This window comes from Triticum aestivum, chromosome 3D, assembly GCF_018294505.1.
Source record: "Triticum aestivum cultivar Chinese Spring chromosome 3D, IWGSC CS RefSeq v2.1, whole genome shotgun sequence".
In the NCBI taxonomy this organism is placed as follows: Eukaryota; Viridiplantae; Streptophyta; class Magnoliopsida; order Poales; family Poaceae; genus Triticum; species Triticum aestivum.
The window spans coordinates 600,267,403-600,339,491 of record NC_057802.1 but is presented as its reverse complement, the minus strand read 5'-3'; the positions used below and the strand labels follow the sequence as shown (position 1 = coordinate 600,339,491).

Genomic DNA, 72,089 nt, shown 5'->3' with positions numbered 1-72,089 from the left:
ACCTAAATAATTGTTATTTGGTGTTTGCGTTGAGCATAAACATGATTGGATTATGTTTATCGCAATACGGTTATTCATTTAAGGAGAATAATGGTTACTCTGTTTATTTGAATAATACCTTCAATGGTCTTGCACCTAAAATGAATCTCGATCGCAGTGATACACATGTTCGTGCCAAAAGATATAAAATAGTAATGATAGTACCACATACTTGTGGCACTGCCATTTGAGTCATATTGGTATAGAACGCATGAAGAAGCTCCATGTAGATGGATCTTTGGACTCACTCGTTTTGAAAAGATTGAGACATGCGAACCATGTCTATTGGTATATATGCATGAAGAAACTCCATGCAGATGGATCGTTTGGACTCACTTGATTTTGAATCACTTGAGACATGCAAATCATACCACATGGGCAAGATGACTGAAAGGCCTCGTTTTCAGTAAGATGGAACAAGAGAGCAACTTGTTGGAAGTAATACATTTTGATGTATGCAGTCCAATGAGTGCTGAGGCATGCAGTGGATATTGTTATGTTCTTACTTCACAGATGATTTAAGTAGATGCTGAGTGTATTTACTTGATGAAACACAAGTCTGAATTATTGAAAGGTTCAAAGTAATTTCAGAGTGAAGTTGAAGATCGTCGTGACAAGAGGATAAAATGTCTGTGATATGATCATAGAGATGAGTATCTGAGTTACGAGTTTGGCACACAATTAAGACATTGTGGAAAGTGTTTCACAATTAATACCGCCTGGAATACCACAGTGTGATGGTGTGTCCGAACATCATAACTGCACCCTATTGGATATGGTGCATACCATGATGTCTCTTATCGAATTACCACTATCGTTTATGGGTTAAGCATTAGAGACAACCACATTCACTTTAAATAGGGCACCACACAATTCTGTTGAGACGACACTGTTTAGAGAAACCTAAGTTGTCGTTTCTTAAAAGTTTGGGGCTGCGACGCTTATGTGAAAAAGTTTCAGGCTGATAAGCTCGAACCCAAAGCGGATAAATGCATCTTCATAGAATACCCAAAACAGTTGGGTATACCTCCTATTTCAGATCTGGAAGCAAAGTGATTGCTTCTAGAAACAGGTCCTTTCTCGAGGAAAAGTTTCTCTCGAAAGAATTGAGTGGGAGGATGGTGGAGACTTGATGAGGTTATTGAACCGTCACTTCAACTAGTGTGTAGCAGGCACATGAATTGTTCCTGTGGCACCTATACCAATTGAAGTGGCAGCTTATGATAGTGATCATGAAACTTCGGATCAAGTCACTACCAAACCTCGTAGGTCGACAAGGATATGTACTACTCCTGAGTGGAACGGTAATCCTGTCTTAGATATCATGTTGTTAGACAATACTGAACCTACGAGCTATGGAGAAGCGATGGTGGGCCCATATTCCGACAAATGGTTAGAAGCCATGAAATCCGAGATAGGATCCATGTATCAGAACAAAGCATGGACTTTGGTGAACTTGCCCGATGATCGGCAAGCCATTGGGATAAATGGATCTTTAAGAAGAAGACGGACGTGGACGGTAATGTTACCGTCTATGAAGCTCGACTTGTGGCAAAGAGTATTTTCACAAGTTCAAGGAGTTGACTACGATGAGATTTTCTCATCCGTAGCGATGCTTAAGTCCGTCGGAATCATGTTAGCATTAGCTGCATTTATGAAATCTGGCAGATGGATGTCAAAACAAGTTTCCTTACCAGTTTTCGTAAGGAAAGGTTGTATGTGATACAATCAGAAAGGTTTTGTCGATCCTAAGGATGCTAAAAGGTATGCTAGCTCCAGCGATCCTTCCATGGACTAGAGCAAGCATCTCGGAGTCAGAATATACGCTTTGATGGAGTGATCAAAGTTTTTGGGTTTATACAAAGTTTGTTAGAAACTTGTATTTACAATAAAGTGAGTGGGAGCGCTACAACATTTCTGATAAGTATATGTGAATGACATATTGTTGATCCGAAATGATGTAAAATTTCTGGAAAGCATAAAGGGTTGTTTGAAAGGAGTTTTTCAAAGGAAGACCTGGATAAAGCTGCTTACATATTGGGCATCAAGATCTATAGAGATAGATCAAGACGCCTGATGATACTTTCAAAGAACGCACACCTTGACATGATTTTGAAAGAGTTCAAAATAGATCAGCAAAGAAGGAGTTCTTGGCTGTGTTACAAGGTGTGAGTATTGAGTAAGACTCAAGACCTGACCACAGCAGAAGAGAGAGAAAGGACGAAGGTCGTCCCCTATGCTTTAGACGTAGGCTCTACAGTATGCTATGCTGTGTACCGCACATGAAGTGTGCCTTGCCATGAGTTGGTCAAGGGGTACAATAGTGATCCGGGAATGGATCACATGACAGCGGTCGAACTTATCCTTAGTATCTAGTGGACTAAGGAATTTTCTCGATTATGGAGGTGAAAAGGAGTTCGTCGTAAAGGGTTACGTCGATGCGAACTTTGACACTAATCCGGATGACTCTGAGTAGTAAACCGGATTCGTATAGTAGAGCAGTTATTTGAAATGGCTCCAAGTAGCGCGTGGTAGCATCCACAAGATGACATAGATATTCGTAAAGCACACACGGATCTGAAAGGTTCAGACCCGTTGACTAATAACCTCTCTCACAAGCATAACATGATCAAACCAGAACTCATTGAGTGTTAATCACATAGTGATGTGAACTAGATTGTTGACTCTAGTAAACTCTTTGGATGTTGGTCACATGGTGATGTGACCTGTGAGTGTTAATCACATGGTGATGTGAACTAGATTATTGACTCTAGTGCAAGTGGGAGACTGTTGGAAATATGCCCTAGAGGCAATAATAAATTGGTTATTATTATATTTCCTTGTTCATGATAATCGTTTATTATCCATGCTAAAATTGTATTGATAGGAAACTCAGATACATGTGTGGATACATAGACAACACCATGTCCCTAGTAAGCCTCTAGTTGACTAGCTCGTTGATCAATAGATGGTTACGGTTTCCTGACCATGGACATTGGATGTCGTTGATAACGGGATCACATCATTAGGAGAATGATGTGATGGACAAGACCCAATCCTAAGCCTAGCACAAGATCGTGTAGTTCGTTTGCTAAGAGCTTTTCTAATGTCAAGTATCATTTCCTTAGACCATGAGATTGTGCAACTCCCGGATACCGTAGGAATGCTTTGGGTGTACCAAACGTCACAACGTAACTGGGTGGCTATAAAGGTGCACTACAGGTATCTCCGAAAGTGTCTGTTGGGTTGGCACGAATCGAGACTGGGATTTGTCACTCCGTGTAAACGGAGAGGTATCTCTGGGCCCACTCGGTAGGACATCATCATAATGTGCACAATGTGACCAAGGAGTTGATCACGGGATGATGTGTTACGGAACGAGTAAAGAGACTTGCCGGTAACGAGATTGAACAAGGTATCGGGATACCGACGATCGAATCTCGGGCAAGTAACATACCGATTGACAAAGGGAATTGTATACGGGATTGATTGAATCCCCGACATCGTGGTTCATCCGATGAGATCATCGTGGAACATGTGGGAGCCAACATGGGTATCCAGATCCCGCTGTTGGTTATTGACCGGAGAACGTCTCGGTCATGTCTGCATGGTTCCCGAACCCGTAGGGTCTACACACTTAAGGTTCGATGACGCTAGGGTTATAGGGAATAGATATACGTGGTTACCGAATGTTGTTCGGAGTCCCGGATGAGATCCCGGACGTCACGAGGAGTTCCGGAATGGTCCGGAGGTAAAGACTTATATATGGGAAGTCCTGTTTTGGTCACCGGAAAAGTTTCGGGTGCTACCGGTAACGTACCGGGACCACCGGGAGGTTCCCAGGGGTCCACCAGGTGGGGCCACCGGCCCCAGAGGGCTGCGTGGGCCAAGTGTGGGAAGGGACCAGCCCCTAGGTGGGCTGGTGCGCCTCCCACAAGGGGCCCAGGGCGCAGGAAGGGGGGGAAGGGGGAAACCCTAGGCTCAGATGGGCCCAAGGCCCACCTAGTGGTGCGCCCCCCTCTTTCCCCCCCTTGGCCGCCCCCCAAGTCCCATCTAGGGCTGGCCGCACCCCTTGGGGGGGGGACCCTAGATGGGGGCGCAGCCCCTCCCCCTCCCCTATATATAGGGGGGGTTTTGGGGCTGCCATACACATGAGAACATCTCTCTCTTGGCGCAGCCCTACCCCTCTCCCTCCTCGTCTCTCGCAGTGCTTGGCGAAGCCCTGCAGGAGTGCCACGCTCCTCCATCACCACCACGCCGTCGTGCTGCTGCTGGACGGAGTCTTTCCCAACCTCTCCCTCTCTCCTTGCTGGATCAAGGCGTGGGAGACGTCACCGGGCTGCACGTGTGTTGAACGCGGAGGCGCCGTGGTTCGGCGCTTAGATCGGAATCAACCGCGATCTGAATCGCTACGAGTACGACTCCTTCATCCGCGTTCTTGCAACGCTTCCGCTTCGCGATCTACAAGGGTATGTAGATGCACTCCCCTTCCCCTTGTTGCTAGATTACTCCATAGATTGATCTTGGTGATGCGTAGAAATTTTTTGAATTTCCGCTACGTTCCCCAACAGAGGGCACCGCTGCGGGTGCGGCGCCCGAGCGGCGTTTCCTCCGGCTCTGGCTTGACAGAGCGGATCGCCATCGATCCGGAGCCTGACGACGAGGACGATCCCGGCTCTATTCATTGCAACGTCCAGGAGCTGCCACGGCGGCGAGAGAAGGACGGCCGCGGCGGGTACTGGAGGCGCGGCACGTTGCCGGTCTCGATGTGGTCGAGGACGGCCTCGAGGGTGCGGCCTGGCATGCCCCACCACTCGCGCCGCCCGCCGGCGTTGAGGCGGCCGCGGGGGATGACGCCATTGGCGGAGGTGATCTGTTCCTCGACATGGACCACATCGTGTGGCTGTCGGCGGCGTACGGCGGCTCGTTCCGCTGCTCCTCCGTCAGGGACGAGCGGACGCGGGCGATCTCGGCCCGTCATGCCACCCCTTCGGGCACCGGTGGCATCAGGACGCCGCCGGCACTCAGCCTCCACGCCCGCGGCACTCGCATGTCCGCGGGCGCCGGATACTCGGCGTCGTAGAGGACGCGCGCCTCCGGCTCTTGGAGATGGCGGCGGCCGAAGCCGTTCGCCGCCGCGCCTTCGCCCGGAAACCTCTCGGCCATCTGTTCGTCGGCGGGAGTTGGGGGGGGGGTGTTGCTTTGTGCGCCAGAGAGGGGGGGGGGAATGCGAGCTTTGGCGTCCGCCGGCGGGGAGGTCGCCTTTTATAGCCGCACCGGGGCGGCGAGAGGCTACATGCCGGGCGACGCGTGGCGGCAGAGGGCGGGACGCGCGTCGCGGCGCCTTCACTGCGCCGCCCACGAGGCATCAATGGAGGCTGACCAACGCGGTAGCGCGGCAACCTTCGCATTGATTCCCCCGGGAATTGAGGCGATGAGAGCGACGAAGCGGCGTCTCGCTGATTCGGTGGGCCCATCCTCTTTCGCGCCAAAATCGCTCGCCCGGCGCCCCCCCGCGCGCCGGGTTTGGCCTAGGTACGCCGGCGCTAGTTTCGGCCCAAACCGGCGAAAAACAGACTCCCGGGGACGCGACTGGGCCGATTTTTGGGCGTCGGCGCGGAAAAATCACCTAAGGAGGACTGTTGGGGGCGCGGCTGGGATGCTCTTACCACCAAGCCAAAACTAACTTTGTTGAAATAATTGAGATGCTACTGTACGTTACTGTACATTGAGCGGTTAAATTCAAAATATTCAATTGATATATTTTGCTTGAAATGCCCATTTACCAGGGGCATGGAAATACGTGATAACTATGGTAAATGTTGAAATTTCGAATGGTAACTAAAATCCTGCTACGTAGGCATCACTCCATCTACCTTGACCACTGGCGATATATGCTCGCGTGCGAGGGAATGGATCGACTTTAGTGTGCACGCGTCAGGCTGCAACCTGAGGGAGTGGCGGCAGGCCCTGTCACCGCGTGGCCATTCCGTTCCAGCTCCCACGCTCGCTTGAAATCCTGTGGTAGGTGAGCTGCCGCTTCCTCCCGTGGCGGCAGATGTCACGTGTCGGCTGGCGTACGTGTCGTTATGGCATATGTAGTCTTTTCTGTTAATACCGATCACAGTGGTTCTCTTTCTGTTAATATGAAAGCCTAACTAGTCTTATTTGACAAAAAATCGCCAGCCCGACTACCGTTTTCTATCGTTTTATATCGTTTTAATAATATAATAGAATAGATAGATATTCATTTTACATCTGTTAATATGAAAGCTAAGTAGTTTTTCTACTGTTACATCTTAGCCATTCGTTTTCTATCATTTTAATAATATTAATAGAATAGGTAGATATTCGCCGGCACGACTACCGCGGCCGGGCCCTCGCCTTCCGCCGTGCAGGCCATGGCCAACGCGCCCGCGCAGTCCGTCCGGCCTTCGGCCATGGCACCGTAGTCGACGACGCCATAGGACGACGCGGCGCCTGATGTCGCAGCGGCGGCGAGCGACACGCACAGGTGCGCGAGAAGTGCGAGGCTGGTGCGCCGTGGTGGCATTGGGCGATAGCGTCCGTCCCCGTGGGTCTGCGCGTGGCCGGAGATGCCTTGCAACTTTGCAGGTTGCTGGTGGGTTGGCTTGCTAGCAGCTTGGGAGTTGTGTTCAGCAAAGCTACGTGGCGGCGTGGCGTCTAGCTTCCGGCCGGCGTGTAGGACGAGTGTTCCGTGCCTTGTATCGTTTTTGGAGTGATTAAGAGACTGTTTGGTTCTAGGCCTAATCATGTCACACTTTGCCATACAATATTGCCACGTTTGTCTAGATTAGTTTTTAAAAATGAGAGTCACAAATTGACAAGCCTAAGGAAATCTTGCCATACTTTTTTGTGTATGTGATGTGGGACCCTAATGTGGCTTGTCTAAGGACATCCACTCAAGTTGGTCAAACTTGCCTAACCATAGGTGTGGCAACCTTAGACAAACTTAGTCTCAAACCAAACAACCCCTAATTGTTGCTGCATTTGGCCATCTGATCTTATGCGTTCAGAGCCTGTGACGTTGGGTAATCCTTCTCCTTGCTAGAGTACTCCAAATGTTGCGTGGCTGAAAATCACAGGAATTCTTGAACTCATAACCATTTATCTTTTCCATTTAAATCTATTTTATCCCGAATTTCTCTAACAGAAATTAGCACCTACAAGGTTCAGAAATTAACATATGCATTCCTGGCCTTTTCCAGGTCTCCCTTTTCACGTGAAGCAGCAGTCATGCATAGTGAGATCAGGCCCGGTCTTGATGTTTCGGGGCCCAGAGTGAAATTAGAATATGGTGGTCCTACATTTCAAATATTCTTGATATGAAGTCATTGACAAAATAGAATGAGAATTAAAGACACGCCTTCTCCGAAATTGTGTCATCGCGTCGGGCCGATGGATGTTGTGCGGTCACCTACCGGCGTGTCCATGTGGGACTGGTGATGGGGTGTCTCTGCTTAGTGTACACGAAAGATCAAGTGTTCGTCGCAGACAACCAGGGGGAGGGTGTCACACGAGAGATCAAGCCAAATTGCGCCTCGTGAAGTGGCCGAGGGCAAACTAATTCTTTTTATGGCAAAACCGATTGTACAGAGAGAAAGATTTATGACAAAACAGCTACAGTCATGAATACAAACATATTAAGGCCAAAGTAGGATATCCAAAAATATAGATCACCAAACAAAGCTGATAGAACAATTAAATGTCAATTTATAGTATATAATCGTCCTTACAAAAATAACGAATTAGTATCGATGCAAATTAGCCAACACGAGAGTACCGAATGTGTCGTTGCTATCGCCACAGTGCACATATGTGTAGCTATCTTGGCATTGGCCATGTGTGCCGACTCTGCCACCATACATAGTTTGCTTAGGGTTCTTTTATTTTTTTGAGATATTAGTTTGCTAGGTTAAGCCCATTGCACGACAACATTTCCCGCCTCCGCAAGCAACAAGCATGCGAAAAATCCATCAATTAATCCTTAATTCCATCTTTCTTTTTTGAGTGATTCCTCAATTCCATCTTCCTTTTAGGAGTAATATTTTTTAGCCTGATTACTTTTTTGAGAACTAATTACATTTTTAGAGAACCTTTTAAGAATGAATCGGTGCGCTTCTTGCCCACTGGCTTGGTGTAGCCCATCACTAAACCACCCACGTTTTCATGCTAAACAAAGAAAAGGCCCAAGGCCCAGTTTGCTAAAGGAGATAACGTTGGGGTCTTTCTTCCTCGTAGCCTATCAACCGGTGCGTTTCATACAGAGCACTTTCTAGCCTATCAAAAACAAATAGAGCAAAAAAAAAAAAACAAATAGAGCCCTTTGTAGCGCTCCAATGGCGACTCCGACAGATCAGGCGAGATACTCGGGTGCTCGCACGGACCTGGCTGGGGCCCCTTGGCCCCGGGGGCCCGCGGCGGCCGCCCCTTCAGCCCCCCCCCCTCCCCCCCCCTCCCCCCCCCCCCCCCCGGCCGGGCCTGAGTGAGCTGGCTGGAGATGGTGTTGTAGAATAGTCTCGTGCATCTTCCGCCCTGAAGAAGATTGACTCCTCGTAGCCTCTTCGTCTCCATGTCTAGAGCATCGGTTGACTAATTTTAGCTTTTGGGTTAGTCGATTTTGAGATGCGCGAAAAAGTTCGCCAGGGGGAGCCCAGAAGTAAGGAAGGAGCTCGCCGGAGGGCTACGCCATCATCTATATTAGGGTACGGGGTAGGGGCGCGGCAACATGGTGATGGTGCAACTTCGCCAGAGAAAATCTCCGTTGGCGTCGGGGCTAGGGGGGAGGGGTGCGGCGAGGCTGCGAAAGAGTGCCACCGTCCAGTGCCTGTAGAAGCGGGCGGCTAGGCCGCCGACGGCAGTGCGGTTCGAAGGAAGAAGAAAACCAACGGGAGGAGGAAGAAAGAGATCCAGCCCTTGATTTTGTATCCGACGGCTGAAAAAATCGACTGACCCAAAACCTTTTTTTTTCAGGCGAGTGACATATAGCCAGATCCCCACACTTCACAGTTTCGCCAGTTGGTGCTTGGCCAAGAAGCAAACGACCTTGTTTTCGTGCAAGCTCAACATGGTCGTATCCACCAAGAGGTGATTAAAACACGTCTCATCATCCAACTCCAGAGCATCGGGCTGCAGCAGTCCGTCAATGCTGACGCCATCGGCCATCGAGAGTTCAGGCATCCACTTGGCACCATTTCGTCCATACTGAAGTGCGGGTAGGGTTCCTCGCTCGCCGCCTCTGCCGACGGACGGCCAACCTCAGCTTCTTTCTGTATGGCCGGATCTGGCCGTTGCCGAATCCGGTATTAGCCGTCCCCTTTTCTCCCTGTTTAGGCTCCTTTGCTGACCCCTCCCTCTACCAGCGTGGGCGGCGGCGCCGCTCCGTGGCGTGTGTGCTACATGGCGGGTCTTCGTTCTCACTGCTCAATACTGTGCGTGTGTGTTCTCAGTGCTGCTGCTTTTGTACGTACGGGGTGTATAGGCTCGGTGTGCGTGCTATGGGCGTGTTTGGTTGCCCGCATCGAGCGCAACCAGGCCCGCGCGGAAAGGGAGAGGCCTGTTTGGTTGCCTGCAGGTTTTCCTGTTGGGCCTGCATCGCATGCTTCTCAAAGCAGCCCAGAGCCTGGCTCGCTGGAAATGCTCGGATCGGCAGTTTCTCGCGAGCCAGGTGTGGCGCGAGGTCGCACGGGCGGGAGCGAAGCGAGGGCGAGGGGGGATGGCGGGAGATGGAAATGGCGGGAGATGGAAATATGTAGTCGGCCCCACCAAGTTCGCTTGACCAACTCTCTGGTTGCTTATTACTAAAATCGGTCTCACCGAGTTTGTGTAATCAATCAAACCGAGATGACGCTTTACCCTAACCCTAGCACATCGGTCCCACCGAGTTGATCATGTTAGTCCCACTGAAAAGCCTAACGTTCACATTTTGAACTGAATCGGTCTCACCGAGTTCATATATTTGGTCTGACCGAGTTGGCTCAAATGTGTGTAATGACTAGATTTTGTGTGGAGGCTATATATACCCCTCCACCCTCCTCTCCATCTATGAGAGTGCCATCAGAACGTGCCTACACTTCTAGCATATATTTTCTGAGAGAGAACCACCTACTCATGTGTTGAGACCAAGACATTCCAATCCAACCACAAGAATCTTGATCTTTAGCCTTCCCCAAGTTGCTTTCCACTCAAATCATCTTTCCACCATAGCCAAATCTGTGAGAGAGTGTTGAATGTTGGGGAGACTATCATTTGAAACACAAGAGCAAGGAGTTCATCATCAACACACCATCTATTACCTTTTGGAGAGTGGTGTCTCCTAAATTGGTTAGGTGTCACTTGGGAGCCTCCGTCAATATTGTGGGAACCAAGGAGTTTGTAAGGGCAAGGAGATCACCTACTTTGTGAAGATCTACCCAAGTGAGGCAAGTCCTTCGTGGGCGATGGCCATGGTGGAATAGACAAGGTTGCTTCTTCGTGGACCATTCATGGGTGGAGCCCTCCGTGGATCGCGCAACCGTTATCCTTCGTGGGTTGAAGTCTCCACCAACGTGGATGTACGATAGCACCACCTATCGGAACCACGCCAAAAATCTCCGTGTCTCCAATTGCATTTGCACACTCCAATCCCATCCCTCTACTTTCTTGCAACTTGCATGCTTTACTTTCCGCTGCTCATATACTCTTGCCATGCTTGCTTGAAATGTATTGTGAATGCTTAAACTTGTGCTAAAACTCCACCTCAACTTGAAAATTTTAAAAAACTGCTACTTTTTCTTGTTGAGGGTCTAATCACCCCCTTCCAGACACCACTTCTCGATCCTTTCAACTATGAAACTAGAACAAGATACAACCTTTACCGAGAGGCCTCTCGGTAAAGTGTACCAAGCAGTAGAAACTGACACCTTTATCGAGAGGCCTCTTGAAAAAAGATAACAACCTGTAACGCCGCCTGACATCTTTACCGAGAGGCCTCTCGACAAAGAAGGGACTCGGCTTTCAGGACAAGTGACGTGGCCCTTTCCTATTGGCTCTCTTTGCCGAGAGGCCTCTCGGCAAGAAGCGACTCGGCTTTCAGGACAAGTAACGTGGCCCTTTCCTATTGGCTCTCTTTGCCGAGAGGGGCTCTCGGCAAAGATGGCCCTCGGCCTATTATTGAGGGCCCACATGTCAGGAGCTGGACATGTGGCACTTTTCTATTGGCACTCTTTGTCTTGAGGTGCTCTCGGCAAAGAGGGCAATCGGCCTATTATTGCGGACCCACATGCGAGGAGCTGGACACGTGGCACTTTCCTACTGGCTCCCTTGGCCGAGAGGCGCTCTCGGCAAAGAGGGCCCTCGGCCTATTATTGTGGACCCACATGTCAGGAGCTGGACACGTGGCACTTTCCTATTGGCTCTCTTTGCCGAGAGGGTCTCTTGGCAAAGATGGCCCTTGGCCTGTTGTTGAGGACCCACATGTCCGGAGCTGGACACGTGGCACTATCCTATTGGCTTTCTTTGCCTAGAGGGGCTCTCGGCAAAGATGGCCCTCAGCCTGTTATTGAGGACCCACATGTCATGAGCTGGAAACGTGACACTTTCCTATTGGCTATCTTTGCCGAGAGTGGCTCTCAGCAACGTTGTGCCACGTGGCAACCGCCGTCCCCGTCTGTTGCCCGTTAGCTACTTTATTTTTCCGAATGGTACTGTTTGACTCTCGGCAAACTCTTTGCAGAGTTCCCATGTCCTGGCTCTCAGCAAATTCCTATTTGCCTAAGAGGTGTACGCCGGGTGGTCTTTGCCGAGTGCAACTCTCGGCGAAGGCGTTGCCTGTGGTTATTGGCCCTTTGCCGAGTGTCCGACTCGGCGTATGTATCGTTTCCAGTAGTGATGCATCTGTATTGTGAAAACAGTGTTTTGCTCAGGAAAGAAGATATGGCTAGTGATGCGCAAAAAATAAATAAAAGAAGATATGGCTGGAACGCGTGTAAATTATTTAGGTCTGGAACGCGTGAGATAAGATGACGCGTGCTCGAGCGCGCGATCTCCCACCGACGCGAATCGTTTTCCTTCATCATTTGTTAAAGCAAAGCAAGTAACATGCAGGATTCAGTATATCACGCCAGCTCGTGATCTCTCCTCTAGTCAAACCCTTGTCGATCCCCTTGCTTCCCGGCTCCGGCGCTCTCCCCACAGCGAGGTTCATCTCGATCCGGTGCTAATCCGGCCCGGACCGGCGATCCCTCCCCCTGACTTGCCGGCTATCCACGCTGATCTCGCGGCCGCCGTATGCCGGTCGCACCCAGAATCACCACGTCCTCGACGACTACGGCATCAGGACAACCACGCCCACGCTCTTGGTCTTCCTCGCCTGCCGCTGCATCGCCCGCCCTCCTTGGCCACGGTGAGTTCATCCCTCTCCTTCCCCTGTTCTGTACGTCCGTTCCATGTAGCCCTGGTGGTGGCCGCGCCCGTTGACCCTGCAGTTTTCATGGAGTAGCTACCTATAATAGAGATTTACATCGGCTGCCAGTACCCCCACTGATTTCCTTCAACATTTCTGCTTTTGTTTGGCCTCACAGAGAAAGTTTTGCTAGCACCCCCACGGTGGCCTCAATCCTGCTTGTGAAGTAGATCCGTCCTTCACCATTTACCATGAAGTACTCACTCCGTTCCAAAATAGATGACTCGACTTTGTACTAACTTTAGTACAAAGAGTAGTACAAAGTTGGGTCATCTATTTTGAAACCGAGGGAGTAGATCCGTATTTGCAGTCGCGCCTGTTGACATTCTAACGAGCCTCGGTTTTCATTAAGTACTCGTAGCTAGTAGTACTCACCATCCCTGTTTCCTTCTTTTGGTTGCCACCAGGAAAGATCACTAGAGATCAGCCAGCGATCCTCCATTCGTGCGTGCCACCATGGAATTTTTGGCAGCTGACTGGTCCTCGCTCCCAGCCGACCTCCTCAACCGCATCGCCGACCGCTTCCTGGCCACCAGTGACGTCGATTACTACATGGATTTCCGTGCCGTCTGCCGTCGCTGGCGCTCCACCACCCAAGACCCCAAGAATTCCCCGGACCCTCGCTTCCACCCCCGTCACTGGGTCAACATCAACGGAGCCTCTTGCCGCTCCAACACGCGCCTCTTGGTGAACACCGCCACTGGCCGAACCCTGCGCCAGGAACTCGGTCTGCTCCGTCACTTTAACATTATCAGTACCACCACAGATGGTCTCCTTGCTTTGATGGACTGTACACCCCCCCACAATACATGCGTCCTCAATCCTTTCACAGGCTACTTGATCCGTTTTATGGCGCAGCGACCCGGCGAGCTCGTGGAATATGCTGCCCTCGAGTCCGGTTCTCCACCCACCATTTTCTTTTTCTGCAAGGACTACATGGATGATAACTGGGTTATACACGAATCATCTCGCAAGGTCTACATGGCTCAGCCTGACAGTGAGTCTCTCGCCATCTATGAGGACAGGTGTGCTTTCCCTTTGATCAGGCTGGCTGCCAGCGGTATCTACACTATTGGTGGTGCTGACCTTGGATCTTTGACCAGAAGGATTTTTGATCTAATGAGGTTTTACATGGCCGATCTTGCTGAGATATCTGACAATGACTATACCATTATGTCGGACGAAAAATCTTTATGGAAGCTTTGTGTAGGACGTTGTTTCCTAACGGAATCAGCTGGAAAAGTGTTGATCATCATGAAGCTAGCACATGGCGTCGTGGTCTACAGATTACACACTCACAACTATAAACTCGAGCATGTGGAGGACATTGGCAACTGTGCCATCTTCTTAGATCTGTATTGTTGGTGCTTGTGTGTTAATGCCGATAAATTTCCATCAGTCCACGCCAACTGCGTCTATTACCAGAAAAGCCGACTAGCTGTTGCTAATTATATGTGCATGTATAATCTCAAGTCCGAGAGAGAAGAAAGAGTTGATGAAAAATTTGAGCATCTTCTTTTGGACCAAAGGCTGTCTCGGCTTTAAATTAATAAAGCACTGATCGGCTACAAGTACAAGAACAGCACACAAATTCAACTCAACGCTACTGGGGATACGACTCGATACACGCATACGTACAAGAACACAAGTATTCAGCCTCTTTGCCAAAGCTTGAAGGGAGTGTAGGCTTCCATATTGCTGATAATGGCTGTCATCTTTAAGTTTGATGTTACTTTTGTAATAAGATTGTCATGGTTTGAGTTTGTTTAAGCCGAGACTTTACTTTTGTAATAACATGGTAATAATGGTTCCAGTATGTTTTAAGCCCAGACTATCCCCTTTCTCCATAAAGCTGTCTTATTTTGGGGACAAGTTTGATTTAGTACATACAATACTCTATACAGCCTTTATGTGGTCTGAAGTTAGTCTGTGGAGAGGTACTGAGAAAGTGATGCATTTAATCGAACATACTTTCTGAAGTGAAGGATAGGATTGGAGATTCACACATTTGGTCTGGCTTAGTATTTTAGTAACACATTAACTCACCCGCCAAAAAAACACATTAACTAAATGTTTTCAATTTTTCATGGAACTGAAGATGGTGTTATGGGTAGTGGTCCTGAATTGTGCGTGTGGCAGGATCATTTTTGCTCCGCTGGTCTGACCCAGATGGGTTGAATGCGCATCGATATCGACGGACTGTTTCCTTTATGTATCTTTGTTGACTTCCTTTTTCCTTGAGGTTTGCACTTTTGGTTTGGGTTAATGAAAGACAATATCTATATGTTTTGGATTTTCTTGTGAAACTGAAGCTTGAAGATGCTTGCATGGTTATGTTTGGTTAGCGTACGGACCGTTTGTGTGAACAACTTTCCAAGGTGTATAATATAACCAGCTGGTAAAGGAAGACTCCCCTGATGCTGAGAATTATGAGGCACAACTCCAAAATCTGACGCTCCTCGAGTACCGAGCCATGGTTTTCCGGGTGAAAACCCAAGGTCTGGCCTTCATTGGTTGTACCTGGCAATGGCCTTTCTCAAGGCATTGTTTTGGAAACTCGGTCTTTCTCCGGGGTGAAAACCCAAGATCTTCGATCGGGCGATGACAACGCTTATGCATTGTTTCCTTCTTGGAGGCGTTGCTTTTGGAGAGCCTAGTACGTAGTACATGTGTTGTATTTGGTGGTGGTTAGAGTGCTTCTGTTGCGAGTGGTTGTACACCGCAACGGGGCTTTTTTTCTTTTCTCTCCTTTTTTTTTGTTTTTGGCTGTGTGCATCCTGGATGTCTTCAAACATCTTGTTGGTGCAGAGGCCGGGTGTATCTGGTATCATCGTGATCTTCTGAAACTAACAAAAGGTCTGCGCAATGGACATCACAACGTTCAATGATCATATTATGCAATGTTATGTTGTACTATTACAAGGATTTAGCACTTCATGTGGAGTGCAATGTGGCTAGGTAGAGTTGGACCATCGAAATCGGCATTGTGGCTGTGTTTTATGCCTTCCAATGAAAATAAACAAGGGAACTGCACTGTCAGTTAGCATTGAGGCGCTAGTGCATGAGTAGACAGCAAGGATTCAGGTTGATAAAACACATGAAGAATCATTGCAGAGACGTGAATCAAATGCATTACACCCACAAAAAAGCATTCCATTATATTGCAATGATGCACACCACGAACCGTGCACAGATCGATTATTGTGTCTCCAGTCCAGTACGCATGCGTCCTCCACGACCACTTCCAAAATGACGAAGGCACACACATCTAGCTGGTTAGCTATCAACCGTGCACAGATCGATTATTGTCTCTCCAGTCCAGTATGTATGCAGTACAGCGTGAAGCGAAGCTAACAGCCACTGTGTCCATATCATGGACTGCATGTCCTGCAGAACTTGCCATCACGGTGTCGGCCTCGTGCACGATGGTTACCGTGTCCGACTCGTGTTGTCGTGTGTCGTGCACGGTCTGTATTTCACGTGTGCACATCCAGCCGGAGATCCGATCAGGTTTGTTTCTTGTTACGAAACTACTACACACAGGATGGTTTAGCACGATGCTAGTACGATGGTAAATCCAACACTGAATTGTGCACATCCAGCCATCGGATCCCAGTGAGTAAAAGGAGCTGCTGCTGTGCAAGGGAAAGAAGGGAACACTGAATTATGGAGACAGAAAATTGCCAAGTGGAGAAAACCACTCTCCAAAACAACCTTAAAAGCTTCTAGGAGGTGATTTATTTGGTTTTGTAAAATTGAGGGGGCTAGATACCTTATTTTGTAGTTGAGGGGGTTAAGTAGTCAGTTCATGAAACCTCAGGGGGTTATGTGGACTTCTTTCGGCATTCAGTTGGGGAAGAAAAAGATGCAGAGAGTGGGACTGGCAGTGCCGTGTTTTGGGGAGAGAACGAAAGGATTACGTTCATGCATGACTTGCCTCTCTTAAATGGCCGGGCTCGTTTCTTTTGCGTACTACTTTTATATTTTGTGAGGTATCGGCACCTGCTCAGGCTGGGTCTAGGCCGTGGCACTCGTCGCCATGGCTTATGGGCGGCCCTGTGTGGCCACTGTCCCATTGAGTAGGAGCCATGTAAGTGCTGGACGTGTGCGTGTGTAGCACTGAGAGAAAAGTGGATCAAGCAGTCGTGGGCTTAACAGTGTGTGTGTGCGCGCGCGCGAGTTACATATAAAGCATTGTAATCTGATTGATCAAAAAAAGTAAGAATTTTTTTCTAAAAGCTTTGAGAGTAGGGAAGTAAATTTCGAAGCTCACGCTGTTGCAAAGGCGGTTTCGAGGCTACGATAGGTCGCCACAGGTGGCTAGGGGTCCTTTCAGACATTACTTGTATTTACGATAGGTCGCCAAGGTCCTTCCAGACACTACTTGTATTACTTCTGTTATGATCGTTGAATAAAATCCCTAGTTCACCTAAGAAAAGTGTGATATGAGATTGATTGTTGTGGCAGGAGAAATAGATAAGGAAGAAAACGCTTTGACAAAGTGGTGTTAGCCGAGCACCAAAATGCATGTGCGTGTCTTTGTTCGTGTGTCCACCAAGTGTGTGTCCCTCAAAAGAAATTGTGTGTGTTCGGGAACCTTAACACTCAAACTTCCCATCTTCAAGGTGAACCAAAATCGTTGTCTTATCTTCCTGGATCTTTTTCTTGATTCGGTATTCTATATGATCATCTTTGATTCTGGTAGAATAACTGACTGATGTAATGTCAGTAATGTAATTGATATGATCGGATATGTCCTGATTTTTTATCACTAAAAATGGACAATAATCCACCCTTCAGTAAGATAAGACATGCCTAATTAATGTATAGGCTGCTAGCGTCGGCATCAAGGCATATCCACCCAATCAATGTGTAATCTTATCTAGTACTAGTAGAGTGCCCATGCGTTGCCACGGGCTTTTGAATATATTGCTGGAATTATATAAACATAATACATGTTAAATTGCACGTGAAGAGAATAGACAGCACATGCAAAATTGGCTAATAATTAAAGTCAACTTCACTTGCAACGTAAATTGATAACAAAAAAGGCAATCTGATGGCTTATACATATAGAGAGATTATCTAACTAAAACCAGTTACAAATTAAGATCCATTTGATGAGCTTAAGAAATTCTCGCACAATATTAAGAATATTGACTTTAGCTCCATTCGCATGAAATTTGAACAAGTATAACTAAAAAAACCTTCCTCAACTCATACCCACTTTGCACAAGCACTATATGTAATTAGCACGAAGAATTCACATCGAAGGTCTTAAAATGTGTAATGGAGAATACTCATTGAGCAAAGTGGATGAACTAATTCTTCACCGTTGCACCAAAGCATAAAATAATATAAATAGTCACACACATCCCTACAATTTTCGAAATTAATATTATTTTGAATGTTACGATAATGCAATATATAAATTTATTGTTCATCTATGCTCATTGGAATACCAAGCAGAAATTAGCATGTCCACATTTTGGTAGTTGACAGGTTAGTCTGCTGGGTGAACGTTTGACATGGGCCAGGTGATAGTTGTGGGTGTGCTAGGTTCCTCAAAAATAAATTAGCATATCCACATTTTGGTAGTTCTATTATTCATGAATGCAATCTTTGATTAACCCTTTTTTAGAAATCACGTAAGAGGGATTTCCACCACATACCCAAACACTTGTTTTTCATTTTCAATGCTCAAACGTGAAAACCAGGATATTGTCAAGTGGAGCACGTGTCCGGTTCTACCGTCAGAGTAAGTGTCAAGTATAATCCTTGGGCAGGAATTTACTAAAGCTAGTGTTTAACCTAACATTAATAGCTTGATAGAGATTTGCCTCAAAAACTCCATGGCCAATGAACTGCATAGTCCAACAGAACAGCTTTGCTACCAATCCCACCTAGGAGAAAAAACAATAATTTATGATCAATCATTTTATGTTACGTGATCTTTTTTGTTTGTTATTCCCTCCATTTCTAAAAGTAAGCCTTTTTAGATATTTCAATACGGACTACATACGGATGGATAATAGACAAATTTTAGAGTGTAGATTCACTCATTTTGCTCCATACATACTCTATATTGAAATCTCTAAGAAGGCATATATTTAGGATCAGAAGGAGTACGAAGCATCTTCAACATCACAAACTGAAGGCTTATATTTAGGAACGGAGGGAGTACAATTGACAATCAACAGCACAAACTATGCTCCATCCTACATCCTAAAAGCAAATGAATGAAAAATTCCAGGGAGTTAGAGCAACTGCAACACACCGACCCATTTCGTCTGTTCGTGTCCGCGCAGACGAAAAAGTTTGCCCAATGCAGTCATCGCCGCCGCAACGCCATCGCCTCCGCTCCCCCGCGCACGCAGGAACAACAGATGCATGAGCAGCATCTGCAGTCACCGCTGCCGCGCAAGCAGGAACAACAGCAGCAGTTGCAGTCGCCGCCGCCGCGCTCGCCCACCGCGACGGCCGTTGCGCAGTTCTGCCGCCGCGCTCTGGACTCCATGGATCCCAAACTGGACCTCGCGAGCGCCGTGACAGGCAATGCCCGCCCATGACAAGGAGTCCCTCGCGAGCTCCACGACGGATAGTGCCAGGCCACAACATCCCTCCGCGGGCGTGTGCTCTTGGACGACGCAGGTGGCAGCTGCGCCTGCCTGGTGCTCGCGAGTCCGGCCTCGCCTCGCCGTGCCGAGCCGCCTCCCGCGCCCGGTCGCCCACCTCCGCGCCCCCGAACACGCAGGAATAACAGATGCGTGAGCAGCATCTACAGTCACCGCTGCCGCGCAAGCGGGAACAACAATGTTGAAGTATAAAAACAGATGCACCACATCACATAAGCATGTCCGTGGTCATAGCATAACACAGTAGCATTGCGCAACGCCATATCCAAACCATACGCGCATCCAGAAGTTAAAAAATCTCACCCACAAAAATGAAATATTAGTGGCACACAGTGGGAGAACAAACCTTTTGGCGCTTGAATGTACACATATTACAGAAACACACATGTGGAGAAAGAAGAAAAAAACTTGTATAATCAAAAAACTGGTAAAAGCTAATTATATATCCCCATGAGCAAAACGAACTGATAAACGACTAAAAACCAGTTATGTTTCCTAACTTGTGGCAAACATTCATTACATATGGCAAAAAATAATAATGACCACCTGTTACAGATTTAGGTTTCTTGTGAAACCTTCTGACAGTGGTTTAATAAAAAAATATAGTTCCAAATAGAAACTTTGAAAAAGAGTAATGCATATTGATCATCCCAAAGGGTACAGTGCAGAGAAGCAAGAAAAAACACATGGATAAAGTGAACTGCTCTGGTTTCCGAAACAAAGCAAAAATGTACAAACAAACCTACAAAATTTGACTTCCATGAAGGCTACAAGACTACATGGAGAAAATCCATCGTCCTACAAGAGCACTGTAACTATTTTTGCCCCCACTCTAACCTATCGTGAATTTATTTTCAAGCAACATTTCGTCACAAACCGATCTAACAATTCTTACCATATCAATAAATTCCTGGTGGAACTAAATACGAGAGTACTTAACAGTTCATTTCACGTCCATCCGCAAACATTCCTAGCTAGCATGCACGTGAGGAAGGTATTAAATCTTTCATACAATCACCACAATCTACATTGGCTAGAAACAATAGAAATGATTGGTGCCGGTAGAAATAATGAGTTGGCCAAGCTGCATGCCCATTGCTGTGATACTGACTTCTCAAAATAAGGAATCCTCCAAGAGTGATAAAAAGTAGAGTAATCTCCTAAACTGAAGAAGGCCAGGGATGAGACTGACGTTTTTCTGTAAACTGGCTTTTAGTTATATGTATGATAAAAAGAAAGGAACAAAGAACACAATAAAAGTGGCTACAAATATATAAGTATAAAAACATGCAACTACAGAAGTACCAATTATCTAACAAAAGTACGATGATACTTTCCCGAGATGATTGTCGATTGATACAATGATCTAATCCTCTAATTACCAACTTGACAACTAACCTAATGTCTACAGACACAAAGCAAATACTCTTGGAAAAAAATCAACACACAGAAAAATACAAATGTTCCTGGACCATTCAAAGTGTACATGAAAGCCATACATATGAGTGGACTCCCACGTCCATATGCAAATTTTCAAGCCTAAGATGTGGCTGTACCTGCTTTGGTCAGTTTGACAGCCCCAGCTTCATTAGTCTTTGGATCTGATTGCAAGCTCCATCTGCATCAGTCTAGGAAAGGCATCTGGATGATTGGTTCCTATAAATAAATTGGACAATATAAATTTAAACAATTTGGCTTACCCATAAATCTAACAAATCTAAGCTGGAGCTGCAAGCTACGCTGAGACAACCAAAAGTTTAAAGATGAACTGATGAAGAAAAAGTAACCACTTGAAAAGGAAAAGAAATAGGAACAAAAACGATGTCGCTCTACAATCGTCTCTCCCAACTCCATTCCCCTAGCTTGCCCTCTCACCTCCCTGCATATCAACCAAAATATCTGATCGAGACCAGACAGAAGCAATGGTGGGAGAGTGATGCGACGGCAATGAGCTGGGCCAATGCTCCCAAGAGAAGAGTGTGTCAGTGATGGGCGTCGTCTAGTCGATGCCAGTGGCGATACCTAGGGTGTTCTATGTAACAAGTTCACTGCACATTTTTTTGTCTAAAGCAACACATACATGTGGAAATCATGCAAGAATAATTAAACTATTATAAATATATGTATTTTACAACTTTGCATTAGTGTCACAAACATATTTGTGCTTGAATGGCACTGTCGTAAACCTATCGAAATTGAAGAAAGAGTAACAAGATGTGTTAGCATTACCTTGCAGTTGGACCACCATATCCGAGCACATCCTTTGACTGCCCAGCAAAGGTCCTCCCTCTCGCTCAAACAGGAGGCACACACCCAGCTAGCGGGCTGTTTCGCATACACGCTGATAATTCTGCCTTGGTTGTAGGCAAGTAGGCTGGTATATTCAGCTATCATCAGGAACTCCTCTTCACAACTGTATTTTGGCGGATTTTTTTTTACTGAGACCAGATGCATAATCATGGAGGTAGCTCAGTTTTCAAGGCATAAGATGGGTAAGCTATCCCAAAAAATGAACAACCATCATGCATATCCATATGGGAAGGGAGTATTAATTACTAACCTTGAAGAACTTTTTTTTTTGGAGAACATTACTAACCTTGAAGAACTTTTTTTTGAACCTGATGCTGCGGAACGGTCATTATGCGTGCCCAAATAAAAGGAACTGCTTATAACTTGGCAGATTATGCATACCTAAAAGAATAATTGAGTAGTGGATGTTCAAGCATAAAAAACTTTTCAACTGGATGTTCCTTACCACACATCAAGTCAATCTTAACATTTTTCTGACCCCATGTCTTCTTCCTTCAGCAGCAACTTAAAAGATTGTACTTAATTAGGAGTAGAGATAAAAGCAAGGCTGCACACACCTAGGTTCGGCGCTCTTAATTAATTTAACAAGCAGCAAAGAATTGAATGTCAAAATTCATCAAAGTTACTTAATCTGTTGTCAGCGATGACTTGTTGCACATACCAGAGGTCTAATATTCTTTCATTCTCTTCTCTTTTCTTTCGGAGTAATATGCAAAATTAGCTAGATCCATGCCCAGTCTACACTAAAAGAGCATAAGAACTTATTTCTGGGATTATAGACTAAACAGAAGTATGGCAAGCTACGCAGATAACAAGGCAACTCGAAACTATGTTTTCAAGCAAATGTAAACAATATCAGACACACATAAATCATACCACAGTATCATACTTCAGACGTAAACCGAACAAACAAAATTCATATCAGAGTATTCAGACATAAGTTGTTTACATCAGCCAACATTATATCCAACGGAACTTGAGGAAATTATGTTCTTAAATACAGAGAAGGTTTACCTCACTGAATGGATCTTTTATATCATCATGCTCGACCCTGCTTTCCTGCAGAGTGCAGACATGCAAGTTAATTACTATGCATAAGAAGTCCAGCAGGTGTATTAGGACCACCGTATACTTACATAGTTAGGAAAAATAACCATGTCAACATCATCGGGGACGTCAGCTAACAGGCGTCTGATGGAATACTACCGGGATATAACAACTCATCGGTGTCTAGATGCATTATCCAATCCATGCCAGATTCCTACCATGAAGAAAAATGCTTTTTGTTTATGATAAATACAATACACTAAACGAACACTATTAATAATTGTTGGTGATAAGCCGAAAACAAACATATATACCCGGGCCATCACAATGGCCATCTCCATGTTGAGTGCTTGCTTCAAAAACAGTTTGTGGTTGCAAGGCTTGTAGAAGAATCCTGCGAGCCAGGTTTCGTTCCGGATTCGGCTGCAGGTGAAACATATACATCATCAGAATGGGCATCGAAACGAATTTGTGTATAGCCCGACGAGGCACGCGGGCGGCGAAGATTGTTTCGGACCACCTGGCCTGCTGCTCCTCAAGCTCCTTGGTCCTGTACACCACCTTCACACCCCTAAAGAAGAAGAAGAGAAACAGAGTCAGAGATTGAGAACAAGCAGAGTGAAATTGGTACTACTGGATTCTTGGAAATCTCAAGCGAGGAACGCACGGGGATGGACTCGAGGACCCCGGCGACGCTGGGCTTGGCGGCCTTGCCCTCGACGAAGAGAAAAAAGTGTGCGACACCGATGACCTTATGGTAGAAGAGCCACGGCAGGATCTGGTCCAGGCTTGCGGAGGTGCTCGTTTGCACGCACACCTGGCAAGCAAGCAAAAGATCAGCAGGTCGGACACATCGGCCATGGTGAGTAGCTTCATGGTGGTCCATGGTGAGTAGCTTCAAGTGTAATCTTCAAAAGCAATCAGTATTAAAATCAGTTGATTCGGAAATAGAAAAGGCATCAAGGAAGCAACGTACCTCAAACTCTGGAACAAGACCTTGGTCTGCAGCAACCTTTTGCATCAACCGGAACCATGGGCCAATTCGAGGGTTTGGCACCGCTGCCCATCCAGGCCTCCCACCTTGAGGGGGGGGGGGGGGGGTCTCATCCTCCCTCAGATGTGGCACACCTTCAGAAGTAGATTCACAAGAATGAGCAAACGATCAATTATAAAACAATGATTGTGGTAAGAAGGAACCACTAATTAGTAATCAACATGCCTGTATGCATGTGGGTTGAAAAGCATGGACATTGCTCACAAACCATGAAACCAAACAATTGCAGGCTCACAGTATACAGGGAAATCAGGAAAAATATAGAATATAATTAACTGCCTGTATGCTAGAAGAATAAGTGCAGTAACTTTTGAATGTATTAACAATTTGTATATGGTATCATATTTACGTATTTAATAGGATTTTACACATAACATATCGAGGTTTGATTGCACCTTTGTGTTAAACAAGATACAGACCAATGAATGCAGAACCAACCGATTGGATGGACAGTGAGTGCAGGGCGGTTGGAGACCTCGGAAACAGCCTCTCCAGTGGCTTCCTGCCACCGACGGTCAAGATCATCCTCTGCAACAATGCTGCGTTCATGCTTCAATAACCTAACATTCCCATTTGTAAAGCTCTCCATCCCCTCCTAAAAACAAATATCAGCAACGGTTAGTTGGGAACTATGCCACAAACACATCTGTACACCAGTGAGGTATGCAATTTACTACGGTATACTCATGGATAAGAAAATCTAGGGACAACGCACCTACTAAACAGTGTGCTTGTTACTCCCAGATTGCGCTCACTGCCACTATGTTGGCAGCAACAGCGGCCATGCCTCCGGTCACAAGTGTACTTCCAGATACTGAAATAGTCTCCATACACAGCTTTGGCAACAAATTTCTATTTTCTGTATCAAAACCTAGAAGTATAGGTTGAATCTATTCTTCAAGACAAATCTAACCAAATTATTATTTTTAGACTAACCAAAATAATGATACAGAATACAGTCAGAATAATTTTACTGCACGCATTATATGATGACATCTATCCCCACATGGAGGTTTTTCAGTAGACAAACAAAGAGCGAAATTCTGGCCTTCACGAAGCAAATCGTGAGGCAGGGATTTCTCTCATCGAACAAGCTTCCTGCTTCACAGGTCGGACACATCGGCCGGCGACCGGCGAGGAAGAGGGCGGAGGTGAGATTGGAAAGGTAGTACTTTGGGGTGGTGGGTGTCCGGCGCGTCGAAGTGGAAGGACCAGCCGCGGAGGTAGGGGAAGGCGGGGGCGGAGAGCACCTCGACGCAGGAGGCGGCGGAGGAGTGGAGGGATTGCAGCCTCGACGGGGCCGGCACGGCCAGGCGAGGGGAGCCGGCGTCGTCCACGCCGCCGCCGCGCCACTGGAGCGCGAACGCGAGGAGGGCGAGCGCGAGCAGTTGGGCGGTGAGGAGGAGCAGCAGGTGGCGCCACGCCGCGGCGGCCGCCGACGCGGTGGAGGACGGCGACCGGAGATCGGGCCGAGGGACCGAAGGGCGGCGGCGGGCGAAGGAGGGCAGTGTCGGGGCGACGAGACCTCGCTCGAGGACGCACAGTCGGGCGTTTTTTTTTCGCTGGTTAATTTTCGCCGGTTTGTGCTCGGTGGTTTATTTTCGATTGTCTCAGTTAATTACGACGGAAGGTTGGGCGTGTGCGGGACTCGATCGCGGGGTTTTCATTGGTTTTTTGCGGCTGAGCGGGAGGTGGGAGCAAGTACCAAAGAAGTACCAAAAAAGACCATATTAGGTGGGACGAAAATAAAACCTGAAACGCGGACTACCAACTGAGACATTAGAAATAGAGATATGCGCACTGCTGATATATGGATGCGACCATGAGTGTGGCTGCACCGTCAATCACTCCAAAGTCTCAACTCGTCGACACTTTCCCCGTCGACGGCACCTTCCCGTGCGACTACAGGAAGTACTGGCTCACCACGCCGCTGAGCCACGCCGCGCGTGCCAGTACGCTCCCTGCTGCTGCCTGGAGCAGTGCGGCTTTTCCGGCTCCCGGCAGATGCTCCTTGACCACATCTCGGCGGACCACTCCGGGTCAACCATTCTTGTCCGCTACGGCCAGACGTGCAACCTCAGCCTGCCGCTAGCTGTGACAGCATTGGCACGTCCTACACCACGGCGAGGAAGACAAGGCGGTAACTTCTTCTGGCGCCGACCAGCACCCGAATCTATTCCTCGTGTCCCTTGGCGAGGACGACGGCGTCACCACGACCGTGTCGCTGGTGTGCATCAGGGAGGACGGCACCGCGCCAGGGGCGCCGCAATTCGCGTGCAAGCTCGCCGTTGAGCACTCCGGCCGCGACATAAGGCCGACAATGAAGTCTTCCCCCGTGAGCAGCAGCCCCCTGTCCGGCCGCCAGCATCCCACCTCCTCGGCCTGCTTCCTTCGACACTGTCGTTGGCCCGTAGCCAAGTCGGTAGTAACAGATCACAGCTACAAGAAATGAAAAATATGTGAATCCAAGGAAACTGCAGTGTAGACCATACGATTGTGTCGGTGGAAACGACACCTATAGGATCACGGGGATCCCTTCTACGGTTGGCGGGCGCGAGGTTGTGCAAAGAGTGGGTCTAGTACCCAGCATAAGGAGATTTTACCCAGGTTCGGGCCGCGTGGATGCGTAATACCCTAGTCCTGCTTTTGTGTATTCTTGAGTTCTTGAACTAGCTACAGTGCGTGCGTAGTCCAAAAAGTCCGACTCCCTCCTCAGTACGCCTCGGGCCTCTTTTTATAGGTCAAAGGGGTTGCCACAGTGGCACACAGGAGGTGAAAAGCATGTACAGTGTACAAGCTTATCGCCTGACATCACAGGACAAACGCATTAAATGTGCTACTTAGATGTCCTCTTCCTTTACCGGGGACAGCAACGAATCCCGTCCCGTCCGTCGCCGCTTCGCCTTGCTTCGACACGTGTCCAGGCCAACGAGGCTCGCAGCGCCATGTAGGCTGGCAGGCTGCTAAGCTCTTGTGGTGGCAGGGTCTTCATGAAGATCTGCATGCCACCACGCAGGTGCTTGACTAGTTGGTTTTGGAGCCACGTACTGCCACATGGGTTCTTGCATAGTTGGTGGGTCGGTTGCTGAGCTGGGGCGGCGACGGGGCGGCAAGGCCATGCCGCGGTTTGGCTGATATTCCCGGCAAGGGTCTTGCCGGGGCCTTGTGAGTGTCCTCGGCAAGAGTCTTGCCGGGGCCTCGTGGGTATCTTCGGCAGGAGCCTTGCCGGGGCCTCGCGGGCATCCTCGGCAAGGAGTCTCGCTGTTGTCTTGTCTTCTGGTTCCTATCTAGGCCTCGCAGGCCCTTTTGTCTTCACAAAGATCTGCACGCCACCAAGCAGACGCCTCCCGAGCCTTGCCTCAACATTGTCGATGGTGCCGGAGCTCTCAGGCTCAAGGGTGGTGGCCTTGCCGGTGTTGGGTACTTTTGCCCTAGCAAGGCTCTTGCCGGGGCTGCGTAGGCCGCCCCGGCAAGGGTTTTGCCGGGGGAAGCCCATCTTGTTGCCTCATCCTTTGCGCTGCTCTGGTAGTCTTGTGTCTTTGCTCCCTTCCTCTGCCTCGCTAAATATGGCTGCAGGTGCGGCTCTGACCGCTCGTGCACAAGTAAAGGGGTACAGAAGAAGGGCCCCTGCTTTTGTACACCGAGAGGAGCCCCCGGGCCTAGGCCACACATGAGCGCGAAGCATAGTTGGGCCAGGCCCAGAACGGTGCGCGTGCACGCGTGGTAGAGTTTTACCGCAGTAACTCCCTCGCCCGTTGCACTTCCCCATGACCTGCGTTGAATGCGTGACGTGGGGGTCGTGCGTGGAGTGACCGCAGCATGCTTGCGTCACCCCGTGGTTAATAGTAGAGAGGCGGTCCGCGTCCTCCTCATAAAAACAGAGGAAGTCGTAGGGGCGCGGCTCATTTACTAAGTGGACTCGGGTCGTGGCCATATGGCACCCGCGCCCCACGATCACGGGGCGCGAAATGGCCGTTCCACGCGCCATCTGAATCCTGGTTCACCCGCCACGTGTCCCCCATGCACCGGGGAGGGCAGGCGGTGGACGCAGAGGGTACGGGTTTTAATGCCGGGGTGGGGGGCCGGGCGCCGCTGATTGGAGCATCGGGTCGGTCATGTTACCTCGCGCCCCCGGCGGCTGGATTGGTTGGTTGGGGCGGCCGCTCTCGGCTCGCTTGGCCTCGTCCCCCTATAAAGAGGGGAGAGGGGCAGCGCCTTCCCGCATTCATCCTCTTCCAGTTCGATCCCTTTCCTTCCCTTGTCATGGCGAGAGGGCGCGGTCGTGGCCGTCCTTCCGTGGAGGTGACCAATTCTTCCTCCTGCCAGAGAGCTGCAGCGGTAAAGGAAGAACCGGACGCCCGAGGTGAAGGCCATGCTCGAGGCAGAGGCGTCGGACGGGGCCGCGGTCGGCGAGGCGGTCGAGGCAGAGGTGGGCGTGGAAGGGGGACACCCGCATCGTCATCATCTCCGTCACCATCTCCTCCTGCTTCGTCAAGCGGCCATGTCGGGGACACGGCACTGGAGTTTATCCTGCAGTTGCGTGAGCCACCGCGCAGCCGCCTTCGTCTTCCCGAAGCGTTTGCGATGGTGCTGGAGATTGATCAGCCACCGAGGTTGAGGCTTCACATGAAGGGGTGTTGCGATGGCGACATGTGGGCGAACACAAGGTTCCCCGCCCCTCATGTAATGCTCCTCCGTCGGGGTTGGAAAACCTTCGCACGCGCCCACTGCTTGATGAAGGGGCACGTTCTCCACTTTAAATTAGTGGAGGGCGATCTGCTCCCCGTCAAGGTCTTTGGGCGCTCGGGAATCTGGTTAGGGTGCTGCGCGGAGAGCTTGACTGATGAAGAAAGCTCCTCCTCGAGCGACGATGACGAGGAGGACACCGGTGGGGAGGACGACGAGGACGGGTCCGACTAGGCCTCGGACACATCGTCCTCGGGCGGCGCCGGCAGCACCATCATCTGCACCTGGCCTTTCCCCTGGCAGAGCGATTTGCCGGGGGTGGGGCCAGCTCCTTGAACTTCTCGGGGTCGCCTCCTTGGGCGGCTGGCGTGGGAAGGCCGGAGAAGACGAAGAAGGCGGGTGGCGGGCCGTCAAGTCGGAGTACGATGGCATCGACGCCTTCGTCTCGTATTGCCGGCCCGCTGCCTCATCTTTCGGCTCTTCTCCCGGCACCATCATCACCAGCCCTTTTCTGGACGGCCACCGGGATGTTCTCTTGGTGTCTTCTGCTGCTCGTACCTCACCTAGGCACTCCTTTTGCCCTCCTGCCATCTTGTTCCGTTTCCTTGGGAGAGGGACAAGAAAGGGATTACGGGCATCTTATCTCTTTTTAGTTTTTAAGCCTACTGGCCTTTGTCAGATTTAAACCTTGTAATCCCCTTGCTCAAATATGCATTCCGCATGAATTGTACTTGTTAACAATGTATTAATGAAGAAAAGGGTGTTTGCCAGATTCTTTTGTGCGTGAGCGAGGCCCACGCCAACGAGCAAATCCTTATTATTTTTAGGAAAACTCTTGTTTTAAACCGGCTGATTACTCGCACCGATCCACCGCCTTGGCAGCCAGCCACGTGTCCATGTGAACACGTGAGGACTGCCGCTCTTTCCCGCAGCACGTGCACTGGCACTATATTTTAGCGGAGCCTTGTTCCTATGCAGCTAGTACTGCTGCTACTGGTACTTCGACCATGTGCATACTTGCATGCGTCCGCACCGAGACACCCAGGAGGACGCTCTGCTCTCTCTCTCAGCTACCCTCCACCGCCATATATTTTTATTCTTTTTTTACAAAGCTGACTACATTCTTTTGGATGTCTGATGCAACTATGGCCTGTGCTGCAAAGTGATTTTTCTGTGATATTCAGCTTGAAAAATGTGATTATATTATGGAATGGAGGGAGTAAGTGTTTGGCTCGCCATGTTATTGTGTCAACATTAATTGACGATCTCTTAGTATTTTTCTCTAATCAAATATATATTTGTTACATCGAAGAGTCGGTAGCACGGATGCTACAAAGGACGGATGGTGATACCGCATTCAAACAATGTTATAAGACGGTCTGCTGTAAAGCATGATGCGTGGCGCTGCGCGGCTTGGTGATGATGTTGCATGCAGCTTCCCGCAAGTGATGCATCGAGGTCACCGTCGTTCGCTCCGAGCGGTGCGAAGGGTGGAAAGTGCCTCTGCTGCGAACCCACCAGCGACGTACCTTGCTCCATCAATCGCTGGCGTACCCAGTGCTGCGACACACCACCCATTGGCGCCTGTCGGTGCTGCAACAAAGCATCGCCAGCGGCTGCCGGAGCATCACCAGTGCGGCGATGAAGCTTCGTCGGGCTGGCAAAACCTCACGTGGTAATGCAATGGAGCATCGCCGGTGCTGCAACGAAGAATAACCGGTGTTGTGTTGGAGCATTTGCCGGGCCACCGGTGCATCGCCGGTGCTGCGACGAAGCATCATCGATATTGTGTTGGAGCATTGCCGGGCCACTGGTGCATCGCCGGTGCTGCGACGAAGCATCATCGGTGTTGTGTTGGAGCATTGTCGGGGTGCCGGTGCTGCGATGAAGCATCGTCGGTGTTGTGTTGGAGCATTGCCGGGCCGCCGGAGCATCGTCCGTGCTGCAAGGAAGCATCACCTGTGTTGTGTTGGATCATTGCCGGCCGCCGGAGCATCATCCGTGCTGCAACGAAGCATCACCGGTGTTGCGTTGGGTCATTGTCGGGCCGCCGGAGCATCGTCCGTGCTGCAACGAAGCATCACCAGTGTTGTGTTGGAGCATTGTCGGGCTGCCGGAGCATCGTTCGTGACTCCGTGCTGCAACGAAGCAGGATGGTCGCAACGGCGTCGTTGCTGCAACCCGGCGATGCAGACGTGGCCGTACATGGCGAGCTCGTCCGCGTTTTGCTCTGAGATGATCAGTGACGAGGCTGCTGCAACCTGGGAAACGAGGATGTTTATCACATGTCGATGGCTGGCTGGAGTCGCTGTGATGCTGTCGTCATCTCGTTCAAAGCACACCGCCGCGCCATGTCGCTCCATTGTGGACTGTCATTTGACCTCCAAAGTTCGCATGCTACTGCCATCCACTTGCTAGAGAATAAAATACACCACTTCTGCTGGCATGCCATTACAAGCCGTATACGTACATGGCTGGAAGTCGCCACGCCTCGCCTAATAATGCAAGTGCAGCCGCTGAGATGCTGTCGTCGTGAGCAGGACGCTGCGTGCATGCGAACGCGCGAGTACGGCTGTGAGGCGTGAAAGAAAATGACTGCAAACGGCTACAGCCGACGGGCTTTGCGGGGGAGCGTGCATGTGTAGATCGGACGGACGCGGTGCTCTACATCGGACGGTTGCAAAGGCGACTTACGAAACGGGATCCATCGCCCGACTTACGCCTAGCATCGCCCTTATTTTTAAGATAAACACGGTTACCCGGCAATAACCTTGCCGTCCTACCGCTCTATAGCTCGACTACACTCACGCTCTTGGCGGAGGTAGGGGCAAAGTAGAATTAGGTCCTTTGTCTGTTCCCTTTCCATCGCACTACAACCAAGTTCCGGCCAAAGAAAGGTTTTTCACTACAACAAGAACCCCACTATACCAACGTATGTCTAGCAACAATATAACAGGATGTGTTGTTTTACCCGAGGAAAAAAATATGATGCGTTCTTTCCCACTTTCCCCACTTTAATGCTAACCTCCCCGTTCCCACACCTCCACCTCTTGTGCACGAAGCGTTTTCCTATTATCCCGTCGTTTTGGCCTTCATCCTAAGCGAGGGACGCACCCACATCAGCTAGGGTTCCAACCACCGCCGTCCTTCGCCCTCGACCGCCTCCCCTGTTCCCTCGGTACGTTCAAGAGCCTCCGCCAAGCCCTCCTTCCTCACCACTTTCTCCGTGCGTTGGGGACGCACTCGACGTCGTCGCTCATCCTCCTCGCATTGGGGAACGCATCGCCGCCGTTGTTTCATCCGCATGACCGGAGATACAGATGCCGGCGTTGTTCCTCCACAGTCCACATAGCAAGGAACGACGCAAGCACCGACACCCCAATCTTCGTCAACTGCAGTAATTCAGCAGGTCCTATTCTGCCTCCCCTGCATCTGTATTTGTATTCTGTAAAAGTAATATTCCCCGCTGTCCTCGCCCAGCCTTGTTTCTCCTTGCCGGCCGCATCTTACAAGTTACAGCACCAATGGACCGCATCCTCATTGAGGATTTTCCTTGCCTGCGCAGCTGCACATGCTGATTTCAAACCTACCATGATTTCCTATTTTACGCGCATCACTGAAGGGAACCGTTTACTGACACATAAGTTTCTTGTTGAAATAAATGGCGGATTCTTCTACCGAAACGTTGAACAAGAGATGATTTCTGCAGAGACAACAAGTTCAGAACCTGTAAGGTATTTTGCTTAGTGTCTCTCTCTCTCTCTAAATATTGTACTCATGTGTTTGTATATCACGCAGGTTTGCTAAGGAAATGACCATAATTTCGTGATCAACCCAAAAGGCATTTGATCACCCAGGCAGAGTTGGGGTAACCAATTCTTAGTTGTTACTTCATGATGGTTCTAATGCACTTACATTCAACCTTGATCTGTTTTGGGTTCCAGTTTAGTTAAGAACATGTGTCATGATTTAACCAACTGAACTTCGAACACAGAAGTTGTTTGAGATTATTCGTATATATACTACTTTTAAGCGTCATAATAATCAGTTAAGTGTAAGACAAAAACCATGTAGAAAAGCAAGTTCGACAACCTTTTTCACCAGGCTTATACCTGAACAGCTGATGCATGTGCATATGGTATGTAATTGTAGTAAGACGGGAACATGCCGATTGATGTTTCAAGTGATGACAATGCATAGGGCCTGGAGGCGTGGTTCGATGCGGCAGTTAACAATCATGCAATTCTCAGGAAGAATGATTTTGTACCTTTTTACTCAATACTCATTTCTTGTGATGCATTAGGTTTTAATTTTCCTGCTGCTATGTGTGTGGATCAATCCTTACTGATTTTCTTGCCGCTTGTGGTCTGAGTCCTTATCTCTGCTCGGGGTGACGCTGCAAGATCGGACGGAAACCAGACTTCTTATGGTAGGCTCAGTCTCGTATGTTCTTTTATCCCGCAGCTAATCAATTATTCTGTGATGTCCTCTCTTGTATACTAATTATGGCATGCTGTTGTCTATACTAATTAGATCATGCATTCCTTCAAGGTCAAGTCAGGGGCTCAGGGTAGACAATTCATAGTTTTCTTGTCGATTCGCCTTTCTGTTTGTTAGTTCAATATGCATGTCTTCTTTCTATGCATGCGTTGATAACTCCGGTTGTTCCAATATGATGATGCTTTTTTTCGTGTTGTTGCTTCTGCAGGTTCTGAGAATTTTATTCATGGATCAGGAAATTCTAATGTGTGACTTTGTAGTACTCAGGTAACAATTACGTTTTGTGTAATGTATATTATTTAAAGATTTTTGATTTGATGGCACTAAGATTTCTCCTAATACACCATGGCAAGCATGGCTAATAAATCATCCCAAGAATGGGTAGTACGGGATTGATGTGACCCAAAGCTAATTAGTGCAGAGACCGTTGGAAAATGGAAATTTTCAATTATGTATAGTTGGTATAACTGGTTACCTAGAATACTTATCATTTAGTCGGTTGCTGAATTCATCTCACTTTTACTATTAATATAATTTTGGATAATTTTTGGTAGTAAATACAAGCTGATGGTTCACAATGAATGGCCATGGCTGTACTTGGTGTTTTAATATGCAGTTTTTTATCTGAACGAGCCATGGGTATTCAGAACATGTGCATGACATTTAAGAGAGAAATAGATTGTCCTCAGTTGAAAAAGTAAGGGTGAAGACTCGAAGTCTCTGTGTTTGTTCTTCATAGCATGGCAATGACCCTTTCGCTAGTGCGAATTTTGTTATTTCTTTACAGAGCGATGCTACTGATGTTGCAAGTATCTGCACTTTCCACTTCTGCATTTTGGTCTTTTTTATAGAAAATAGACTAGAACACTAAAACTATATAATGATAGTTCATATAGTTTTGAAATGATGCGAGATGCAAAGAAAAAAATAGTACACAGATATAGGTTGCATAATCTACAATATTGTTTAATAATTGTTGTAGATGTTTTTATAATCAGATTATTAATTATCCCACCTCTATCTACAAATCTAAGTCTTGGTAAAAAACATTTGTACAGTACTCATTTAAACTTTACTTCTCTATTAACCTGATTTTCTTTACTATAATTGCTGACCTCATATTGTTATTTTGTAGATTACCAAGGTAAATTGAGGATGCATGACTCAGATTTTGATTGCAAGGCTAAGAAGATTTTGATTCTGAGGCAAACAGTTGGGCTACAACAAGACAATTAGAATGTAATTTTTAGTATCAATGTTTCAAACATTATAGTTGATTGCAAGGTCAAGAATTGGCCTACTACTAGATAGGTTCACCTCTTGTAATCTTTGGACCATGTTCTTTGTAATGCCACATATTTGATTTAATATATTAGACATGTTATATTGTGTCTCGTATGCACTATTGGCGTTGAACTAATGATTTTGGATGCAATATATGAAAATCATTAGTTGTTCATGCTATCCAGCGAAGCTTCTAGAATCCTTTTGTGCAGGGTCACCACCAACGCATATGTAGTGTTGTTGGGCCCTAGCTTTATATGTTGCTACCTAACAACGCTTCTACATGATGTTTACCAACGCATGTATATACGTTGTTGTAGATCCTTCCAATGCCACCAACGGCAACGCATACTAATTCGCATACTAATTCGTTGGTGTAGGCCTTAGCAACACATATATGGACATACGACAACGCATTGATTCGTTGCAAAAGGGGGGTTCCTGTTGTAGTGTTTGGACACGGGAAAGAGGGAGCATGGTGGTATAGGAGCGAGCAAAGCTTCATACGTTCAAGTTCCATACGGAAGGGTAGAGTAGGGGATGAAAAACTTATCTGATTCTGCAGCCCCCGGCGATCTTGGCTTGCCGTGGTCGGATCTCTGGATCTGCAGCCCCCAGCAACCTTGGCTTGCCGGGGTTGGGACGTCGGCCTGTTTCCTTTCCATCAAACAGCTCAGCAGAAACGCCTGCGCATCCTGCAAATCAAAAAAGGGCGGGAAGGAACAGAGAGACGCACACTCGACCTCTATGCTAGGGGTTAGTCGCCGCTAAGCACTATCAAACCTAACAAAGAGGGAGACTCAACCTAGTATGCATGCTAAAACTTAGGGCGCCAATGCTTCATTTATTTATGCTCGGGGTCTGCGCCTGGCTTTGTACAAACGGTTACATGCCTTGCCGGCAAGGCTTGTACAAAAGGTGGTCTGCCGGGGGGGGGGGCAACCGACCTTATGGGTAAAACTTGCAAAGATGTTCGATGTTTCAGGAGTTGCTCACTGGAATACCATCTTCGGTCTCCAGGCGGACTGCGCCGGGCCTGGTGACTCGTATTACCCGATAAGGGCCTTCCCACTTTGGCGTCAACTTGTTGGAATTTTTGGCCGACTGAGCGCGCCGAAAAACAAGGTCGCCTTCCTCAAAGCTTCAGGCATGAACCTTGCGACTATGGTAGCGGCGCAAGGCTTGCTGGTAGCGTGCTGCTCGCACAGCCGCCGGAAGACGATCTTCCTCAAGGAGCGTTGCGTCATCTTGCCGCAATTGCTCTTGCTCAAGCTCATCATAAGCGAGCACTCGGGGTGACCCGTATGTGAGTTCTATGGGGAGAACTACTTCTGCCCTGTAAACGAGGGAGAAGGGTGTCTGGCCGGTGGCTCGATTTGATGTCGTTCTGATTGACCAAAGAACCGCTGGCAATTCATCAATCCAGCATCTTCCGCACTTGTGTAGCCTGTCAAAAGTCTTTGTCTGGAGGCCCCACAGTACTTCAGCATTTGCTCTCTCCGCCTGGCCGTTGCTTCGTGGATGTGCAACAGAGGCAAAACAGACGTTGCTGCCGTTGAATATACTGCATGAAGGTGCGGCTTGTGAACTGCGTGCCGTTGTCGGTGATGACTGTTTGGCACACCAAAACATCAGACTAGCCCCTTGAAGAACTTGACGGTTGATTGTGCTGTCACCTTTCTCACTGCTTCCACCTCTGGCTACTTTATGAACTTGTCAATCGCAAGATACAAGTACTCAAAGCCCCCAATAGCACGGGGAAAGGGGCCCAGTATGTCGAGCCCCCAGACCAAAAATGGCCAGGAAAGAGGGATTATTTGGAGAGGTTGAGCTGGTTGAAGAAGCTTCTTTAAATGGAACAGACATGCTTCACACTTGGTTACTAGTGTAGTTGCATCCTGGAGGGCGGTGGGCCAGAAGAAACCTTGCCGGAAAGCCTTGCCGGCAAGGGCTCTCGACCCTATGTGGGAGCCACATATGCCTCCGTGTATCTCTGCCAATAGCCCTAGTCCGTCCTCCCGGGGAATACACTTCAATTTCACACCGTTTGGTCTTTTTCTGTACAAAACGTCGTCGACGAATTGGTACATGGCAGACTGACGGGCTACTTTCTCCGCTTCTTCCTGCTCCTCAGGGAGCTCCCCTGTTTGGAGAAATCAAACGGTATGTTGTGCCCATGCCGGAGCCTGAGGCTCAACGGCAAGGACTAAAGACATCTCTTCTGCTACGGGAGCGGTCGTCTCCATGGCAAGGGCTTGAGGCCCTGCGAGAGACTATTGCTCCTCGGCCATCTTAGCGTCTCCGGCAACATCCTTGCCGGTGGCTCCTGGGAGCTTGGCTAGAAAGTACTTGCCGGGGCTCAACTTCCTTTGCTTATCTTGCCTTGCCGATGGTTCCACGGACGGCTGAGTTAGTTGGAGCACAAAGGTCCCTGGTTCCACAGATAACTTTAAGGTAGCACGTTTTGACAGGTCGTCAGCAATGCTGTTCTCTGCTCGAGGAACATGCTCTGCCTACAGACCATCAAAACGTTCCTCCAGCTTTCTCACTTCATCTATGTAGGCCTCCATCAACGGGCTCTAATAATCTTTGTTGACTTGTTTGACGACAAGCTGTGAGTCACCTCTGACGATGAGCTTTCTTATTCCGAGGCCCCGCGCCGCCTGCGGGGGGCATGGCTCCATCTTTGGATTTAGCGGCGTGCGGCTCGTCGTCTCATGCATGAACGACGCCGCTCGCCAGGCTCTGGCTGCCAGAGCGCCGTGGGTGTTCGCGGGCCGCGCCTCGCCCCCATCCGCGACCGCCCCGTCGCCCGCCCGCACTGGTATGGGAGGTTCGGCTCCAGATGAACCGATCACCGTGATCGTCTTCTTCTTGGGAGCCATGTCGATGAAGAACTGCTATACTAACTGCTAGTCCGGATTTTCACAACTGCGCCCCCTACCTGGCGCGCCAAAGATGTCGGTGGAAACTACACCTATGGGATCACGGGGATCCCTTCTACGGTTGGCGGGCACGAGGTTGTGCAAAGTGCAGGTTTAGTAGCCAGCACAAGGAGATTTTACCTAGGTTCGGGCCGCGTGGATGCGTAATACCCTAGTCCTGCTTTTGTGTATATTTGAGTGTTCTTGAGTTCTTGAACTAGCTACGGTGCGTGCGTAGTCCAAAAAGTCTGAATCCCTCCTCAGTACGCCTCGGGCCTCCTTTTATAGGTCAAAGGGGTTGCCACAGTGGCACACAGGAGGTGAAAAGTATGTATAGTGTACTAGCTTATCGCCTGACATCACAGGACAAAACGCATTAAATGCGCTACTTAGGTGTCCTCTTGCTTTATCGGGGACGGCAACGAAGCCCGTCCCATCCGTCGCCGCTTCGCCTTGATTCGACACGCGTCCAGGCCAACGAGGCATGCAGCGCCATGTAGGCTGGCAGGCTGCTGAGCTGGTGTGGTGGCAGGGTCTTCACGAAGATCTGCATGCCACCACGCAGGTGCTTGAGTAGTTGGTTTAGGAGCCACATACTGCCACGTGGGTTCTTGCTTAGTTGGTGGGTCGGTCGCTGAGCTGGGGCGGCAAGGCCTTGCCGCGGTTTGGCTGATATTCCCGGCAAGGGTCTTGCCGGGGCCTTGCGAGCGTCCTTGGCAAGAGTCTTGCCGGGGCCTCGTGGGTATCTTTGGCAGGAGCCTTGCCGGGGCCTCGTGGGTATCCTTGGCAAGGAGTCTCGCTGTTGTCTTGTCTTCTGGGTCCTATCTAGGCCTCGCAAGCCCTTTTGTCTCCACAAAGATCTGCACGCCACCAAGCAGACGCCTCCCGAGCCTTGGCCTCAACATTGTCGATGGTGCCAGATCTCTCAGGCTCAAGGGTGGTGGCCTTACTGGTGTTGGGTAATTTTACCCCGGCAAGGCTCTTGCCGGGGCTGCGTAGGCCGCCCCGGCAAGGGTTTTGCCGGGTGAAGCCCATCTTGTTGCCTCGTCCTTTGCGCTGCTCTGGTAGTCTTGTGTCTTCGCTCCCTTCCTCTGCCTCGCTAAGTATGGCTGCAGGTGCGGCTCTGACCGTCCATGCACAAGTAAAGAGGTACAGAAGAAGGGCCCCTATTTTTGTACACCGACAGATTGACTGACTAGTATTCCATCTGTTATGCGTCAAGTGACGCAATTTGCTGTTCAAAAGGCTAGGTGTATATGTCACTACGGTTTTACCACTTTATATAAACCAGCTATGCTCTTGAGCTGAAAGTTCTTTTCAAATGTGCCGAGGAAACAGTTCGCTCCCGCGTCGGTCTCCCAGGCGCCAAGGGCGACTACAGAAAACCTAGCCGCCAGGCCGCCGGGGGAGGCTGTTGGGCGAAGCCCGCACGGTGGATGGTATACGGCGGCAGCCGACCCCTTCCTGTCTGTTTGGCGTGACGGTGGTTTGCATATCACCATTGTGGGCTTGTGGCTGTGGCGTCACGTGCTCATCCTCGCGTTTGTTGTCGTTACCGTGTCAACTCGTGTACCATAACCAAAGTGACGTACTGTAGCATCACTTGTTTGTCTCCAACTTCCATTTCTACTGCACCAATGTCTTTGTCGACACGCGTACCCTAACTGATGTGGCCGTGGTGTCATGTGCTCATCGCCGCGTTCGTCGCTACCGCACCGACATTCTCATTGACTCGTGTACACTAACCAATGTGGTCGTGGCACCACGCGCTTGTCTCCATGTTTCGTCGCTACCACGCCGATGTTGACATCGACTCGCGTATCCTAACCAATGTGGCTATGGTGGCGTGTGCTCGTCTCCGAGTCCTTTGATGATATCGTGCTGTCATCCGTGTCGACTTGTGTACCCTGATCGTTGTGGCCGTGATGTCCCATGCTTGTCTCCGTGTCCTTCGTCTGCACCGACGTCTAACTCACACGCGCATCCGTCGTGGCTATGAACGTGCAATGACTTCTATATTTTTCTAATTTCATGTTTCAACATCTATGTTCGAATCTTCTGGATTTGAAAAATTGTTACATTCAAGAAACTAAAATGTTAAACAAAATAATATAAATGGAAAAAAATGAAAGATGAAATAAGAGAAACTAAAAACAGAAGAAAAAATAAAATCTCAAAATAAAAACGAAAAGAAGTAACAAAAAAATGAAAAAATGAAAAGGAGAAGGGAATGGGCACACACTTCGAGCGGGTCGTTGGCCTTCTTTTATAACATAGTAGTGTATGTGCGCCATCGGGCCCGTCCCTACGGGTATGCGTGGTAAGAAATCATTGTTTTGACCTTTTTGTCAAAGTTTATCATGATTTGACCCACTTTCAAAAATTTAGCCTGATATGATTATTTTTTGTAACGCCATCCACCATGGTGTTTGGGGTTCACCGTGCACGGAAGATGTCATGGTCCATGGCGTTTCCCTCCTGGCATTTTTCGTGCGTGATTTGGCGTATTTGTCGGGAGAAGAAACACCACAGACACGTTCTTTAAGCCTGAGGTTACCGCCATGGAGCATGACGTTTTCCATGCAACCCAAACATCACGATGAGTGACTTCACTAAAAAGACTAGTCCGTTTTGAAATTTTAAAGAGGATCAAATCGAGTTAAACTTTGTTAAAAGGATCGAAACATTGATTTTTGTCATGCTTGACTCGCATGGTCGGTCCCTTAGCCTGTCGTGGGTCGGACCCTTGTCCTGCCTTAAAGCAACTATTCTTCTGGTCCGACGGAAAAGTTGCCGGCTTGCAGGCGGAGCGCTCGACGCTGGACTTCGCCCGCACAGGAGAGATCCATTTCGCTTTGGAATAGGTCAATGTTTTTTTAAGGGAAATTTCAATATTGCACACGTTGGACACAGACATCAATTAGAGCCGCAGGAGCGACTCCATCCTGTGGTGACGGTGGAACTTGTGGTCTACAAGAGGAGGCCACGATCCCAGCTGGGTCGGTTGTTATTCTAAAAGAAACTAGGTCGGTTGCAGTAGCCTGTAGGTAGGTCCAATGAACTAAAAATGTGAGACCTGCTGGTCTGAGAATAGTCGGTTTGGGGTCACACGGCCGACTCTCGATCTCACTCCTCTCACTTTTTCTCTCCGGAGCTGTCTTCGTCCTAGGTCATTGGCTGCCGCCCGCCCATCTCCGGCCACCCCCTACCTTCACCTTGCCCGTAGTTTGGTTGATATCATTTTGTGGTTAAAAAATTTCAGAAATTTGTTCTTAGGAAAAATGAACTTATTCCGAAGAGGTTCTTTGATCCAGAGTCCCAAGGGAGTCACCGGAGGTGCCCCGTACCTTGACCTTCACCTTCCGTGTAGAACGGAGGTTCGGCTGTGTGAATGGTCACACAACGCCTTCATGAACGATGTTGAGTTTCACCAGGAGTTTACGCAATTCATTGCAAATGCCGGGTTGACTGACTTCCTTGCAGATGAGTGTGGCCAATACCACCTCCTCGCAAAATTTCTTTGTGCAAAATTTCCATTTCATGTCTAGACTTGATATCTCCATGGTACGCTTTGATTTATATGCTCAACACTTTGAGATAATGCTTTGGTTTTGTCATCTTGTGATATTTCTGGACGGGGAATAGGTAAGAATTATGTACCACTATTACGTTCATTACCATCGTAGACTCTGCTTTAATAACAGATGATATAGACCTAATGACCTTGCTCAATTTTCATGTGACATTCGTTGTTAAGTCATTTCTTGTAGAACCCTCTTTTAAGATATTTAAGCATAATAAAATGGATCAAACACAATATAATAGATCCAGCTAGATGAATGTTGTTCATCTTCTATTTTGCATTTCCTTATATATGTATGGAATATACTACTACCTCTGTCCCAAAATATCAGAGTTTTTGCAGTTCAAATTTTCAACTGCAAAAACGTATTATATTTTCGGATGGAGGTAGTATATAATAATTGTATAACAAAGCATTGCATACTTACTAACATTTAGTAACATAGTTGGATGACTAGTATAAGAAATATTTTATGTATTGAAAATGTTTAATTATTGCAAGTTGTAGAAAGCAAAAATGCTTAGTATAAACACTTACCCAGGCACAACAAATGACGAAACAAAAAATACAATTTGGAATGAACTAAACAACGAGAAATACAAATCCTTTTTATTTTCTCTTGTTCAACTCACCACGGTACAAAACTTGCACGGGGTTGTGCATATATATGCAAGCAGCCACCGACCTACCACAAATCTAATCGTATATGTACTAGATATCCTACAACACTACCCAGACTAGTTACATAGCTGACTCGGACATACACATGTACCAACTCATCCAGGACACGTACTAGACTCGGACATACACATATACGAACTCATCCGGGACACGTACTGGTACTACCAGCTAAGCTAGAACGAGCTAGTGCTGACTCGATTAGAACACCACCTAATTACCATGGAAACTGACCCACTGGCCTACCACGTGGCTTTTTGCTGAGCGGGTGGCAGCGCGTCCAGTCCGGCAGCAATCCTACCTCCCAAGACATCATCGGACTAGAAGAAACCCAGGAGACTAGGAGAGGAGGCCAGAGGAGCCATGAGAGGTCCACAAGCCATGGAGGCGCGCCCTAGGGGGGCGCCCCCAGGCTTGTGGGCCCCTCGGGACTGCCCTAACCTTAATTCTTGCTCCATAAATACCCAAATATTCCATCTAGATCAGAAGAGTCCAAGAAAATACTTTTCCGCCGCCGCAAGTTTCTGTTCTCGTGAGATCCCATCTTGGGGCCTTTTCTGGCACTCTGCCGGAGGGGGTCGGATTCGATAACGGAGGGCCTCTACACAAACCTTGCTGCCCTTCGATGATGTGTGAGTAGTTTACCACAGACCTACGGGTCCATAGCTAGTAGCTAGATGGCTTGTTCTCTCTCTTTGATCTTCAATACAATGTTTTCCTCCATGTTCCTGGAGTTCTATCTGATGTAATCTTATTTTGCGGTGTGTTTGTTGAGATCCGATGAATTATGGGTTTATGATCAGATTATCTATGAATATTATTTGAGTCTTCTCTGAACTCATTTATGCATGATTAAGATAACTTTGTATTTATCTCCGATCTATTCATTTGGTTTGGCCAATGATACGTCTTCAACATATCCATAATTTTTGATTGTTCCATGCTATTATATTATCCATCTAGGATGTTTTATATGCATTTATATGTTGTTTTATATGATTTTTGGGACTAAGCTATTAACCGAGAGCCCAAGCCAGGTTCTGTTTTTTCCCTTGTTTTTGAGTTCGCAGAAAAGGAAAACCAAACGGAGTCCAATTGACATGAAATTTGACGGAGATTATTTTTGGACCGGAAGAAGCCCACGGAGCATCGAAGATGGACCAGAAGGGTCCGGGCTGCCCACGAGGGTAGGGGGCGCGCCCACCCCCCTGGGCGTGCCCCCCTGCCTCATAGACAGCCCGGAGACCCCCCCTGACTTGTTCCCAATGCCAATACCTCTCATATATACCCAAACTTCCGAAAGAAACCTAGATCGGGAGTTTCGCCGCCACAAGCCTATGTAGCCACCAAAAACTAATCGGGACCCTGTTCCGGTACCCTGCCGGAGGGGGGATCCCTCTCTGGTGGCCATCTTCATCATCCCGGCGCTCTCCATGACGAGGAGGGAGTAGTTCACCCTCGGGGCTGAGGGTATGTACCAGTAGCTATGTGTTTGATCTCTGTCTCTCTCTCTCTCTCTCTCTCTCTCTCTCTCTCGTGTTCTTGATTTGGCACGATCTTGATGTACCACCAGCTTTGCTATTATAGTTGGATCTTATGATGTTTCTCCCCCTCTACTCTCTTGTAATGGGTTGAGTTTTCCCTTCGAAGTTATCTTATCGGATTGAGTCTTTAAGGATTTGAGAACACTTCATGTATGTCTTGTATGTGCTTATCTGTGGTGACAATGGGATATTCACGTGATCTACTTGATGTATGTTTTGGTGATCAACTTGCGGGTAGAAACTTTGGGGCACTCTTTGAAGTTCTTTATGTTGGTTGAATAGATGAATATGAGATTGTGTGATGCATATCGTATAATCATACCCACGGATACTTGAGGTGACATTGGAGTATCTAGGTGACATTAGGGTTTTGGTGATTTGTGTCTTAAGGTATTATTCTAGTACGAACTCTATGATAGATCGAACGGAAAGAATAGCTTCGTGTTATTTTACTATGGACTCTTGAATAGATCGATCAGAAAGGATAACTTTGAGGTGGTTTCGTACCCTACCATAATCTCTTCGTTTGTTCTGCGCTATTAGTGACTTCGGAGTGACTCTTTGTTGCATGATGAGGGATAGTTATACGATCCAGTTATGTTATTATTGTTGAGAGAACTTGCACTAGTGAAAGTATGAACCCTAGGCCTTGTTTCCTAGCATTGCAATACCGTTTTCGCTCACTTTTATTATTAGTTACCTTGCTGTTTTTATATTTCCAGATTACAAAAACCTATATCTACCATCCATATTGCACTTGTATCACCATCTCTTCGCCGAACTAGTGCACCTATACAATTTACCATTGTATTGGGTGTTTTGGGGACACAAGAGACTCTTTGTTATTTGGTTGCAGGGTTGTTTGAGAGAGACCATCTTCATCCTACACCTCCCACGGATTGATAAACCTTAGGTCATCCACTTGAGGGAAATTTGCTACTGTCCTACAAACCTCTACACTTGAAGGCCCAACAACGTCTACAAGGAGAAGGTTGCGTAGTAGACATCAAGCTCTTTTCTGGCGCCGTTGCCGGGGAGGTGAGTGCTTGAAGGTATATCTTTAGATCTTGCAATCGAATCTTTTAGTTTCTTGTTTTATCACTAGTTTAGTTTATAAAATAAAACTACAAAAAAATGGAATTAAGGGTGCCTCATATGCTTCATCTTTTTAATGTCTTCCGTGAAAATAAGGATTCCGATAATTGTGCTCAATTGCTAGAGGAAGAATGCATTAAAATGTTCGGCACTAAATATTTGAATGATGAGCATGATTGCAATGTTGTTAGTACGAATTCTTTGAATACCCATGATGCTAATGATATGCACAGCCACAAGCTTGGGGATGCTATGTTTGATGAAGATGATATGTTTAGTCCCCCATGTTTTGATGGGCAAATTTATTATGATGAAAGAATGCCTCCTATTTATGATGATTATTGTGATGAAACATATGCGATAAAGAATAAAGATAACCATGAAACTTGTCATGATTATGATTACCCTTTTTCTGAACATTACTCTTTTAATGTGGAAACAATTTATAGTAATCGAGTTTCTTATGATACTCCCACTATTCCGAATGCGAAGAATTTTGCTTATGTGGAGAGTAGTAAATTTTCTATGCTTGTAGATCATGAAAAGAATGCTTTATGTGCTGGGTATATGGTTGAATTCATTCATGATGCTACTGAAAATCATTATGAGAGAGGATCATATGCTTCTACATATTGCAATAATATCAAGTTTCCTCTCTATGTGTTGAAAATCTTGAAGCTATGCTTGTTTTGATTTCCTATGCTAGTTGATTCTTGTTCCTATAAGTTGTTTGCTCACAATGTCCCTATGCATAGGAAGTGGGTTAGGCTTAAACGTGCTAGTCATATGCTTCATGATGCTCCCGTTATGTTTCAATTCTTATCTTTTATGTGAGCATCATTGGCATCATCATGCCTAGCTAGAAAGGCAATAAAGAAAAGCGCTTGTTGGGAGACAACCCAATATTTACCTTTACTGTTTTTGTGTGTTCACATGATTATGCTACTGTATTAATCATGTTTTATAGCTTTTGTTTCAATAAAGTGTCAAGTAAGACCTTTAGGATAACCTACGGTGATAGTTAAGTTGATCTTGCTGAAAAACAGAAACATTTGCGCGCACGAGATTAGTTTTCATAAATCACATGAACGTGCTTTTCAGTTGATTCTTTTTGTAGAAGAAATAACAAATTTCTTAGGACTTCCTAATTTGGGTAGAATTTTTGGAGTTCCAGAAGTATTCGAAAGTTACAGATTACTACAGACTGTTCTGTTTTTGACAGATTCTGTTTTCTATGTGTTGTTTGCTTATTTTGATGAATCTATGAGTAGTATCGGAGGGTATGGACCATAGAGAATTTGGAATATAGTAGATATTACACCAATATGAATTTAGAATGAGTTCACAACAGTACCTAAGTGGTGATTTACTTTCTTGTACTAAAGGAGCTTACGAGTTTTCTGTTAAGTTTAGTGTTGTGAAGTTTTCAAGTTTTGGGTAAAGATTCGATGGACTATGGAATAAGGAGTGGCAAGATAAGCTTGGGATGCCCAAGGAACCCCAAGGTAATATTCAAGGATAACCAAGAGCCTAAGGTTGGGGATGCCCCGGATGGCATCCCCTCTTTCGTCTTCGTTCATCGGTAACTTTACTTGGAGCTATATTTTTATTCACCACATGATATGTGTTTAGCTTGGAGCGTCATTTTGTTTTATTTTGTTTTGCTTGCTGTTTGAATAATATCCCAAGATCTGAAATTCTTAAATGTAAGAGAGTCTTCACATAGTTGCATAATTATTCGACTACTCATTGATCTTCACTTATATCTTTCGGAGTAGTTTGTCGTTTGCTCTAGTGCTTCACTTATATCCTTTTAGAGCACGGTGGTGGTTTTATTTTATAGAAATTATTGATCTCTCATGCTTCACTTATATTATTTTGAAAGTCTTTTAGAACAGCATGGTAATTTGCTTTGGTTATGAAATTAGTCCTAATATGATGGGCATCCAAGATGGATATAATAAAAACTTTCATATAAAGTGCATTGAATACTATGAGAAGTTTGATACTTGATGATTGTTTTGAGATATGAAGATGGTGATATTAGAGTCATGCTAGTGAGTAGTTGTGAATTTGAGAAATACTTGTGTTGAGGTTTGCAAGTCCCGTAGCATGCACGTATGGTAACCGTTGTGTGACAAATTTGAAGCATGAGGTATTTCTTTGATTGTCATCCTTTGTGTGGAGGTCGGGGGCACACGATGGTTAACTCCTACCAACCTCCCCCCTAGGAGCATGCGTGTAGTGCACGTATGGTGAACCGTTATGTAACGAAGTTGGAGCATGATTTATTTATTGATTGTCTTCCTTATGAGTGGCGGTCGGGGACGAGCGATGGTCTTTTCCTACCAATCTATCCCCCTAGGAGCATGCGTGTAGTACTTTGTTTCGATGACTAATAGATTTTTGCAATAAGTATGTGAGTTCTTTATGACTAATGTTGAGTCCATGGACTATACGCACTCTCACCCTTCCATCATTGCTAGCCTCTTCAGTACCATGCATTGCCCTTTCTCACCTTGAGAGTTGGTGCAAACTTCGCCGGTGTATCGAAACCCCGTGATATGATACGCTCTATCACACATAAACCTCCTTATATCTTCCTCAAAACAGCCACCATACCTACCTATTATAGCATTTCCATAGCCATTCCGAGATATATTGCCATGCAACTTTCCACCATTCCGTTTATTTTGACACGCTCAATCATTGTCATATTGCTTTGCATGATTATGTAGTTGACATCGTATTTGTGGCAAAGCCGTCGTTCATAATTTTTCATACATGTCACTCTTGATTCATCGCATATCCCGGTACACTGCCGGAAGCATTCATATAGAGTCATATTTTGTTCTAGTATCGAGTTGTAATCATTGAGTTGTAAATAAATAGAAGTGTGATGATCATCATTCATAGAGCATTGTCCCAAAAAGAAGGGAAAGGCCAAAAAAATAAAAGAAGGCCAAAAAAAAGGGACAATGCTACTATCTCCTTTTCCACACTTGTGCTTCAAAGTAGCAGCATGATCTTTATGATAGAGTCTCTTGCTTTGTCACTTTCATATACTAGAAAGAAATTTTCATTATAGAACTTGGCGTGTATATTCCAACAATGGGCTTCCTCAAATGCCCTAGGTCTTCGTGAGCAAGCAAGTTGGATGCACACCCACTTAGTTTCTTTTGTTGAGCTTTCATACATTTATAGCTCTAGTGCATCCGTTGAATGGCAATCCCTACTCACTCACATTGATATCTATTGATGGGCATCTCCATAGCCCATTGATACGCCTAGTTGATGTGAGACTATCTTCTCCATTTTGTCTTCTCCACAACCACCATTCTATTCCACCTATAGTGCTATGTCCATGGCTCACGCTCATGTATTGCGTGAAAGTTGAAAAAGTTTGAAAAGGCTAAAGTATGAAACAATTTCTTGGCTGAAACCAAGGTTGTGCATGATTTGAATATTTTGTGTGACGAAGATGGAGCATAGCCAAAATATATCATTTTGTAGGGATGAACTTTCTTTGGCCATGTTATTTTGAGAAGACATAATTGCTTTGTTAGTATGCTTGAAGTATTATTGTTTTTATTTCAATATTAAACATTTTTCTTGAATCTTATGGATCTGAATATTCTTGCCACAATACAGAAGATTACATTGAAAATTATGTTAGGTAGCATTCTACATCAAAAATTCTGTTTTTATCATTTACCTACTCGAGGACGAGCAGGAATTAAGGTTGGGGATGCTTGATACGTCTCTAACGTATCTATAATTTTTTATTGTTCCATGCTATTATATTATCCATCTAGGATGTTTTATATGCATTTATATGCTATTTTATATGATTTTTGGGACTAACCTATTAACCCAGAGCCCAGTGCCAGTTTCTGTTTTTTCCTTGTTTTTGAGTATCACAGAAAAGGAAAACCAAACGGAGTCCAATTGACCTGAAATTTGACGGAGATTATTTTTGGATCGGAAGAAGCCCACGAAGCATCGGAGATGGACCAGAAGAGTCCCGGGCTGCCCACGAGGGTAGGGGGTGCGCCCACCCACCCTCACTTGTTCCCGACGCCAATACCTCTCATATATACCCAAACTTCCAGAAAGAAACCTCGATCGGGAGTTCCGCCGCCGCAAGCCTCTGTAGCCACGAAAAACCAATCGGGACCCTGTTCCGGCACCCTGCCGGAGGGGGGATCCCTCTCCGGTGGCCATCTTCATCATCCCGGCGCTCTCATGACGAGGAGGGAGTAGTTCACCCTCGGGGCTGAGGGTATGTACCAGTAGCTATGTGTTTGATCTCTCTCTCTCGTGTTCTTGATTTGGCACGATCTTGATGTACCGCGAGCTTTGCTATTATAGTTGGATCTTATGATGTTTCTCCCCCTCTACTCTCTTGTAATGGATTGAGTTTTCCTTTGAAGTTATCTTATCGGATTGAGTCTTTAAGGATTTGAGAACACTTGATGTATGTCTTGCATGTGCTTATCTGTGGTGACAATGGGATATTCACGTGATCTACTTGACGTATATTTTGGTGATTGATACGCCCCCGTCGTATCTATAACTTTTGATTGTTCCATGCCAATATTATTCAACTTTCATATACTTTTGACAACTTTTTATACTATTTTTGGGACTAACATATTGATCCAGTGCCGAGTGCCAGTTCCTGTTTGTTGCATGTTTTATGTTTCCCAGAAACCGAATATCAAACGGAGTCCAAACGGGGTAAAAACGGATGGAGAATTATTTTGGAATATTTATGATTTTTGGGAAGTAAAATCAACGCGAGACGGTGCCCGAGGGGGCAGGGGGCAGGCGCGCCCTGGACCCTCGTGGGCGCCCCGTAAGGTGGTTGACGCTCTTCTTTTGCCGCAAGAAAGCTAATTTTATGAGAAAGATCTGGGCGAAAGATTCACCCCAATCGGAGTTACGGATCTCCGGATATAAAAGAAACGGTGCCAGGGCAGAATATGAGAACGCAGAAACAAAGAGAGACAGAGAGACAGATCCAATCTCGGAGGGGCTCTCGCCCCTCCCACGCCATGGAGACCATGGACTAGAGTGGAAACCCTTCTCCCATCTAGGGAGAAGGTCAAGGAAGAAGTAGAAGGAGGGGGGCTCTCTCCCCCTCGCCTTCGGTGGCGCCGGAACGCCGCCGGGGGCCATCATCATCACCGCGATCTTCACCAACACCTCCGCCATCTCCACCAACATCCCATCACCTTCCCCCCTCTATCTACAGCGGTCCACTCTCCCGCAACCCGCTGTACCCTCTACTTGAACATGGTGCTTTATGCTTCATATTATTATCCAATGATGTGTTGCCATCCTATGATGTCTGAGTAGATTTTCGTTGTCCTATCGTTGGTTGATGAATTGCTATGATTTATTTAATTTGCTTGTGGTTATGTTGCTGCCCTTTGGTGGCCATCATATGAGCGCGCGCGTGGATCACACCATAGGGTTAGTTGTATGTTGATAGGACTATGTATTGGAGGGCAAGGGTGACAGAAGCTTCAGCCTAGCATAGAAATTGATGCATACGGGATTGAAGGGGGACCATTATATCTTAATGCTATGTTTGGGTTTTACCTTAATGAACGTTAGTAGTTGCGGACGCTTGCTAATAGTTCCAATCATAAGTGCATAGAATTCCATGTCAGGGATGACATGCTAGCAGTGGCCTCTCCCACATAAAACTTGTTATCGGTCTAGTAAAGTAGTCAATTGCTTAGGGACAATTTCGCAACTCCTACCACCACTTTTCCACACTCGCTATACTAACTTTGTTGCTTCTTTACCTAAACAGCCCCTACTCTTTATTTACGTGCTCTTTATTATCTTGCAAACCTATCCAAAAACACCTACAAAGTACTTCTAGTTTCATACTTGTTCTAGGTAAAGCGAACGTCAAGCGTGCGTAGAGTTGTATCGGTGGTCGATAGAACTTGAGGGAATATTTGTTCTACCTTTAGCTCCTCGTTGGGTTCGACACTCTTACTTATCGAAAGAGGCTACAATTGATCCCCTATACTTGTGGGTTATCAAGACCTTTTTCTGGCGCCGTTGCCGGGGAGCAATAGCGTGGGGTGAATATTCTCGTGTGTGCTTGTTCGCTTTATCACTAAGTAATTTTTATTTTCTGTTCTTAGTTGTTATTTATCTTTAGTTATGGATATGGAACACGAAATACCAAAAAAATTAGGTGTACTTGCTGCTCATGGAGATGAGGAACCTCCTAAAACCCTCGATGCTCGTTATGTGACAGATATTATGTACTACTTTGATAATCTAGAGAAAACCCCATTCAATTTGGCAATGGGAGTAACGTTGGATCAACGTGAATAGTTTAGGGATTACCGCTTGACACAAAAAGGGAAACTATTATGGGATCAAATTTATATGTTGAAGTGGTACGCTCGGCAAGTATGCTTGAGTTATGATTATACTTGTTGCTCTAGGATGAAGGCTCCAAACCTTCCCTTTTCATCCAAATTTAATGATAATGAAACCTTGGCTTCTTATGCTAGAGGTATATATGATTACTATGATGTGGAACAAATAGAAGAATTTGTTGCTTTTAAGGGTGCTTATGAAACTGAATCTTTGTTTGAAAAGTATAAAGCTTTTGATGATGATGTTTATAGGCCTGAAAATTTTGCTATATTGAAATATTGCTATGATAATTATGAATATAATTCCTATATTGGTGCGCTTATTGAGAAAGTCTCCGCTGTCCAAGAAGAGACTAATATTTTGCAGGAATCTATGGAAGAAGAAATCGATGAAACTGTGAGCTCATTGGATGAAAAAGATGAGGAGGAGAGCGAAGAACAAAAGGAGGAAGAGCGGATTAGCTACCTGTGCCCACCTTCTAATGAGAGTAACTCTTCAACTCATACATTGTTTAATTTCCCTTCGTGCTTACCGAAGGATGATTGCTATGATGATTGTTTGATACCGTTGATTCTCTTGAAATACCCCTTTTTGATGATGCTTGCTATGCTTGTGGCCAAGATGCCAATATGAATTATGCTTATGGAGATGAACTTGCTATAGTTCCTTATGTTAAACATGAAATTGTTGCTATTGCACCCACGTATGATAATCCTATTATCTTTTTGAATACACCCGATTATACTATATCGGAGAAGTTTGCACTTATTAAGGATTATATTGATGGGTTGCCTTATACTGTTGCACATGATGTTTTTGATGAATATAATATGCATGTGCTTGCTGCTCCTACTTGCAATTATTATGAGAGAGGAACTATATCTCCACCTCTCTATGTTTCCAACACGATAAAATTGCAAGAAACTGTTTATACTATGCATTGGCCTTTACTTTGTGTGCATGAATTGTTCTTTTATGACATGCCGATGCATAGGAAGAGAGTTATACTTCTTCATTGCTTGATATATGTTGCTTTGTGCTCACTACTAAATTCTAAATCATTGTGAATTAAAATTGGCTTTGATATACCTCGGGATCCGGGTGGATCCATTACTTGAGCACTTTATGCCTAGCTTAATGGCTTTAAAGAAAGCGCTGCCAGGGAGACAACCCGGAAGTTTTAGAGAGTCATTTATTTCTGTTGTGTGCTTTTATATAGTTTAAAAATAAAAACAATGTGCCAAGGTTTGCCTTTAGGATGTTTACAATGCTTGTTGGTTTGTACGGTGCAGGACAGAAACTTTGGCTGTAGTGCGTGATTTTCCATTTTTTACTGGAACGTCGAATAGTTCTGAAATTTTTGCACTGTCTTTACATACAAATTTTTTATTGTTACTAATTTCGGCAGAATTTTTCAAGTATCAGAAGTATGGTGAATATTCATATTATTACAGACTGTTCTGTTTTAGACAGATTCTGTTTTTGATGCATAGTTTGCTTGTTTTGATGAAACTATCGATTTATATCAGTGGATTAAGCCATGGAAAAGTTATACTACAGTAGACACAATGCAAAAAACAAAATATGAATTGGTTTGCAACAGTACTTAGAGTAGTGATTTGCTTTATTATACTAACGGATCTTACCGAGTTTTCTGTTGAAGTTTTGTGTGGATGAAGTGTTCGATGATCGAGAAGGTCCCGATATGAGGCAAAGGAGGAGAGGCAAGAGCTCAATCTTGGGGATGACCAAGGCACCCCAAGTAAATATTCAAGGAGACTCAAGCGTCTAAGCTTGGGGATGCCCCGGAAGGCATCCCCTCTTTCTTCAACAAGTATCGGTATGTTTTCGGATTCGTTTCGTTCATGCGATATGTGCAATCTTGGAGCGTCTTTTGCATTTAGTTTTCATTTTTATTTTATGCACCATGCTGGTTTGAGATAGTCCTTGGTTTATTTATAGAATGCTCTTTGCACTTCACTTATATCTTTTGAGTATGGCTTTATAGAATGCTTCATGTGCTTCACTTATATCATTTGAAGTTTGGATTGCCTGTTTTCTTCACTTAGACAACCGCCATTTGTAGAATGCTCTTTTTCTTCACTTATATTTCTTAGAGCGTGGGCATATATTTTGTAGAAAGAATTAAACTCTCTTGCTTCACTTATATCTATTTAGAGAGATGACAGGAACTGGTCATTCACATGGTTAGTCATAAAATCCTAAATAAAACTTGTAGATCACTGAATATGATATGTTTGATTCCTTGCAATAGTTTTGCGATATAAAGATGGTGATATTAGAGTCATGCTAGTGGGTAGTTGTGGATTGTAGAAATACTTGTGTTGAAGTTTGTGATTCCCGTAGCATGCACGTATGGTGAACCGTTATGTAACGAAGTCCGAGCATGATTTATTTATTGATTGTCTTCCTTATGAGTGGTGGTCGGGGACGAGCGATGGTCTTTTCCTACCAGTCTATCCCCCTAGGAGCATGCGCGTAGTACTTTGTTTCGATGACTAATAGATTTTTGCAATAAGTATGTGAGTTCTTTATGACTAATGTTGAGTCCATGGATTATACGCACTCTCACCCTTCCATCATTGCTAGCCTCTTCGGTACCGCGCATTGCCCTTTCTCACCTCGAGAGTTGGTGAAAACTTCGCCGGTGCATCCAAACCCCGTCATATGATATGCTCTATCACACATAAACCTCCTTATATCTTCCTCAAAACAGCCACCATACCTACCTATCATGGGATTTCCATAGCCATTCCGAGTATATTGCCATGCAACTTCCATCATCATCATATACATGACTTGAGCATTTATTGTCATATTGCTTTGCATGATCGTAAGATAGCTAGCATGATGTTTTCATGGCTTTTCTGGTTTTTGATGTCATTGCTACGCTAGATCATTGCACATCCCGTTACACCGCCGGAGGCATTCATATAGAGTCATATCTTTGTTCCAGATATCGAGTTGTAATATTGAGTTGTAAGTAAATAAAAGTGTGATGATCATCATTATTAGAGCATTGCCCCAGTGAGGAAAGGATGATGGAGACTATGATTACCCCACAAGTCGGGATGAGACTCCAGATGAAAAAAAAGAAGAGAAAGGCCAAAATAAAGAGAAGGCCCAAAAAAACAAAAAAAAAGAGAGAAAACGAGAGAAGGGGCAATGTTACTATCCTTTTACCACACTTGTGCTTCAAAGTACACCATGTTCTTCATGATAGAGAGTCTCTTGAGTTATCACTTTCATATACTAGTGGGAATTTTCATTATAGAACTTGGCTTGTATATTCCAACGATGGGCTTCCTCAAATGCCCTAGGTCTTCATGAGCAAGCAAGTTGGATGCACACCCACTTAATTTCAGTTTGAGCTTTCATATACTTATAGCTCTAGTGCATCTGTTGCATGGCAATCCCTACTCCTCACATTGACATCAATTGATGGGCATCTCCATAGCCCGTTGATTAGCCGCGTCGATGTGAGACTTTCTCCTTTTTGTCTTCTCCAAAAACCCCCATCATATTCTATTCCACCTATAGTGCTATGTCCATGGCTCACGCTCATGTATTGCGTGAAAGTTGAAAAGGTTTGACAACATGAAAAGTATGAAACAATTGCTTGGCTTGTCATCGGGGTTGTGCATGATGTGAATATTTTGTGTGGTGAAGATGGAGCATAGCCAGACTATAGGGATAACTTTCTTTGGCCATGTTATTTTGAAAAGACATGATTGCTTTATTAGTAGGCTTGAAGTATTATTGTTTTTATGTCAAATGATAGACTATTGCTTTGAATCACTCGTATCTTAATATTCATGCCATGATTAGACATATGATCAAGATTATGCTAGGTAGCATTCCACATCAAAAATTATCTTTTTAATCATTTACCTACTCGAGGACGAGCAGGAATTAAGCTTGGGGATGCTGATACGTCTCCGTCGTATCTATAATTTTTGATTGTTCCATGCCAATATTATTCAACTTTGATATACTTTTGGCAACTTTTTATACTATTTTTGGGACTAACATATTGATCCAATGCCCAGTGCCAGTTCCTGTTTGTTGCATGTTTTATGTTTCGCAGAAACCCAATATCAAACGGAGTCCAAATGGGATAAAAATGGACGGAGAATTATTTTGGAATATTTATGATTTTTGGGAAGTAAAATCAACGCGAGACGGTGCCCGAGGGGGCCACGAGGCAGGGGGCGCGCCCTGGGGGGCAGGCTCGCCCTGGACCCTCGTGGGCACCCCATAAGGCGGTTGATGCTCTTCTTTTGCGCAAGAAAGCTAATTTTATGAGAAAGATCTGGGCGAAAGATTCACCCCAATCGGAGTTACGGATCTTCGGATATAAAAGAAACGGTGCCATGGCAGAATATGAGAACGCAGAAACAGAAAGAGACAGAGAGACAAATCCAATCTCGGAGGGGCTCTCGCCCCTCCCACGCTGTGGAGACCATGGACCAGAGGGGAAACCCTTTTCCCATCTAGGGAGAAGGTCAAGGAAGAAGAAGAACGAGGGGGGCTCTCTCCCCCTCTCTTCCGGTGGCGCCGGAACGCCGCCGGGGGCCATCATCATCACCGCGATCTTCACCAACACCTCCGCCATCTCCACTAACATCTCCATCACCTTCCCCCCTCTATCTACAATGGTCCACTCTCCCGCAACCCGATGTACCCTCTACTTGAACATGGTGCTTTATGCTTCATATTATTATCCAATGATGTGTTGCCATCCTATGATGTGTGAGTAGATTTTCGTTGTCCTATCGGTGGTTGATGAATTGCTATGATTGATTTAATTTGCTTCTGGTTATGTTGCTGTCCTTTGGTGCCCATCATATGAGCGCGCGCGTGGATCACACCATAGGGTTAGTTGTATGTTGATAGGACTATGTATTGGAGGGCAAGGATGACAGAAGCTTCAGCCTAGCATAGAAATTGATGCATACGGGATTGAAGGGGGACCAATATATCTTAATGCTATGGTTGGGTTTTACCTTAATGAACGTTAGTAGTTGCGGACGCTTGCTAATAGTTCCAATCATAAGTGCAAAGAATTCCAAGTCAGGGATGACATGCTAGCAGTGGCCTCTCCCACATAAAACTTGTTATCGGTCTAGTAAAGTAGTCAATTGCTTAGGGACAATTTCACAACTCCTACCACCACTTTTCCACACTCGCTATACTAACTTTATTGCTTCTTTACCTAAACAGCCCCTAGTCTTTATTTACGTGCTCTTTATTATCTTGCAAACATATCCAAAAACACCTACGAAGTACTTCTAGTTTCATACTTGTTCTAGGTAAAGCGAACGTCAAGCGTGCGTAGAGTTGTATCGGTGGTCGATAGAACTTGAGGGAATATTTGTTCTACCTTTAGTTCCTCGTTGGGTTCGACACTCTTACTTATCGAAAGAGGCTACAATTGATCCCCTATACTTGTGGGTTATCAGTGATCAACTTGCGGGTTCCGTAACATTGTGAACTTATGCATAGGGGTTGGCACACGTTTTCGTCTTGACTCTCCGGTAGAAACTTTGGGGCACTCTTTGAAGTTCTTTGTGTTGGTTGAATAGATGAATATGAGATTGTGTGATGCATATCGTATAATCATACCCACGGATACTTGAGGTGACATTGGAGTATCTAGGTGACCTTAGGGTTTTGGTTGATTTGTGTATTAAGGTGTTATTCTAGTACGAACTCTATGATAGATCGAACGAAAAGAATAGCTTCGTGTTATTTTACTACGGACTCTTGAATAGATCGATCAGAAAGGATAACTTTGAGGTGGTTTCGTAGCCTACCAGAATCTCTTCGTTTGTTCTCCGCTATTAGTGACTTCGGAGTGACTCTTTGTTGCATGATGAGGGATAGTTATACGATCCAGTTATGTTATTATTGTTGAGAGAACTTGCACTAGTGAAAGTATGAACCCTAGGCCTTGTTTTCTAGCATTGCAATACCGTTTTCGCTCACTTTTATTATTAGTTACCTTGCTGTTTTTATATTTTCATATTACAAAACCTATATCTACCATCCATATTGCACTTGTATCAGCATCTCTTCGCCGAACTAGTGCACCTATACAATTTACCATTGTATTGGGTGTTTTGGGGACACAAGAGACTCTTTGTTATTTGGTTGCAGGGTTGTTTGAGAGAGACCATCTTCATCCTACACCTCCCACGGATTGATAAACCTTAGGTCATCCACTTGAGGGAAATTTGCTACTGTCCTACAAACCTCTGCAATTGGAGGCCCAACAATGTCTACAAGGAGAAGGTTGCGTAGTAGACATCAGCCAACTAGATTGATCTATCTTGCAATGGGAGAGGTAATTTGTGATGGGTTCAATCTTGCAGTGTCCTCACCTAGTGACAGCAGGGGTAGCGAGGCACATATTCTATTGTTGCCACTAAGGATATATCATATTGCTTGAGTTTATCCCTCTAGATCATCTCATCTTGCTTAATGCGTTACTCTGTTCTTTTGAACTTAATACTCTGGATGCAGGCATGATTCAGTCGATGTGCAGAATCGTTTTGGTCTACTTATCGCGGACGTGATGTCTATATTCATGATCTTTGCCTTAGATATCGTCAGCAATATGCACTTTTCTATCAATTGGTCTACAGTAATTGGTTCACCCACCGTATGTTTTCTTTCAAGAGAGAAGCCTCTACTGAAACCTATGGCCCCAGGTCTATTTTCCATCATATTATTTTCAGATCTATAAAACCAAAAACCCAAAAATACCTTGCTGTAATTTATTTACCTTTATCTTATTTTGCCTTTTATTTATCTTTTATATCTATCTCTATTAGATCTCACTCTGGCAAGTGACCGTGAAGGGTGTGCAAGTGTTTGTTAGTTTGTGCAGGTGCATCTATTGGAGACTTGCTTGTTCCTCCTACTAGATTGATACCTTGGTTATTAACTCAGGAAAATACTTATCTCTACTTTACTGCATCACCCTTTCCTCTTCAAGGGAAATAACAACGCAAGCTCAAGTAGCGGTGCATAGGGCAAGAGTTATATGATGTCAACACATAAAACAATATAAATTCGCAATTACATACAAACTTGCATTGATATAGTGATACGTCCATTTTGCATCATGCTTTTATATCGATATTTATTGCATTATGTGCTGTTATTACACATTATGTCACAATACTTATGCATATTCTCTCTTATTTTACAAGGTTTACATAAGGAGGGAGAATGCCGGCAGCTAGAATTCTGGGCTGGAAAAGGAGCAAATATTACAGACCTATTCTGCACAACTCCAAAATTCCTGAAACTCCACGAAAGTTATTTTTGGAAATAAAAAAAATATTGAGTAGAAGAAATACGTCCGGGGGGCCTCCACCTGGCCACGAGGGTGGGGGGCGCGCCCTACCCCCCTGGGCGCACCCCTGCCTCGTTGCCCCCCTGTTGGCCCTCCGGTGCTCATCTTCTGCTATATGAAGTCTTTCATCCAAAGAAAAATCATAAGCAAGCTTTCGGGACGAGACTCCGCCGCCACGAGGCGGAACCTTGGCGGAACCAATCTAGGGCTCCGGCAGAGCTGTTCTGCCGGGGACACTTCCCTCCGGGAGGGGGAAATCATCGCCATCGTCATCACCAACGCTCCTCTCATCGGGAGAGGGCAATCTCCATCAACATCTTCACCAGCACCATCTCCTCTCAAACCCTAGTTCATCTCTTGTATCCAATTCTTGTCTCCAAGTCTGGGATTGGTACCTGTAGGTTGCTAGTAGTGTTGATTACTCCTTGTAGTTGATGCTAGTTGGTTTATTTGGTGGAAGATCATATGTTCAGATCATATATGCATATTAATACTCCTCTGATTATGAACATGAATATGCTTTGTGAGTAGTTACGTTTGTTCCTGAGGACATGGGAGAAGTCTTGCTATTAGTAGTCATGTGAATTTGGTATTCGTTCGATATTTTGATGAGATGTATGTTGTCTATCCTCTAGTGGTGTTATGTGAACGTCGACTACATAACACTTCACCATTATTTGGGCCTAGAGGAAGGCATTGGGAAGTAATAAGTAGATGATGGGTTGCTAGAGTGACAGAAGCTTAAACCCTAGTTTATGCGTTGCTTCGTAAGGGGCTGATTTGGATCCATATGTTTCATGCTATGGTTAGGTTTACCTTAATACTTTTGTTGTAGTTGCGGATGCTTGCAATAGAGGTTAATCATAAGTGGGATGCTTGTCCAAGTAAGGACAGCACCCAAGCACCGGTCCACCCACATATCAAATTATCAAAGTACCGAACGCGAATCATATGAACGTGATGAAAACTAGCTTGACGATAATTCCCATGTGTCCTCGGGAGCGTTTTCCTTTATATAAGAGTTTGTCCAGGCTTGTCCTTTGCTACAAAAAGGATTGGGCCACCTTGCTGCACTTTATTTACTTTTGTTACTTGTTGCTCGTTACAATTATCCTATCACAAAACTATCTGTTACCTATTATTTCAGTGCTTGCAGAGAATACCTTGCTGAAAACCGCTTATCATTTCCTTCTGCTCCTCGTTGGGTTCGACACTCTTACTTATCGAAAGGACTACGATAGATCCCCTATACTTGTGGGTCATCAAGACTCTTTTCTGGCGCCGTTGCCGGGGAGTGAAGCGCCTTTGGTAGGTGGAATTTGGTAAGGAAAAATTTATATAGTGTGCTGAAATTTACTGTCACTTGTTACTATGGAAAGTAATCCTCTGAGGGGCTTGTTCGGGGTATCTTCACCCCGACCAGTAGAGCAAAGAGTTGCTCCTCAACCTACTGAACCTACTGAAAATGAAAATGTCCACTTTGAGATTCCTTCGGGTATGTTAGAAAAACTGCTAGCTAATCCTTTTGCAGGAGATGGAACAAAGCATCCTGATGAGCACCTAATATATGTGGATGAAGTTTGTGGATTATTTAAGCTTGCAGGTATACCCGGTGATTTTATTAAGAAGAAGGTCTTCCCTTTATCTTTGAAGGGAGATGCATTGACATGGTATAGGCTATGTGATGATACGGGATCATGGAACTACAAACGATTGAAATTGGAATTTCATCAGAAATTTTATCCTATGCATCTTGTTCATCGTGATCGCAATTATATATATAATTTTTGGCCTCGCGAAGGAGAAAGCATCGCTCAAGCTTGGGGGAGGCTTAAATCAATGTTATATTCATGCCCCAATCATGAGCTTCCAAGAGAAATAATTATTCAAAGTTTTTATGCTCGGCTTTCTGATAACAATCGCACCATGCTCGATATATACTTCTTGTGCTGGCTCTTTTATGATGAAGACTATTGAATTCAAATGGGATTTATTGGATAGAATTAAACGCAACTCTGAAGATTGGGATCTCGACGAAGGTAAGGAGTCAGGTATGACACCTAAGTTTGATTGTGTTAAATCTTTTATGGATACCGATGTTTTCCGTAAGTTTAGCACTAAATATGGACTTGACTCTGAGATAGTAGCTTCTTTCTGTGAATCTTTTGCTACTTATGTTGATCTCCCTAAGGAGAAGTGGATTAAATATCATCCTCCCATAGAAGTAAAAGTAGCTACACCTATTAAAGTTAAAGAAAAGACTATCACTTATAATGATCCTATTGTTCCTACTTCTTATGTTGAGAAACCACCTTTCCCTGTTAGAATAAAGGATCATGCTAAAGCTTCAACTGTAGTTCGTAAAAGCAATATTAGAACTTATACACCTACTGAGCAAATTAAAGTTGAACCTAATATTGCTATTGTTAAAGATCTCTTGGCTGATAATATTGATGGGCATGTTATTTATTTCTGTGATGAAACTGCTAGAATTGCCAAACCTTGTGCTAAAGATAAACATAGACCTGTGGTAGGCATGCCTGTTATTTCTGTTAAAATAGGAGATCATTGTTATCATGGCTTATGTGATATGGGTGCTAGTGCTAGTGCAATACCTATTGACTTATACAAAGAAATTAAGCATGATATTGCACCTGCTGAGTTAGAAGATATTGATGTTACAATTAAACTTGCCAATAGAGATACTATTTCACCAATGGGAATTGTTAGAGATGTTGAAGTCTTGTGTGGGAAAACTAAATATCCTGCTGATTTTCTTGTTCTTGGTTCCCCACAAGATAGCTTTTGTCCCATTATATTTGGTAGACCCTTCTTGAACACTGTTAATGCTAGGATAGACTGCGAAAAGGATGTTGTTACTATTGGTTTAGGTGATATGTCTCATGAGTTTAATTTCTCTAAATTTAGTAGACAACACCGTGAAGAGAATTGCCTAGTAAGGATGAAATAATTGGTCTTGCTTCTATTGCCGTACCTCCTAGTGACCCTTTAGAACAATATTTGCTAGACCATGAAAATGATATGTTTATGAATGAAAGAAGGGAAATAGATGAAGTATTCTTTAAACAGGAACCCATCCTGAAACACAATTTGCCTGTTGAAATCCTAGGGGATCCTCCTCCACCCAAGGGTGATCCCGTGTTTGAGCTTAAACCGTTACCTGATACTCTTAAATATGCTTATCTTGATGAGAAAAAGATATATCCTGTTATTATTAGTGCTAACCTTTCAGAGCATGAAGAAGAGAGATTATTGAAAACTCTGAGGAAGCACCGTGCTGCTATTGGATATACTCTTGATGATCTTAAGGGCATTAGTCCCACTCTATGTCAACATAAAATAAATTTGGAGGAAGATGCCAAACCAGTTCGTGATCATCAACGACGGCTGAATCCTAAGATGAAGGAAGTGGTAAGAAAAGAAATACTAAAGCTCCTTGAGGCAGGTATAATTTATCCCGTTGCTGATAGTCAGTGGGTAAGTCCTGTCCATTGTGTCCCTAAGAAGGGAGGTATTACCGTCGTTCCTAATGATAAAGATGAGTTGATCCCGCAAAGAATTATTACAGGTTATAGGATGGTAATTGATTTCCGCAAATTAAATAAGGCTACTAAAAAAGATCATTACCCCTTACCTTTTATCGATCAAATGCTAGAAAGATTATCCAAACATACACATTTTTGCTTTCTAGATGGTTATTCTGGTTTCTCTCAAATACCTGTGTCAGCCAATGATCAATCAAAGACTACTTTTACTTGCCCTTTTGGTACTTTTGCTTATAGACGTATGCCTTTTGGTTTATGTAATGCACCTGCTACCTTTCAAAGATGCATGATGGCTATATTCTCTGACTTTTGTGAAAAGATTTGTGAGGTTTTCATGGACGACTTCTCCATCTATGGATCCTCTTTTGATGATTGCTTAAGCAACCATGACCGAGTTTTGCAGAGATGTGAAGAAACTAACCTTGTCTTGAATTGGGAAAAGTGCCACTTTATGGTTAATGAACGTATTGTCTTGGGGCATAAAGTTTCTGAAAGAGGTATTGAGGTTGATAAAGCCAAGGTTGATGCTATTGAAAAGATGCCATGTCCCAAGGACATCAAAGGTATAAGAAGTTTCCTTGGTCACGCCGGATTTTATAGGAGGTTCATTAAGGACTTCTCAAAAATTTCTCGGCCTCTGACTAATTTATTACAAAAAGATATACCATTTGTCTTTGATGATGATTGTGTAGAAGCATTTGAAATACTTAAGAAAGCATTGATCTCTGCACCTATTGTTCAGCCACCTGATTGGAATTTACCCTTTGAAATTATGTGTGATGCTAGTGATTATGCTGTAGGTGCTGTTCTAGGGCAAAGAGTTGATAAGAAATTAAATGTTATTCAATATGCTAGTAAAACTCTAGACAATGCTCAAAGAAATTATGCTACTACTGAAAAAGAATTCTTAGCAGTCGTATTTGCTTGTGATAAGTTCAGACCTTATATTGTCGATTCTAAAGTAACTATTCACACGGATCATGCTGCTATTAAATATCTTATGGAAAAGAAAGATGCTAAACCTAGACTTATTAGATGGGTTCTCTTGCTACAAGAATTTGATTTGCATATTATTGATAGAAAGGGAGCTGAGAACCCCGTTGCAGACAACTTGTCTAGGTTAGAAAATGTTCTTGATGACCCACTACCTATTGATGATAGCTTTCCTGATGAGCAATTAAATGTCATAAATACTTCTCGTACTGCTCCATGGTATGCTGATTATGCTAATTATATTGTTGCTAAATTTATACCACCTAGTTTCACATACCAGCAAAAGAAAAAGTTTTTCTATGATTTGAGACATTACTTTTGGGATGACCCACATCTTTATAAAGAAGGAGTAGATGGTGTTATTAGACGTTGTGTACCTGAGCATGAACAGGAACAGATCCTACGCAAGTGTCACTCCGAGGCTTATGGAGGACACCACGCTGGAGATAGAACTGCACATAAGGTATTGCAATCCAGTTTTTATTGGCCTACTCTCTTCAAGGATGCCCGTAAGTTTGTCTTGTCTTGTGATGAATGTCAAAGAATTGGTAATATTAGTAGACGTCAAGAAATGCCTATGAATTATTCACTTGTTATTGAACCATTTGATGTTTGGGGCTTTGATTATATGGGACCTTTTCCTGCCTCTAATGGATACACACATATTTTAGTTGCTGTTGATTACGTTACTAAGTGGGTAGAAGCTATTCCAACTAGTAGTGCTGATCATAACACTTCTATTAAAATGCTTAAAGAAGTTATTTTCCGAGGTTTGGAGTCCCTAGATATTTAATGACTGATGGTGGTTCACATTTTATTCATGGTGCTTTCCGTAAAATGCTTGCTAAATATGATGTTAATCATAGAATTGCATCTCCTTATCACCCGCAGTCTAGTGGTCAAGTAGAATTGAGCAACAGAGAGCTCAAATTAATTTTGCAAAAGACTGTTAATAGATCTAGAAAGAATTGGTCTAAGAAACTTGATGTTGCATTATGGGCCTATAGAACTACATATAAAAATCCTATGGGTATGTCTCCGTATAAAATGGTTTATGGAAAAGCATGTCAGTTACCTCTCGAACTAGAACATAAGGCATATTGGGCTATTAAAGAGCTCAACTATGATTTCAAACTTGCCGGTGAGAAGAGGTTATTTGACATTAGCTCACTTGATGAATGGAGAACCCAAGCTTATGAGAATGCCAAATTGTTTAAAGAAAAAGTTTAAAGATGGCATGGCAAAAGAATACAAAAGCGTGAGTTTAATGTAGGAGATTATGTATTGCTATACAACTCTTGTTTAAGATTTTTTGCAGGAAAACTTCTCTCTAAATGGGAAGGCCCTTACGTTATCGAGGAGGTCTATCGTTCCGGTGCCATAAAAATCAACAACTTCAAAGGCACAAACCCGAAGGTGGTGAACGGTCAAAGAATCAAACATTATATCTCAGGTAATCCCATAAATGTTGAAACCAATGTTGTTGAAACCGTAACCCCGGAGGAATACATAAGGGACACTTTCCGGAACGTTTCAGACTCCGAAAAGGAATAGGTATGTGGTATGGTAAGTAAACCGACTCCAAAACAGTTTTATGGCAATATTTCTCCATTTTGGAATATTTAGAAAAATAGAAAAATAAGAAGCAGTCCGGGAAGGACACGAGGCCTCCACGAGGGTGGAGGGGCGCCCTACCCCCTGGGCGCGCCCCGCTACCTCGTGGGCACCTCGTGTGCTCTTCGGACTCCGTTTTCTTGCACGATACGTATTTTGGTCGGTAAAAATTCATTATATAATCTCCCGAAGGTTTTGACTCCTGTATCACGCAATTGTCCTCTGTTCTTGTTTCGAGCTGTTTTCTGTCAGGGTTGTCAAAGCCAGGCATCATGTCGTCCCCCTCCTCCAACAATGGTGACAACGATGCTTGGCTAATGAAGATAGAGCTGAAGAGGGAAGAACCCATGGAGATCAACAAGGATGAAGGGATCAAGAAGGCCACGGAGGACCAAGTTCCGGCAACAGAAGACATCCTTCAACTTGATCACAATCTTCTTACCCCAACTGAGATCGAAGCTTTCAAGATGATTGAGCTAGCTCGTATACAAAACAAGTATCTCACACGTGAAAATATTTTGTTGAAGGAGCATATTGTTGCACTCAAGGGCATTATCCGCAAGCTGGAGGATCTCTTACGCTCGATGTGCGACTACCCATCATCACCACCATCCTCTTCACCAACAAAGGAGACATAATCACATGGGTATGGGCACTCCCCTTGGCAACTGCCAAGCTTGGGGGAGGTGCCCCGGTATCGTATCACAACCACATCTCCTATCTTTACCGTTTTTCTTAGTTCGATCCTATTAGTAGTATCTTGATCTAGTAGAATAAAGTTTTGGTATGATCTAGTTTTGAGTTTTGCTTTATGATCCTCTATGTAATCGAGTCCGTGAGCTATATATAATAAAGATTAGTGTTGAGTCAAGGGCTTGATTATCTTGCTATGATCTTGAGTGAATAAAAGAAAAGAGAAAAGAATAAAAAGAATAAAAAGATCATATTGATCTTATTGAGAGTAATGACTTCACATAGAAAGAGTATGATGATTAAAAGTTGTTGAGAGTTGACAAACATAGCTTTGGTCATCGTTGCAATTAATAGGAAGTAATAAAGAAAGAGAGGTTTCACATATAAATATACTATCTTGGACATCTTTTATGATTGGGAGCACTCATTAAAATATGACATGCTAAAGAGTTGATGTTGGACAAGGAAGACAACGTAATGGGTTATGTTTTCTTATATCTGAGATAAAGTATATTGTCATGGATCATCCAACATGTTGAGCTTGCCTTTCCCCCTCATGCTAGCCAAATTCTTTGCACCAAGTAGAGATACTACTTGTGCTTCCAAAACCCTTAAACCAGTTTTGCCATGAGAGTCCACCATATCTACCTATGGATTGAGTAAGATCCTTCAAGTAAGTTGTCATCGGTGCAAGCAATAAAAATTGCTCTCTAAATATGTATGATTGATTGGTGTGGAGGAAATAAGCTTTATACGATCTTGTGATGTGGAAGAAATAAAAGCGACGGACTGCATAATAAAGGTTCATATCACAAGTGGCAATATAAAGTGACGTTCTTTCGCATTAAGATTTTGTGCATCCAACCCTGAAAGCGCATGGCAACCTCTGCTTCCCTCTGCGAAGGGCCTATCTTTTATTATTATCTTCTACCTTATGCAAGAGTCATGGTGATCTTCACCTTTCCTTTTTACATTTTATCCTTTGGCAAGCACAGGTGTTGGAAAGATCCTGATATATATATCTAATTGGATGTAGGTTAGCATGAACTATTATTGTTGACATTACCCTTGAGGTAAAAGGTTGGGAGGCGAAACTATAAGCCCCTATCTTTCTCTGTGTCCGATTAAAACTCCGTAACCACAAGTATTGCGTGAGTGTTAGCAATTATGAAAGACTAAATGATAGTTGAGTATGTGGACTTGCTAGAAAGCTCTGACATAGACTCTTTCTGATGTTATGATAAATTGCAATTGCTTCAATGACTGAGATTATAGTTTGTTGGTTCTCAATAAAGTTTCTGATTCATACTTTGCATTGTGAATAGATTATTACTTGAGCATAAGAAATCATATGACAATATCCATATATGTTGCTGTTATGAGAATAATCATGATGCCCTCATGTCCGTATTTTATTTTATCGACACCTCTACCTCTAAACATGTGGACATATTTATCGTTATCGGCTTTCGCTTGAGGACAAGCGAGGTCTAAGCTTGGGGGAGTTGATACGTCCATTTTGCATCATGCTTTTATATCGATATTTATTGCATTATGGGCTGTTATTACACATTATGTCACAATACTTATGCCTATTCTCTCTTATTTTACAAGGTTTACATAAGGAGGGAGAATGCCGGCAGCTGGAATTCTGGGCTGGAAAAGGAGCAAATATTAGAGACCTATTCTGCACAACTCCAAAAGTCCTGAAACTCCACGAAAGTTATTTTTGGAAATAATAAAAAATATTGAGCGGAAGAAATACGTCAGGGGGGCCTCCACCTGGCCACGAGGGTGGGGGCGCGCCCTACCCCCTGGGCGCGCCCCCTGCCTCGTGGGCCCCCTGTTGGCCCTCCGGTGCCCATCTTCTGCTATATGAAGTCTTTCGTCCGAAGAAAAATCATAAGCAAGCTTTCGGGACGAGACTCTGCCGCCACGAGGCGGAACCTTGGCGGAACCAATCTAGGGCTCCGGCAGAGCTGTTCTGCCGGGGACACTTCCCTCCGGGAGGGGGAAATCATCGCCATCGTCATCACCAACGCTCCTCTCATCGGGAGAGGGCAATCTCCATCAACATCTTCACCAGCACCATCTCCTCTCAAACCCTAGTTCATCTCTTGTATCCAATTCTTGTCTCCAAGTCTGGGATTGGTACCTGTAGGTTGCTAGTAGTGTTGATTACTCCTTGTAGTTGATGCTAGTTGGTTTATTTGGTGGAAGATCATATGTTCAGATCCTATATGCATATTAATACTCCTCTGATTATGAACATGAATATGCTTTGTGAGTAGTTACGTTTGTTCCTGAGGACATGGAAGAAGTCTTGCTATTAGTAGTCATGTGAATTTGGTATTCGTTCGATATTTTGATGAGATGTATGTTGTCTATCCTCTAGTGGTGTTATGTGAACGTCGACTACATAACACTTCACCATTATTTGGGCCTAGAGGAAGGCATTGGGAAGTAATAAGTAGATGATGGGTTGCTAGAGTGACAAAATCTTAAACCCTAGTTTATGCATTGCTTCGTAAGGGGCTGATTTGGATCCATATGTTTCATGCTATGGTTAGGTTTACCTTAATACTTTTGTTGTAGTTGCGGATGCTTGCAATAGAGGTTAATCATAAGTGGGATGCTTGTCCAAGTAAGGGCAGCACCCAAGCGCCGGTCCACCCACATATCAAATTATCAGAGTACCGAATGCGAATCATCTGAATGTGATGAAAACTAGCTTGACGATAATTCCCATGTGTCCTCGCGAGCGTTTTCCTTTATATAAGAGTTTGTCCAGGCTTGTCCTTTGCTACAAAAAGGATTGGGCCACCTCGCTGCACCTTATTTACTTTTGTTACTTGTTGCTCGTTACAAATTATCTTATCACAAAACTATCTGTTACCTATTATTTCAGTGCTTGCAGAGAATACCTTGCTGAAAACCGCTTATCATTTCCTTCTGCTCCTCGTTGGGTTCGACACTCTTACTTATCGAAAGGACTACGATAGATCCCCTATACTTGTGGGTCATCAGATAGCTGAAGGAAAAATGCCATAGAGGCAATAATAAAGTTATTATTTTCTTTCCTTATATCGTGATAAATGTTTATTATTCATGCTAGAATTGTATTAACCGGAAACTTGATACATGTGTGAATACATAGACAAAACAAAGTGTCCCTAGTGTGCCTCCACTAGACTAGCTCGTTAATCAAAGATGGTTAAGTTTCCTAACCATAGACATGTGTTGTCATTTGATGAACGGGATCACATCATTAGGAAAATGATGTGATGGACAAGACCCATCCGTTAGCTTAGCATAATGATCAATAAGTTTTATTGCTATTGCTTTCTTCATGACTTATACATATTCCTCTGACTATGAGATTATGCAACTCCCAAATACCGGAGGAACACCTTGTGTGCTATCAAACGTCACAACATAACTGGGTGATTATAAAGATGCTCTACAGGTGTCTCCGAAGGTGTTTTGTTGGGTTGGCATAGATCAAGATTAGGATTTGTTACTCCGTGTATCGGAGAGGTATCTCTGGGCCCTCTCGGTAATACACATCACTATAAGCCTTGCAAGCAATGTGACTAATGAGTTAGTTACGGGATGATGCATTACGGAACGAGCAAAGATACTTGCCGGTAATGAGATTGAACTAGGTATGATGATACCGACGATCAAATCTCGGGCAAGTAACATACCGATCACAAAGGGAATGACGTATGTTGTTATGTGGTTTGACCGATAAAGATCTTCTTAGAATATGTAGGAGCCAATATGAGCATCCAGGTTCCGCTATTGGTTATTGACCTGAGATATGTCTCGGTCAGGTCTACATAGTTCTCGAACCCGTAGGGTCCGCACGCTTAACGTTCGATGACGATTTATATTATGAGTTATGTGATTTGATGACCAAAGTTTGTTCGGAGTCCCGGATGAGATCACGGACATGACGAGGAGTCTCAAAATGGTCGAGAGGTAAAGATTCATATATGGGAAGGCTATATTCGGACATCGGAAAGGTTCCAAGTGATTCGGGTATTTTTCGGAGTACCGGGGAGTTACGGGAATTCACCGGGAGAAGTAATGGGCCTTATTGGGCCATACGGGAAAAGAGGAGGCAGGCCAAAGGGGAGGTGGCATCCCCCCATCGGTCTGAATTGGACTAGGGGAAGGGGGCGGCGCCCCCCTTGCCCTTTCCTACTCCCTCTCTCTTTCCCTCTTTCCTTCTCTCCTACTCCGAAAAGGAAAGGGATTCCTACTAGGACTTGGAAATCCTAGTAGGACTCCATACTTTTGGCGCGCACCTAGGGGGCCGGCCTCTCTCCCTCCCTCCTTTATATATGTGGGCAGGGGGCACCCCAAAGGCACTCCAAGATTTGTCTTAGCCGTGTGCGGTGCCCCCCTCCACAGTTACACACCTCGGTCATATCGTCGTAGTGCTTATGCGAAGCCCTGCGCCGGTAACTTCATCATCTCCGTTGCCATGCCATCGTGCTAATGGAACTCTCCCTCGTCCTCAAATGGATAAAGAGCTCGAGGGACGTCATCGTATTGAACGTGTGCTGAACACGGAGGTGTGGTACGTTCGGTACTTGGATCGAGTCGTGAAGACGTTCGACTACATCAACCGCGTTACTAAACGCTTCCGATTTCAGTCTACGAGGGAACGTGGACACACTCTCCCCGCTCGTTGCTATGCTTCTCCTAGATAGATCTTGCGTGATCGTAGGAATTTTTTTCAAATACTACGTTCCGCAATAGTGGCATCCGAGCCAGGTCTATGCGTAGATGTTATATGCACGAGTAGAACACAAAGAGTTGTGGGCGATAATAGTCATGCTGCTTACCAGCAACGTCTTACTTTGATTCGGCGGTATTGTTGGATGAAGCGGCCCGGACCGACATTACACGACCACGTTCATGAGACTGGTTGTACCGACGTGCTTCGCACACAGGTGGCTAGCGGGTGTCAGTTTCTCCAACTTTAGTTGAATCGAGTTTGACTATGCCCAGTCCTTGTTGAAGGTTAAAACAACACACTTGACGAAAAATCGTTGTGGTTTTGATGCGTAGGTAAGAACGGTTCTTGCTAGAAGCCCGTAGAAGCCACGTAAAACTTGTAACAACAAAGTAGAGGACGTCTAACTTGTTTTTGCAGGGCATGTTGTGATGTGATATGGTCAAGACATGATGAGATATAAATTGTTGTATGAGATGATCATGTTTTGTAAACCGTTATCGGCAACTGGGAGGAGCCTTATGGTTGTCGCTTTATTGTATGAAATGCAATCGCCATGTAATTGCTTTACTTTATCACTAAGCGGTAGCGATAGTCATGGAAGCAATAGTTGGCAAGACGACAACGTTGCTACGATGGAGATCAAGGTGTCAAGCCGGTGACGATGGAGATCCTAACGGTGCTTTGGAGATGGAGATCAAAGGCACAAATGATGATGGCCATATCATGTCACATATTTTGATTGCATGTGATGTTTATCTTTTTATGCATCTTATTTTGATTAGTACGGTGGTAGCATTATAAGATGATCCCTTACTAAATTTCAAGGTATAAGTGTTCTCCCTGAGTATGCACCGTTGCGACAGCTCGTCGTGCCGAGACATCACATGATGATCGGGTGTGATAAGCTCTATGTTCACATACAACGGGTGCAAGCCAGTTTTGCACATGCAGAATTCTCGGGTTAAATTTGACGAGCCTAGCATATGCAGATATGGCCTCGGAACACTAAGACCGAAAGGCCGAGCGTGAATCATATAGTACATATGATCAACATAGCGATGTTCACCATTGAAAACTACTCCATCTCACGTGATGATCGGACATGGTTTAGTTGATTTGGATCACGTGATCATTTAGATGACTCGAGGGATGTCTATCTAAGTGGGAGTTCTTAAGTAATATGATTAATTGAAGGGAAAATTGCATTTTTACCCCTAGTTGGTTCCTACCCACGGGTTTTGCCCTTACTTTTCGAGCTTGCTCAGTTTTGCCCTTACTTTTTCCGTCGTGGTCCCTCGAATGCCCTTTGACCGTTTGACCAAAACTTTGAAAATTCATAACTAATTCATATGAACTCATAAAAATGAAAATAAGATATAAAAATGTTCAGATAAACATTACCTTTATGTGCATATCATTTGCATTCAGGACAAAAGCACCCTTTAAACTAACTGAGGTAATTAATGTTATTAAGATTATTAAAAATAAAAAGGTATAAACAATATTTTTTTTTCATGAATAAAAGTTACATGCAAATGTAGGTGATGTTTTCTGAACATCCAGATATCTTATTTGCATTTTTCTGAGTTCGTATCATCTTGTTAAGAATGTTCTAACGACTTTGACCATTATTTGGAAACTTCATAACAAGTTGATACAAACTCAGAAAAATGCAAATAAGATATCATGATGTTCAGAAAACATCACCTACATTTGCATGTAATTTTTATTCATGAAAAATAATATTGTTTATACCTTTTATTTTTAATAATGTTAATAACATTAATTAGCTCAGGTGGTATAAATTGTGCTTTTGTCCTGAATGCAAATGATATGCACATAAAGGTAATGCTTATCTGAACATTTTGATATCTTATTTGCATTTTTCTGAGTTCATATGAATTAGTTATGAATTTTCAAAGTTTTTGTCAAACGGTCAAAGGGCATTCGAGGGACCTCGACGGAAAAAGTAAGGGCAAAACTGAGCAAGCTCGAAAAGTAAGGGCAAAACCCGTGGGTAGGAACCAACTAGGGGTAAAAATGCAATTGTCCCTTAATTGAACTTTAATTTATCACGAACTTAGTCCTGATAGTATTTGCAAATCATGTTGTAGATCAATAGCTCGCGATGTAGCTCCCCGTTTATTTTTTGATATGTTCCTAGAGAAAAATAAGTTGAAAGATGATAGTAGCAATGATGCGGATTGGGTCCGTGATCTGAGGATTATCCTCATTGCTGCATAGAAGAATTATGTCCTTGATGCAACGCTAGGTGACGGACCTATTGCAGCAGCATATGCTGACGTTATGAACGTTTGGCAAGCTCGGTATGATGACTACTTGATAGTTTAGTGCGCCATGCTTTACGGCTTAGAACCGGGACTTCAAAATGTTTTGAACGCCATAGAACATATAAGATGTTCCATGAGCTGAAATTGGTATTTCAGACTCATGCCCGAGTCGAGAGGTATGAGACCTCTCACAAGTACTTTGCCTACAAGATGGAGGAGAATAGCTCAACCAGTGAGCTTTTGCTCAGAATGTCTGAGTACTATAATCGCTTGAATCAAGTGGGAGTTAATCGTCCAGATAAGATAGTGATTGGCAGAGTTCTCAAGTCACCATCACCAAGTTACTGGAACTTCATGATGAACTATAATATGCAAGGGATGACGAAAACGATTCCCGAGCTCTTCGCGATGTTAAAATCGGCGAAGGTAGAAATCAAGAAAGAGCATCAAGTGTTGATGGTTTACAAGACCACTAGTTTCAAGTAAAAGGGCAAGGGAAAGAAAGGGAACTTCAAGAAGAATGGCAAGCAAGTTGCCACTCCGAT

General features: G+C 45.0%; 2 protein-coding genes and 1 long non-coding RNA gene across 3 annotated transcripts; 2 read left to right on the top strand and 1 right to left on the bottom strand.

Annotated features, from left to right (window-relative positions):
* The first annotated feature begins 12,173 nt into the window (after positions 1-12,173).
* LOC123075806 (uncharacterized) lies at positions 12,174-14,331 on the top strand. The gene is made up of 2 exons (XM_044498325.1): positions 12,174-12,442; positions 12,910-14,331. The coding sequence occupies exon 2, from the start codon at positions 12,959-12,961 to the stop codon at positions 14,045-14,047; it is 1,089 nt and encodes a 362-aa protein (XP_044354260.1). The 5' UTR covers positions 12,174-12,442; positions 12,910-12,958; the 3' UTR covers positions 14,048-14,331.
* An 8,247-nt stretch (positions 14,332-22,578) lies between these two features.
* Positions 22,579-28,025, bottom strand: LOC123076641 (glycosyltransferase-like KOBITO 1). Its single transcript, XM_044498784.1, has 9 exons — positions 27,900-28,025; positions 24,721-25,110; positions 23,987-24,143; positions 23,471-23,622; positions 23,265-23,311; positions 23,162-23,227; positions 23,015-23,065; positions 22,809-22,917; positions 22,579-22,708 (listed from the first exon to the last, which is right to left on the bottom strand). Exons 1-9 carry the CDS (start codon positions 28,023-28,025, stop codon positions 22,628-22,630), a joined length of 1,179 nt encoding a protein of 392 aa, XP_044354719.1. The 3' UTR covers positions 22,579-22,627.
* Positions 28,026-31,334: 3,309 nt separating this feature from the next.
* Positions 31,335-34,074, top strand: LOC123075805 (uncharacterized). Its single transcript, XR_006436206.1, has 4 exons — positions 31,335-31,963; positions 32,033-32,663; positions 32,943-33,001; positions 33,870-34,074. It is a non-coding gene; the product is annotated as an uncharacterized lncRNA (long non-coding RNA).
* The last annotated feature ends 38,015 nt before the right edge of the window (positions 34,075-72,089 follow it).

Bases quoted from the DNA above. Each gene is read 5' to 3' on its own strand.
- LOC123075806 (XM_044498325.1), top strand. From the start codon at position 12,959: ATGGAATTTTTGGCAGCTGACTGGTCCTCGCTCCCAGCCGACCTCCTC.
- LOC123076641 (XM_044498784.1), bottom strand. From the start codon at position 28,025: ATGGTGACGGAGATGATGACGATGCGGGTGTCCCCCTTCCACGCCCAC. The intron at 24,144-24,720 runs GTACTACCTTTC...ATTTGTTTTTAG, and splicing joins CGGACACCCACCACCCCAAA to GAGGGGATGGAGAGCTTTAC. The intron at 23,623-23,986 runs GTTGGTTCTGCA...CTACTTCTGAAG, and splicing joins ACTCACTGTCCATCCAATCG to GTGTGCCACATCTGAGGGAG.